The 71,155-nt window shown below is 44.4% G+C and overlaps 3 protein-coding genes across 10 annotated transcripts in view; 1 reads left to right on the forward strand and 2 right to left on the reverse strand.

The window, feature by feature from the left end:
* Positions 1–12,256: 12,256 nt before the first annotated feature.
* baiap3 (BAI1 associated protein 3) lies at positions 12,257–51,121 on the reverse strand. 3 transcript variants are annotated; one of them, XM_028987451.1, is made up of 35 exons: positions 50,534–51,119; positions 49,750–49,828; positions 45,720–45,899; positions 35,046–35,133; positions 32,715–32,792; positions 32,142–32,249; positions 31,728–31,787; positions 30,595–30,661; positions 29,822–30,035; positions 28,794–28,838; positions 28,618–28,695; positions 28,292–28,397; positions 27,375–27,482; positions 27,200–27,292; positions 27,009–27,112; positions 26,800–26,917; positions 25,760–25,884; positions 23,935–24,025; positions 23,495–23,551; positions 22,773–22,870; positions 22,629–22,680; positions 22,380–22,531; positions 20,901–21,024; positions 20,460–20,603; positions 20,227–20,322; positions 19,717–19,932; positions 18,466–18,534; positions 18,293–18,372; positions 18,027–18,135; positions 17,098–17,169; positions 16,936–17,019; positions 16,578–16,698; positions 16,348–16,471; positions 13,907–14,112; positions 12,257–13,742 (listed from the first exon to the last, which is right to left on the reverse strand). In XM_028987451.1, the coding sequence occupies exons 3-35, from the start codon at positions 45,866–45,868 to the stop codon at positions 13,639–13,641; spliced, it is 3,540 nt and encodes a 1,179-aa protein (XP_028843284.1). In that variant the 5' UTR covers positions 45,869–45,899; positions 49,750–49,828; positions 50,534–51,119; the 3' UTR covers positions 12,257–13,638. The 3 variants fall into 3 exon arrangements, with proteins under 3 accessions (XP_028843284.1, XP_028843285.1, XP_028843283.1); XM_028987450.1 differs by having other exon boundaries at positions 13,639–13,742; positions 49,750–49,824; positions 50,534–51,121; XM_028987452.1 differs by lacking the exons at positions 28,292–28,397; positions 28,618–28,695; positions 28,794–28,838 and having other exon boundaries at positions 29,878–30,035; positions 50,534–51,120.
* A 5,624-nt stretch (positions 51,122–56,745) lies between these two features.
* Positions 56,746–62,016, reverse strand: ube2ia (ubiquitin-conjugating enzyme E2Ia). Of its 2 annotated transcripts, XM_028986446.1 has the most exons (7): positions 61,872–62,016; positions 61,214–61,286; positions 60,812–60,895; positions 60,257–60,329; positions 60,059–60,168; positions 57,002–57,081; positions 56,746–56,903 (listed from the first exon to the last, which is right to left on the reverse strand). In XM_028986446.1, exons 2-7 carry the CDS (start codon positions 61,277–61,279, stop codon positions 56,843–56,845), a joined length of 474 nt encoding a protein of 157 aa, XP_028842279.1. In that variant the 5' UTR covers positions 61,280–61,286; positions 61,872–62,016; the 3' UTR covers positions 56,746–56,842. The 2 variants fall into 2 exon arrangements, with proteins under 2 accessions (XP_028842279.1, XP_028842280.1); XM_028986447.1 differs by lacking the exon at positions 61,872–62,016 and having other exon boundaries at positions 61,214–61,743.
* Positions 62,017–62,617: 601 nt separating this feature from the next.
* The window catches only part of il21r.1 (interleukin 21 receptor, tandem duplicate 1), a 13,984-nt gene continuing 5,446 nt past the window's right edge, over positions 62,618–71,155 (forward strand). For 2 of the 5 annotated variants that reach the window (XR_003750334.1, XR_003750333.1), the window contains exons 1-8: positions 62,618–62,988; positions 63,213–63,315; positions 63,599–63,704; positions 63,944–64,137; positions 64,234–64,653; positions 64,737–64,809; positions 65,287–65,377; positions 68,070–69,738. Coding sequence is in view for 3 of the 5 variants with exons in the window: in XM_028986744.1 (XP_028842577.1) it covers positions 63,258–63,315; positions 63,599–63,704; positions 63,944–64,137; positions 64,234–64,653; positions 64,737–64,809; positions 65,287–65,377; positions 68,070–68,675 (1,548 nt within the window). In the remaining 2 variants the exon portion in view is untranslated. Of the gene's footprint in view, positions 62,989–63,212; positions 63,316–63,598; positions 63,705–63,943; positions 64,138–64,233; positions 64,654–64,736; positions 64,810–65,286; positions 65,378–68,069; positions 70,430–71,155 lie in introns of those variants that run through there. The other 3 variants (XM_028986746.1, XM_028986744.1, XM_028986745.1) reach the window with 3 other exon arrangements.

Consider the following 71,155-nt stretch of genomic DNA (forward strand, 5'->3'; position numbering starts at 1 on the left):
CCTCTTTGAACCAGATGCAAATCACTGAAATTACATTTTGATCATTTGATGGTCACGTGCTGAGAAGCATTGCATCATGTGCTCTGCATTTCCACCTGCCATGCTTTCCATGCATTGCACAATGAGAAACAGGACAATGCTTCAATTGTAATCTCGTGCGGGCCATAAGTCACATCTGAGTGACTTCAAGGTGGCACAAAATATATTCCATGCACAAGTGGCATTCTGCCCAACATGGAGATACAAGACTCTTTTTCCACTGGCAAAGTGGCACAAATGAAAGTTGCCATGAATGTGTGCTTATCTTGCATCATAAATAAGGACATTAAGTCAGATCAAGGTTTTCTCATGCTGTGTATTAGTAAGGTGGGTGAAATGTCACTTACACCACTCCTGTTTTTTTTTCTTTTAAACAGATGAACTATACCAAAATATTGTTAAAATTTTGGACCAAATAACATGGTAACATCATAATTTGCATGCATTACAGTTTGTGTGTATAGGAACTACTGTGGTTTTACTCAGCACCCAGTCTGTTTATGTCCAGAGGTAGGCTTTTGGGTTCCACTTTTCCCTGTGGCCCTGAGTTACATCTGGGTTTTGCATACTGATGAACGTGTCTGGAGTGGTTTTGCAATGCCAAGAAACATTTCATGCTCTGAAGAACATGATTAGAACCCTATCATGGCTTACCCATGGGAGAAACCCCCGGCACTTTTAAAGAGCACTTTGCTGTAATTTACGGATATTCTTTTTCTAGCTGGGTGGGTGCCACCTTCACAAACATTTCCAAAATGAAACGGTACTCGTTTCAGATGGAAGAGAAAATAATTAACCGAGCACCCCCGCCCCACCCTCTGCCCCCACACTCCTTTAATTAAATTACAGAATGACAAATCATGAATTTCTTCATTAAAAGCCATGCGCTGGCCTGATGTCGGGAATAGTAACCGTTTTTCCTCCACTATGCATCGCATGCACACGCAATCCCGTGCATGCTGCAGGTCCTGATGCCAGGCCAAGACAAAATCGAATCATTGTGCACGGCGTATCTTGCCAAATGATGCGCTTATACATTTTTTTTTTCTGTTGCCAGCACATGCTGAAGCATTTAAGGCTGGAAAGCTTGCAGGCTCACTGCAAAACAATTGTGAGCGGCTCCGTGCGCCCAATACATCATTCTGTCGGGGATCATCATCTGTAAGCGTGCTCTGACGTCCTCCCCATATTTCTGGGGGAACTCGGTGAGCTCAGTTGAAGGACGTTACAACTTATTTTCCTGCGCGTTGTGTTTAACGTTAAATGAGTTCGATTGTTGTGTTTTTTTTTTGCACGGTCGCAGCGTTCAGCTGTAATTACTGCAACGCTGCTGTTTAACGCCATTTTCCCTTCATGCAGTTGCCAGCAGCCGCCTGCCACTTGCACTTTCACCTCCAATCACTCCGGACTCTTTTGCACAAAATCACTTCTCACTTTGCACAAAATCACTTTGCACAAAACCACTTTGCACAAAATCACTTTGCACAAAATGACTCTGCGCTTTTTAGGTCCTTACTGCTCTTTCTTTTATGGCTCTTTCTTTCTCTCTTTCTTTAAACATTGTAAAAAAAAAAACTGTAACTCATTTGCACACCTTCACCCTACCAGTTACACATATTTTATGTTAAAGACGTAAAAGTGTAATACTTGGTTATGTTTGCAATATTTGCATATTGGTTCATTGTTTACTTGCAACATTTGCAATACTGTGGTCTGTAGCAGTTGCAGAAAGCATTTCACTGCACATCATACCGTGTATGACTGTGTATGTGACAAATAAAATTTGAATTTGAATTTGAATTTGAAGTGCGCACCGATAAACGAGACACGCCTCTATCTCGGAGAGGGTCTATGTGTGCGTGCGTATGTGTTTTAGACAACAGCCTCGTGGAACTTTCCGGAATCTCCTTCACTGCACTCCTCAGACACACAATCATTAATTCTGCGCCGTTTCTGCGTTACACCCCGAATTGGCTCGTAAGCATGGCCCAGGAACGCCCCATTACCACGACAGGCCATGTGCTCCTTGTGTCCCGTGGGGCTTAGGTCATTACCAGCTGAGCTGAGACGCTGAAGCGCTGGACACCAGACCATTGGAAGTAGAATTATTTGAGGGTGGGAGGGTGGTTATGCGGCTGCGAGGCTGTCAATTACTCGGCATCTGGATCCAGTTCCTCTCCCAAGTGGGGCTTCGTCTTCTGCCGCCGTTGCTCGCCAAACAAACATCTCCTCCCTGATAAGAACCAGAACGCCAGCCCTCACTCAAATGCACTTATTTCATGCGTGCTTGTCAGGACGCCAGTTCTAATAATGCTTCCCCTGAGGAAAGAGTCTTTTTTTTTCTAGCCTTGAGACCTGCGGCTAACGTGTGGAGGGGGGTTGGAAATAAAGGACAGGCCTGTTAGTCTAACCTCGAGCAGAGGGTGGCCACGACCCCTTTTATTGACAACAAAGATCAAGCGATGCCCCATGTTCAGAATCATGGGATGTTCTGCAGATTTGTTTTGAAGCCCTGTTCATTTTTGGAGCCCCTGCTGGTGGAAAATGAGTGAATTGTGTTACGTTTCATTCCACTTGGAGTTTTACCTTCTGTTGCTGGTTCCCACTTTGCGGTATCTGGAGAGGTGCAGAAATCCTCCTGTCAAGGACAGAAGCAATGACAATAATAGCAATAAATGCTTCTTAATGGGACCATTATAATTTGCTAATATGCTAATTTTACTAAGTGTCAGTTTCTGCTTCCATTTATCAAAAAAAAATATTTATAACTTATACAGTACCAGTCAATAACAAAGTCATTAACATCTCTTATCAAAGCAAACTGGTTCGTATCTGAGCCTCCTGAAAGTAGTTAATTGTTGCGGTGATGACAGTATTGTTTCTATGCACCTGATTAAGGGATCCTGAGCAAACGAAGCTGAAGCCAATTAGACCTGATAGCTCAGGACTTCATGAAAGCAGCTCAAGAACACCCAGTGGGTGCTGCGACATTTACGTGGATCCAGGCAATCCTTAATGTTTCTTTAGTTCCTGACATTAGTGGGCAGTGGTGGCCTAGTGGTTAAGGAAGCGGCCCCGTAATCAGAAGGTTGCTGGTTCGAATCCCGATCTGCTAAGGTACCACTGAGGTGCTACTGAGCAAAGCACCGTCCCCACACACTGCTCCCCGGGCGCCTGTCATGGCTGCCCACTGCTCACTCAGGGTGATGGGTTAAATGCAGAGGACAAATTTCACTGTGTGCACTCTTCTGCACCTCACTTCTTCTTGAGCCCCGAGTCGTGACAGGCAACACAAATGCAAAAGCCACAATACTGACACTGCGTTGATATAACAAATATCGTATAATGCATGTTATTTTTCATTTATGAATTCACTGTCTATTATCCCTTAAACACATCATAGTGAATAACTTCCATTGTGCACAACTTCCGTTGTGCAAAAGCCGCAACACGAGTGTGAAAGCCAAGAAGACACGCCCCAATGGAAATGAGGCTCATTAATATAAGTAAGTGAACCGCTGTCGCATTTTGTATTTGTGTTATGGACTTCCTAGGCCACCGTAGCATTTCACACTCCCAACCACTCTAAGTTAGACAAAGGGGATGGTTTTTGGACAGCACTTGTTGCTGCTTTTCCTGCATGTGTCATGTTAAGGATCGTGTTATGACGTTGTTTATAATGATGACAATAGAGTGCACAATAGATGACAATTGTTGTGTTTTTGCAGTTGAAATGAATGGGGAGTCTTCACTACTTTTCACTAATCTACTCCAGTGACAATGCAGCGTGCTGTTTGTAATGCACGGTTGTGTAGTCATCGGCATCAGCTGTTAAGCTGCATGTGACTGGAAGTGATACCATTTTAAGATTGGAGTGATGTGAGATTTGGGTGTGTTTTTTTTCTTCTTCTGTGTGTGTGTTTGTGTGTGCAATGCAACAGCCAAAGAAGGGTAGAGCTCTGTGTCAGCAGGTTCTCCCTAGGGCCGGGCTTTATGTCAAATGATGCTCACATGACACATGGAGCTCAGCACAGGGTTTACCCATAATGCCCCTGTGCTCAATACAATGTAAGCTCCTGGCAAAAGTTGTTCCTTTGGGTTTTCGGAGCTTTCCGGACCGTATCTGCCTACATCCTGCATGAGTTTTGTAATGTGTGGCTCAACAGAAGCACATGCAAAGAGCCCCCCCACACACACACACACACTTTCTCTAATAGGATTCCAGAAATAGCTTATTTTTTGGACACAGTATGTAGCTCTTGGTCCGTGACATGTGATGAATTCCATTAGAGCTTGGAAGTCAGAATTTCCAAGGTCTCGGTTCAAAATTTTTATTTCCAGTTTGGAAAATGGGAAGCTCACCAACCTTGACCTCAAAATCCACGTACTGTTCATTATCACCGCATACATCGCTCATTAAACCAGTTGTACACTCAGTACTGTCCAAATTTCTGTCTGTGGGCATGCACAAATGTGGACATGCTAAAATAAATAATACTCATTTTATTCCTGTTGATGCTGATATACCCTGTATAGGTTCTGGATAATAGGCTATGGTTAAGAAGTATTAGCCTTCATTTCTTATTCACACACTCAAATGTGGCTGGCAGACAGAAAGTGATGAGTAATCTTTTTGTTCATAATTTATTTATATTGGTGCAGATATGTGAAATGTAACCGAACTATTTACTACCTAGAAGGACTAAAAATTAAACAAATACGTATTTCAAAGGTGTGTTCTAAAAGCATCCTGTAAGCTGAATTATTCTGATGTACTTCTACAGACCACATTAAAGAATTACAATTTTGGTAATGAATCCCATACTCATTCATTTCAGCGAGTCCTGCACAACCACTTCACAACCACCAAAATCCCACTTCTGGCTTTAGAGATAATAGAAACTGAGAATCAGCGTCCAGACTTGCTCTGAAGGGGACGTTCTTAATCGATTTCATGGTGCTTAGATAAAAGCAACATATGAGAGGGGCATGCAGCTAAAGGGGAAGTGGGTCATTATTTCAAACATTGTGTCCCTCTGTGCTCGGGAGGGGGGCATGCAAAGATAACATTTTAACAGCTGCGCTGCCCTCATCAAAAACTCCCTGCATGCACCCCCCTGCAGTGGACCGATAGGCCACACTACTGGCCACCCGCTTGCCCGTCCCATGCTGGGACTGGGGAGCTGGGGAATAGTTGGGGTGTGTGACTCTTATCCACGAATGTTTTTTTGGGGCCTGAGAGAGTGGAACATGCACACTGTACCCACAATCGACCCTCCAGGAAAAAGTCTCTCTGTCCATTCCTCTCTCCCACTGCCAAAATCGCAGTGGGAAGGGTCGGTGAGTGCATTCCCACAGCCTGCTCACCGAACAGGGAGTGCAAGTCACCGGGGTCAGGGGGGGGGGGAATGAGTCCTTTTTCTGACGCCGTGCCTCAGCAAGTCTCCCCCTCACTGCCGCTGTTTTATGTCTTGTATAACGAATCTGCACCATTTAGAGTTTAGAGCCCCATCGGATGGACGACTGGCCCTTCGTCTCGGTGCAGCGAGCTATTTAAAAGTATGGTCTGCAAACTGTGCAAACTTTATTTCTGCATCACTGATGTCTGGACCGATTTCATTGATGTTTTCACATTGAAAAGTGAAGTCCTCAGAAATTTTGTAAATGCATATGGATAGAGCGTGCATGAATACTTGTCTGCAAAATGTCTCATTCCTTTTGCTGTAGACTTGGTGTGGTCCATCCTGGGCTTTGTATCTGAGCCCGAGAGGACGTGTCGGCCTTCACATGCACCGTTTGGCGCCTATCCAGTCAAGATGAATGGTTGGCATTTGATGTAGGCCTGGCACAGAGGGTCTTTCACTGTGGCATTGAATTCGTTTTTTTGATGCAAGGGTCATTCCAATACCCACCCCCCAGAACCACAGGCAAAGAGGGAAGTGCTCTGATAAGCCTGACACAGAGCTGACCCTCAGGAAGCTACCGGACGCCTCACCGTGTAAATGTGTGTTTCCACAGCTTGATTGTGTTCATTACCAGAGCCAAGTTGTGCGTAACTTTCTTAAGCGCTTGGTGGTCTGCTGGAAGTAAGTCTGCTGACCTCAAGATGAACCGGGAGATTGCATCTATAGCAACGGCTGCCATTCTTTTTCTTTCACTGCTGGTGGTCATGGATACCGTGCGCTTTTGTAGTGTTCTGCTCATCAAGGACTTCAAAGGGCAGGAGATGTGGACATTTGGGCTTGGCGACTGACCACTTGACCCTCAGGCGGGCCTCCTCGTGGAGGACTGCAAGCAGGAAATGAAGCAAAGATTACCTCACAGCATCGGGAGGGCCTCTACGGACTGGGATTTAGCGTTTCACAAAACCGAGAGCCCCCACCCTCTGCTGAAACAAAATGCAAGAGTGGTGGTCCTTCAGAATCAATTAATCCTGGTTCTGCTGGGTGAACTTTTAATTGCTTTTCTCTCTAAGTGTCGACGTCCTGCTCTGGGACTGTCAGAAGAAAGAAGGAGCTTATGCATGAGGCCGGAAAGCCAAGATCTAGAAGGTCTAGACCTTTTGCGATCCAAGAAGCATTCCGCACGTCTGAAATGTCACCAGAAGAGACTTGCGTTGCCAAGATTTTATGTGCGGCTTCTGAATAGCATAAGCTCAGACAGCTTTTATGCAACGCGAGGTCTCCTGGAACTGAATGAGACAGTGATGTGCGTGTTCGGGGACAGCACTGCAGGGAACCGCAGTGTCTGCATCCAGCAGAGCCAACTGCCTAAACACAGTGCTGGTACGGTCAGCCCTCACCACAATAATAGCCATTTCCTACAGTCAACCCCGGGTCCCACCCTGCAAAAACAAAGAATCTGCCACTTTGCTTCAGTCCTCAAAATGCTCATCGTAGACATCAAACATGCTTGCTGGGGCTGGGCTAACCTCACTCTCGACATCCAGACTCATTGTTTTGATGCCTATGTGGTTTTGCAACAGCATATTGAGTCAGGGGAAAAATGAGTTCGTCAATCCATTGTGACTGGGTTGCCAGCTCTGACCAATTTGGTGTTAATAAAACCCATGGACCATTTGGCAAAGCTCATACCCGCTGTATTTCTGGAACAATTGCGGATAGAATACATGAATCAGATGAAACTCATGTGATTCCAGCGCAGGGTTGTGCCGGGGTTAGCACATCAGGGTTGTAGTGCATGTTAGCATCATCATATAGAGTATTTCTTTTCTTTTTTTCCGAGATGAACTGTCTCGTGCTGCTTCAAAATAATATAGTGCCTTTGCATTTATTCCAATCACGCAGCTAACTTGTGACTCGAGATTTGCCGTGGGTGTGGAGGGACACAATCAGCTGCTTGAGATGCTGTAATAACGTCATTGTTTTTATTCTTCTGTCTTTTGTGTGCGGTTCATAATGACACGCTGTACAGCGAGCTGATCGGTTTAGACAATAACGGCCTTTAGGAGGGCTCTAATCACAGGGGATTCGGAGACGTCTCGAAACCGGGGGATTCGGTGTTTTATTTCAGATAATGAGCTGCTTTTCTCTACAGTCACTTCGTGCACAGAACTTGACTTGGCCAGTTAATCGGACTGCTGTAGATTTTTGTCGAAGTATGCATGCAAAGGAGGGACGTTAATTTATTGACTAACAATTATCCATCCAAATAGCCAAACAACTTAGCTGACACCAATATGGTACCATGTTGAGCATTGTACTGTGTATCCTCTTGTGCTGTAAGATGTGGTGGTGTTACCTGGGTCTTCTGGATCAAAGGCTGGAGAGGAAGTAGCTTGACTACCGATCATATTTGCGTTGGACTAACAGAAATCCATTATAAGCCAGGCTTGCACAACGGGTGCTGTTTTCAAACTGGTGCAAGGCACAGCGCCAAGCGTGGGGCTTGTTCACTAGTGCAAGGCGAGGTGAGGTAAGAATTTATATAAATGAATAGGACGGCTTGGTGGTTTTCTTGATATTTTTATGGACACAGTCTAAAATGGGAGGATGATTGACAGCTCTCACACAAGCTACTTTTACATTCTAGATTATTTAAATCTCATGATTACTGTCTGTGAGTTGGCTGTTGGTGCCCCTCGCAGAGGAAGAGATGACAGGCTGGCTGCTCTCGTGATGTGGGCCGGGAGGAAAGCGAGGGGACAGGCTCCGGGGACCAGCCCGCCCATGGCTTTTGGCACAGCTGCATTCCTCTGGGGGGGGGGAGAGCCGTCCAGGATCACTCCCGCCGCCTCTGACAGGAGCCCCGGGGCCACAAAAGAGCCGCTGTGCTGCCTCTCTTCACCTCGGCCCTGGTCTGAAATGCCTAATTACCCAGACGCCACGGGCAATCTTCAGTCCACCTGCGGCCCCCTCAACCAAAGGGCCTTTCAACAGGTGCCTGGCTCTTATCCCGAGGAATCTCATTATGCTTCCCTGGCCCCAAAGCAGCAAGTTTTCATCTTGGCCCTCTGTAGTTCCATCAGAAATGTTATTTTACTTGGGATGACATTTTGCTCGTCCGCATCTTTGGCACACACTGTGAGGCAACAGTCTCAGGTGTTTCAAATGCTGCAGGCAGATCCCTCTCTCTTTCCGTCTTTCCGTCTCTTTAATAACAGCCGCTCTCAGTTGCCTTTTTTTTCCCCCAAAATAGTCTGGAAGTTCCCAAGTGAGACTCAACAAGTGGCAACATGAACTGTACAAAACACACCCAACTGCAGCCATTCAGCCCATGCAGAATCTCTGTCACTATCACTACTAAGCTCACGCTAGCAAGCAGAGGCCCGGGGCCCATGCAGGTGCGTTTTTAATCCCGCCTGAGAAACAGGGGCGGGGCCGGGGGTGCAAGTGGGCCAGGCTCCAGTGAACGGGCCGCGTTTGTGTAACGTTTGTGTGTAGGAGGATTACGGCCATGCAAATGGGAGATAAGACAATGGAGGATCAGAGCGCCGTTAAATGGAGCGTCGGGCAACCACCCCAGAAGACAGCCCCACGCCAACATTCCTGACTACCCGCTCCTGGTACATCTGAGAGCCAGAGTGAGATTAGGGCGTTTCTTTCGGACTGCGGTACACTTTGATCTCATCTTGCAAAGAAAATAAGAAAATCTGATGACATGAAATGAATATGCTCTCTGTCATATTAATTTATATACATGTTAAATATGATCATTTTTTTTGGTTTTGTTTTATGCACCTGTAGTATTTCAGCTAATTTGAATAACACTCAAAGAAAACACATATAGTTGGGGAGTAAAAACAGCTCTTTGACAAATTTAAATACAGAGAGCCATCTCTGTTGGACAACACAAAGTAAAACATTCCACAAATTAGAAGATAATCTCTTGGTTATTAAATGGCTTCACGGATGCTGTTGCTGCTTGCTTAAATAGGCTATGGAAAAATCAAAATAGACTTTTTTTTTCATGATGCATGCTCTTATTTATTTGAGATAACAAGTTTCTTTTTTGGGTCACATGAAAACTAGGTGTGGGCAAGACGATTAAACACTTAATCTAGTGATGCTTTTTTTCGATGCATTGATGATTATTTTTCCGAATTAATTCTATTTCAATTTGATTTTTGATGATTTCAGCATAAATTGACTAATATAACAACAAATGTAATTTACATATACATATTTACAAAGTAGATTGATGAAAAAATTAAGATTAAATTAAGAGCAAAATCAGGTATCATTCAATAAAGAATTTAAAAGGTCAGATGCATTGGCACTATTTATATCTATGATGTCGATGCATAATTATTTAGCTTTAAGTTGCAACACATTTGTGACGATTGGAGCAGGCACTGCGAATACTGGGACTACTGAACTGGCTATGATTGCACCTGCAAATTCAGTATTCCACGTGTGAATACATTAATTTCCAGAACAACTGTGTTTAGCGTTTTTTCCGGCTTGATGGACTGATGTGGAGGGCCTGTTACCTTCCCCTGCTCTGCTGCTGCATTTGAGTGGGTCTGTAGTGCCTCTTTAGCCACAGTTCAGAGAGGAAGAGCTGAGCTGGAATACTGCTCTCCTTCCGAATCTACACACATGGAGGAGGTGTCCATCAAGGCTAACACGTGTGTCGAAACACAGGATGGAAAAGTAATTAGGCCTCCACTGTCAGCTAATGGCTGTGATTTGTATGGTCATTTGCTGTTAACATCACCGGCTGTAATAAAAAAAGAGACATGACCATACGGCTTCGGTAATGGAATCTGGGGTCCCTCATTTTAACGTCCTAGAAACACATGTGAGGCTCTTAAGGGCCACACACCTAGAATAATGACCAACAGACCGGACTGCTTACTGACTAATGGCCCATGGCCGCATTTATGACAGCCTGCCAACAGACAAAAGGTGTAGGGAGGCAAAGGGGTTTACCCTTATCTCCAGGTGAAAAGGGGGCTATTCAGAAATTAAAAACATGTTCTGCGGTAAATGATTTAGAGACACCTATCACTTACCCACTCTGGACATTCAGTCCAAATCCAAGTACTCCCAGGGTGCGGCACACCTGACTCACAGGTAGAGGAAGGCAAGAAAACCAGCGGTACCTGGGACCTATAGGAGGAGCCATGGGGCTAGATGGTGTCCAAGCCGGCCTTTAGGGGCTGGACATCTAAGCTAAAAAATAGAATTCAGTCAAAATACAAAATACATTTTTTGTATCTAATCTAATTATTTTAGCATACTGTATTTTGAAGGGAAAAAATATTATTTCATAACAAACTGCAAAGAATAACTAATAACTTTCTTCCCTTGTGTAATCTCTTTTCGTAATTGCAGTGTTGCTGTGATTAACTTGTTTTTTTCCCACCCCTCTACCTCATCTACTGCTGGTTGCTATGGTTTCATACACAACGAGGACAGCTCCTGCAGGTCCAGGGGAGTATTGACACGTCAAATATTGACAGACAGAGCACACGTGCGCAGGAGATCCAGGGGTAAAGAGACACCAGAGCTAGACACACACACACACACTCACATACACACACCTCAAATGCCATTTATCAATCCCTAACTTTGAGCTGAGACACCAGTCGCAAGGATCCCTGCACGCCTCACATGATGTAGGCCCGAAGAGGGCGAAAAGGCTGACGCTGTGGGGACATCTGCTGGCCACTTACACTCACTGAGCTGTGCAGCCATCTTGAGGCAGGTTCTAAACCCGGATTTGTGTCGAGTTAATGAACGCAGGCTTCTAAATCATCAGCAGACTCATTGCCATCACACTTCTCTAAGAAAACAACGCCTGAGCACCTTGGTAGGTGTGAACATACTGTCATGCAAAATTATGGGCCAATTAGACACAACCTGCTGGGAAAAAGAAAGAAAAACTCCTGATATACTGATAATTGGTCTTTCTCAGTATAGCTGCCAAACCATAACTTATACTGGGCAATCTGGTTAGTTTATGTATATAAGATTCTGCAAAAACCCTCTTATGTTAGCTGCTATGAGCAACTTAAACAGGCCAAAATAGCTGATGAAATTAAATACACTGATGGAATACTGGTTTTACCTTTAATTACCAGTATAATTAATTCTATTTCCTGCCAAACGGATCGATCAGCCATTATAAGCTGATGAAATGCTGTTTTAGGCTGCTGTTACTGGTCAAACCATCTGGTTCAATAAACATAAGATGGTGGCTTTAGCAAGTATGACCAATAGTCATGCTTAGGTGGTCAAACTAGCTGATCTGTAAGAAAAAAAAGTGCCTAGATAGCCAAAATATTGCTTATATTTGTTTATATTGCAAAATGTGCTTGAACGACCAGTAAAATTCATCCTGAGGCGGACTTTATGCTGATCAACTAGCAGATCAACTCTCATACACTGATGAAATGCTGACTTTAGCTGGTATTATTGGTCAGATATTTCTGATGCTGCTCTGAACTGAATAGAAAGGCCTGGCATCCCTAAAGACACCCATAATAAACCTCAGTGCTGCTGGTATGATGGTCTTATCAGCGTGTGATAGTAGGAGGCTGGGTGGGCTACAGCAATAAAGGACACCGTCGCCTCGGCTGGCCAGAAATGAAATGCTGTCAGATCTTCTGATGGCCTCATCTCACAAGGTTCTGAGCAGACCAACCTCCCGTGGGTTGTGCGTGAGTGTGTGTGTGTGTGTGTGTGTGTCGCGGCGGCCGTCCGTCACACTTCACACAAGCACCCATCAAACGCAATGCAGGAGCTTTCGCTCGAAACACATTTTCCCCTCCTTTATTGAGTTCACAGCATACACACATATACACCATTACTCAGATCACAGTGGAGACACAGAGGTGCCAGCTGTTCCGTGTGGCAGTGCGTGGCTGTGTGTTTGCGTCCTGAAGAGTATTTCACAAAGCAGTCACCATGCCGGCAGCCTGGGCGAAACGTCGATCACACAAACAGCCACGCTCGATAACAGCCAAGAACTTCCTGTCCACGAAACAGAGTTGTTCCTGCGACCGACTGTTTCCAGCATATTCACTGTCTAAATACCTCGGCCAGACGGCATTGTGAAATATCACCCCGGGCTTGCAGCGTGTCTTCTCAGGATGTGAGTGTGTGTGTGTGAGAGAGAGAGAGAGAGAGAGAGAGAGAGAGACAGTTGCTACTTGCAGGACGTGCATCAGAAGAGCTCTGGGTCAGAGGCTGATGAGACTTGTGGAGGGAGAGAAAGTGAATCAGGGGCGCCGGAGAGTACAGGTCGGGGTCTGGACAACACGTTCGCACGTCAGCAGAGAAACGGTGGCGTGCCCTCCCTTTAACGCATGCAGTTGCAAGTAAAAGAACAAAAAACAACAACAACGAACGTAGCAGGCAGGTCGTGGGGCGGGGGACTGGTTTTGGAACCTTGACCCACATGCGGGCTTGTTTTATTCCCATCATTGGAAAAAAAACCCAAAAAAAGACATTCCATGTGCTACAGAAAGGCTACTTGCAAAGATCAGCTGACATGGTTGTGCTCTGCAGGCGGTGTGTCGCTTGGCCGTGGGTTCTTACGTCAGAAGGAAACAAAAGCCATGTACACAACTAACGTGCGACTGCTACAATCGGAACCATCGAATACATCCAGCGCAGAGACGTCCCCGTTCACAGGATAAAGATACAGTACAGAACAGAAACACAATTCAGAGTATATATATATCAAACAGTTCACATCAAACAGTTTTACCGGGAAATTAATACAAATCCAAAACCACTGATGGGAAAAGAATGATCATAACGAACCATTACTGGTTCACAAAGGAAATTAAGAGAACGTCCTGATGATTCAAGTCAGAATATAAAACCATTGACTACAAACAATCACTGTAATTGATTCACATATACATAAAGGCATTTTAAGGTTAAAAGGTCAAAGTTGACCACCAAATAGCTGTAATCCACGGCGCTTCCAAAAAAATAAATATTTGAACATTAAAAATACAGCACAGTGACGTACAGAAAACAAAATCTTCACTGTGTTTTTTTTTTTTTTTTCCCATCCTTTTGTTTGCGTCCCATCTCAACATTTACACTTACACACCCAACACGGCACAACAGGTGGAAAAAGCACAGCAGGAATACGCTCGCACGACAGCGCATGGCGAGGTTACTCCTCTTCCATGGACTTCTCGATCTCCTTCAGCCGCCGCACGAACTCTTGCGCCTCCCTCTCCCCTGTCCGGGCCTCCAGCATCTTCATGATGGGCTTTTCTGAACAAATCGAAAAAAAAGACAAACAAGTGTGAGAGAAACGTGGAGATGCCGAAAGGGGAACCTGAAAAGTCCCCCTTTGCGTCGAACGTTTCTTATTATAAAACTGCAGTATCCCCCCAGAGGCCTGTGTGGCACACGCTCGGGAACGCTGGGTACTCTACCGCTGGGTTTTTGCCGGGACAGGTGCAGGATGAACGGCTGCACGGTTTTGCCGGCGGGTGTGGCGTTGGGTCTCCCGGGCCAGCAGAAGTCACTCAGGGGGGCCACCGCCTCGCCGGCGAAGTCGTTGGTGGACAGCCAATCGTAGTCCATCACGGTGAAGGTTAAACAGGCACACCTGTGTCTGTACTGCTCTGGGCTCACGTGACTGTTAAAGGATCGAAGGGGCAGGATTACATTCCTGGACAGCACACCTTACTTTGCACATTTTTTTGCCATATTTAGAGAGTATTTATAATGTCAGAATGTTCTGAGTCACGGGTTTTTAGTTCAATGCTAGGTGGTATTTTCCAAAATATTTCAGGTGCTCATGGTGAAATTCTAGCATTCATTATGAGTCACACAGCATTGCAACCCTTCTGCAACAGTTATCTGTTATACTGATTCATTAAAAAAGGTCTGATAAAAAAAAAAAGAGAGAGAACGGTGGATGTAAAAGAGTGTATACGTGCCAGGTTTTGTGATGAAAGAAAACTTAGACCACAATAAGTCATTTCAAAACTTTTCCCACCTTTTCACTCAATTGGGAAAAAAACACATTTTGATTTAATTCAGTGGGTAGGAGTCTATCAGCATGACACATCTTGACGAGGAAATATTTGCCCACTCTTCCTTGCACAAGCGTTCGCAATCTGTCAGGTTGCAAGAGCGTCTCTTGTGCACAGCCCTCTTCAGGGGCAGTGGCGGCCTGGCGGTTAAGGAAGCATAATCAGAAGGTTGCCAAGGTGCCACCGTTCCCACACACTGCTCCCCGGGCGCCTGTCATGGCTGCCCACTGCTCACCAAGGGTGATGGTTAAAAGCAGAGGACACATTTCTTTGCCTCACCATGTGCTGTGCTGCAGTGTTTCACAATGACAATCACTTCACTTTCACTTTAGGTCACCCCACAGATTTTCCATTGGATATAGGTCTAGGCTCTGGCTAGGCCATTCCCAAACGTTCATTTTCTTCTTGTGAAACCATTGTTTTGTTGATTTGGAGATCATTGTCGTTTTGAAAGGTGACTTTCTTGTAGAAAAGCCAAAACTACTACAATTTCTTTGACCTTGCCTAAAGCCGCAGTTCCAGCTGAAGCGCCTCCAGTGCTTCAATGTGGGTACGGCTGAAAGTGAAACTTTCAACAACGAGATCCCTTGTAAGTCCTCTGTGAACCGTGGCGTTTTCTGCAGCTGCAACTGTGTACATTTTCAGCTAAATCCTACCAGGATAGCCGAACTTTATTTGGGGTTAATAAGTCTTTTTAATTGATGGCAGGTGTGCACCCGAGAAGACTGAGTGCTGTCATTTAATCAAAAAGTGCTTCATTTGTTTATGCAGGAAGCTAATTGTATGCCTTTTTTTTTTCATTTTTGTACGATTTGTTTGTTTTGAAATTAATTCTTGTGGTCTCCATTTTAAGATAAAAACTGGCATTTTAATAGGGGTGCGCACACTTCTGCAATATGTTCTGCAATAGGGTGGTAGTAGCCTAGTGGGTAACACACTCGCCTGTGAACCAGAAGACCCAGGTTCAAATCCCACTTACTACCATTGTGTCCCTGAGCAAGACACTTAACCCTAAGTTGCTCCAGGGGGACTGTCCCTGTAACTACTGATTGTAAGTCGCTCTGGATAAGGATGTCTGATAAATGCTGTAAATGTAAATGTCCACTTTAACAGTGTCAACGTCACTACAAATGCCCATAAGCTTGATCACACAACACATGAAATGACACTGGACACGACACATCAAATTACACATCAAACAAAGGCTCTTTTACATTTCTGCCAGGAGTCTCACAAAAGTCAACTGATGCCCCATTTTTTCAAGTGTTGGAATTGTTGTTTTCAAATCTGAGTGGTGGTATGTGCGCTAGTGTGGCTCCCTGTACACTTTGCTGTAAAGTCATCTTCTAATTACAATAAGCCATTTCAGCCAAGGATACTTAATTTAAAAAATAATTATGTGACTATTGCAGCTACAGCATCACGATGTGCAGATAAGACGGTTTAAGGCAGATGACCAAGCAATAATCAATGCAGTGCAAAAGGGCAATATGCATTATTTAGAGGCGGGCATGTGTGCCTCCTTGATAATGCCACAAGTTTGGCACACCTATCCTTGTCCAGTTTGGCCCATTCCTCTTTGCAGCCCCTCTCAAGCTCCGTCAGGTTGGATGGGAAGCGTTGGTGCACAGGCCTTTTAAGATCTCTCCACAGATGTTCAATCAGATTCAAGTCTGGGCTCTGGCTGGGCCACTCAAGGACATTCACAGAGTCGTCCTGAAGCCACTCATTTGATATCTTGGCTGTGTGCTTAGGTCGTGATCGTGCTGAAAGATGCGCTGTGAATACTTTCCGGATGTGCTGTATACTGTGTAAGAAGTTGCTTGTGTACTCACAAGTAGAAGAATTCGTCAAAAACAGGGTGGAGTGTCTTCAGCTTGACTTGGGTGCGTTGGCTCTTGGCCATGGGAAAGAGGTGGTGTGGGCAAAGCTCGACGATGACAAAGGGGTCGCTCAGGCCTGTAGGTGAGAATCCATATTGACGTGGGCTTTTAGAACTCTGCAGTGGATGGGCCGGGAGGAAATGACTAATGCAGTGTGACACTTTTCTCCAGTTCCTGCTCACCGTTGGCGTCAAGCGCAATGAGGTCAGCGGCGTGTAGGATCTCCACCGTGAGCCTCTGCTCTGGGGCATCATAGTAACACTTGACACTAACACGACCAAACTTGCTGTGTTTCAGTATTCTCTGCAAATAATACACACATCACTCAATTTGACTTTTTATCTGAAGACCTTTTCAAAAATCCAAGTCAAATCGTGACAGCATATGCCGTCAAACATGTTCTGAAGGATACTGACTAATCATGACAGGAACACACACACACGGCACAATCTGTTGTGTCTCAGATATCAGTCAGTACTCCTCCACAGAGCTGAACTGAAGCAGTCAAAGTCTGCTGGACTCAGCAGGGAAGCAGCCTACCTGCTGAGAGATCTTCTCCAGAAAGTACTGTTCAATCAGCTCGAAAGACGAGCACTTGTTCAGGCGCAGTTCTTCCTCCAGAACCTGGAATGTTGGTAGGGTTGGTGAGTCATCTCAGGTCAACTCTAGGACCAGATATCTAGCTGTGGTCCAGGCCCTTACCTTGTAATCTCCGCTCTTCAGGTTCTCCAGGGCCAACCCTTCCCCCTCAGCGTGGAAGAACTGCACCAAGGCCTGCGTGAACCAGAGAGACGTTCGCGTTTGCTAGCTGCCTCAGAGTGAATTAGCAGATGGCCTGCATCGTGCTTCTGGACCAACGCGAAACCCCTGGCTGACGACACAAGCCAACCATACACGGCACAACATGTTCTGCCCACGCACTTAGCATTTCATGACTTTTCATGCAAATCTGTCGCCTGTCCCTGCCAGTTCCCCTTCGCGGGAAGACGGGAGCTGGTGCACCGGTGTTCCTAAGGGGAATCCCCTCACTACTCGACTCAACTGCTGCCAGGAGAGAGCTGATAAATATCCCTTGCATCTATCTCCATGATGCCAGGCGCCTGGAGAGAAAACCCGTGAGGACTGAAAAAACTGCAGGAGAAGCCAGCGTTCAGTACAAATTATCTAGACCTCCAACCCCCAAACTGGAACTCAGTGAATCTCACTTTAGATCTAACTCAAAAAAAACTAAACTCCACCAACAAACTGGCACCAACTCTTGTCAATTTCAAACTCCTGAAGAACCAAAGCCACTCCATCATTATTAACGCCTGTGGTACTTCTCCCTATGCACTAATTTTCCAACAATGAGGGGTACGAGAGGGAGTGTGTCTATAGTATCAAGGCTTGAAATGAAGTGCACTTAATCTCTCCTGCTGCTTTCCACGATGGTAATATGAGCCCACGCATCATTAAAATACTATTTTATCACTTTGCAGTGGTGGTCAGAACCAGTCTTTTTTTGATGCTCCTGTCTGGCCAAAGAAAGCAAGAGGCGTTGTTTGACCAGCACGTGGATTCATTACTTTATTATTAGTCACCCATGTTTACCTGAGGAAGGGCAGAAACGAGTCCAGTTCTGCGATACTGACCTCCACAGTGTACTGGAACCTGGTGTAGAACTCCGCCTGCACACCACGATTTTCTGCGACCGTGTCCTGGATCATCCTCAGCACCACCTCCCAGAGGCTTTGCAGAACCCTAAAACCCCAGCAAACCCACACACACTGTCACAACAGCAGGCTGTGGCTCCATAATTAACCTTACAGGCTACTCTCCACTGTTGGTCTGCAGAGTGTTTTCATAATAGTGGGGGTGTCAATGACATGCAAGTGCTAATGAGGACCAATGGGGTTACCTGGAGAGATTCTCTTTGACCAGGGACTCACTCAGAATGACTAAAGTGTTGTCCAGGTACTTCATTAGAGGAGACACTGCCTAGAAAATATCAGAAAAAGGAGAAACCCAAAGAGGCTCATTCACATAAGTATAGCCTTTATGGCCAGAGGCTGGTCTCAGTTGACCACTTACTTCATCGTTGTTGATGGAGTCTGGAGAAAGACTGATGTGCTGAATGTACCTTTTCAGCTCTGAAAGCATCTGCAGACAATCAAAGCAAAATGATCATGTGTGCCACAATACGATCCTAACGGTACAAAAATGTCCCGAAGCAAGGCAGCAAAGAGGCAGTTTCGAGGCACAGAAGTATTTAAAAAGATGGCAATTAACACTCCACAATATTCCTATTATGCCCAAAACACCGTGGGAGATGATTAATCTTTTCGTTGTTGGCTCTACAGCATTTATTGACTTTCTAAGGACAACTGGAAAAATTGTTAAATGCAATTTATCAAGCATTCCAAACTGTATTCCACATTTCCAGAGGGTCACGTGTCACTTTTCAACCCTGCAGTAATCTCCAGATCTATTCAGCACACTGGATCACAGCCATCACCCTCTGCTGTGCTGTGTACATGCTAACATTACTCTCGCCAACAGCAACACTACTGAAAGAAATCCTTTTCCGTTCACAATTATCTGCTTGACGTATGCAGAATCACCTATTCAGTGCCAAATAGCACCACAGTTTTAACTCTATAGGGGTATAGGGGTCTTTTAAGGAAAGGGTGGAATTGAGGTAGGCCAAAGATCACAGAGCAGCAAATACTGAGGGTAGCTTGACTGAAATGAACACTGTACTTAATTTGTGATGGAATATGTCAGTATGTTTGTTTCACACAGACTCTCCACTGGCGTCCCCCAGGGCTCGGTATATGGTCCTCTCCTTTTCTTCTTCTACATAATTTCCTCACATGGGTTTACCTACCACTGCTATGCTGACGACACACGACTCATCTTGTCTTTTTCTCTGTCAAGCGAACATGCTGCCTCCAAGATCTCTGCATGTCTAACTGACACTACATCTTGGATGGTAGCCAATCATCTAAAACGCAATTCCACCAAAACAAACTAATATTCATTTCAGCAGATTCTTCGTCACATACGAATCTTGCTATCAACATGAACAACTCAGAACTTACAGGGACAATCCCCCTGGGGACACTCAGGGTTTAGTGTCTTGCTCAGTGACACAAAGGTAGTAAGTCGGGTTTGAACCTTGGTGTCTTTTAGTTCATAGGTTGGTGTTTTTCCCTCTAGGCAACTATCTACCTCTACCTTGTGTTTAGGTGCATCTATAGGAAAATAAAATTAAAATAGTGAAAATACCTGTGACTAGTGCTCTCAGGAGCTCTGGATTTTCAGTAGAAGAGCCTGTCGTACCTTATCAGTGAGCACCGTGATGAGGCGCTTGGCTTCCCTTAGCAGATCAAGGTCTGCATTGTAGAGCTGCCCGTTCAGGGACTTGTTGACCTGCTCCTTCCCCTCGGGCCCACAGGACTCCTCCATGGCCTGCTCGACCCCCCGCCAGTCCATCTCCCGAGGCAGGTTGCCCAGGTACAGCCGCACGTGTTCTATGTCATTCAGTGCAGTGCACATCTACCCCAAAAGAGAGGGCCAACAAAGAGGAGGTGCGGGAGGAGGAGCAGGAGAAGGTGTTAGATTGAAGTGGAGACAAGGGAGAAAATAAGAAGGGCTAAGTGGGGCAGAAACAAGGAAGGAGCAAATAACGGGAAAAAAACAAGAGAAAGGCAGCGATGAGGGCACCACAGCACACGGCACAAATTCTCACTGTTCTGCAAAAGGTGATGGCAGCTTGACATTTACATCAAGCACCGCGGGGCCCACCAATCCCCTACTCCTTCCTGCCCTCCCTCAAACTGAAAGCTGTACCTGCACCGTCAGGCTCTTGTGGTCTCGTCCCAGCTGGCTCCTCTCCACCTTTCTCTTTATCAGTTCCGAGTAGCACACTGCCTCGCTGCAGAAGTTCTGTCACACCAAGTAAAGCCAATAGGAACAAGGCACAATTAGTTGTGGAAGAGAAACCGCCCATTTCCTCGGCTCTTTTTATGACTACCCATGAAGAGAGGCAAAGAAACGGTCCATCTGGGATGGGGGGCACTCACATCGGTGAGGCGGGTGATGAAGATGAAGGCTCCGGAAGAGTCCGGCCAGGCCAGCTGGGCCCAGAGCTCACGCACTTGGCAGAAGTAGGCGATGACGTCCATGGCCGACGAGCTGTGCTTCACCTGCTGCTCCACTCTGTCCAGCTGCTCCATTCAGACAGAAAACTCTTTTAACACGGCTTTCAAAGAATGTGCCGGCCCCCACACATACCTCAAGCGAAATGAGTACACACTTAAAACACTTAAACCCCACTGTTCCATTCATAAACCTGCATTCACATCCTGGATCCCTGGATGGATCGCACATGAGTGAGCTGGACCTATCCAATGTCATGTTTTTCCGCCCATTGCTACCTTCTTTCAAATTGAATGTTTAAACATTTGTGCCAGATCGGCAGCTGATTTAGGGTAAATAGCTCAGGCTTGATACCGGATACTGACCTGATCCATCTCCACTGCTCTGCGGATCCTGTCACATGACCGCTCGTGAACAATGTTCAGCCATTTGTGTATTGAGCTTTTGAACCAGTTGTGGAACCCAGTCAACGCCAACATTTTTGTGTCCCTGAAAAATATTAGATTTTTTTTTAACCACAAGAAATAGCATTGGACAACTTTTATAACTTTATATATTTTTTTCGTTGTACATTGGATGCATTGTGCAGTTGTGTATAAAAACTAATTTTGAGTATGATGTCAGTTTGTATATTTTTTTATATTTTTTCTGATACCTGTACAGGAAAAGGAAATGATGGGAATTACTGTTTTTTGCACAATCTGCATCACGTCAGTACCCCTCACCTGCCCTAATATGATATGTAACATTAAGGAATATTACAGAAAACCACCCCAACTGTCTCTTTTGCTCACTTCCCTAGTTCTAGAAGGGTCTAGACCTGCTATTCTTATTTCAGCTGTCTCACTTCTTCACCAGTATGGGCTCACAACTCTGATTGGTCAGGAAGACAGAAAAGAAAGACTCTTGTCAACAACAGGTATAATGGTGTCATTCCAATCACAGAGCAGATCTGTAGCCCAGACATGAAGTCTGCTGTCACTCAGTAAAAAGACATTTTCACTCCTTCCTCAGTCAAGACGTGTGGCATCTGTGTGTGTGAGACATACCATCCCACTGCATTGGTAATCATCTCTGGTGACTTTCACCAAGTTTGGCTCTACAAAACATTTCTTCAATCTGTCATTTTCGTGACAAGAGGGGGAAGCAGGACACTGGACCTGATGATTTAAAAAAGTATTCAGTTCCACCAGACTTATTCCAGTGGTCTACAAAACCCTTCCCACATTTCTTCCGTCTGTCACATGACGTGGATCCGGGTGACTAATAAAAAGTACACAGTTCCGCCACACTGATCAATCTGACAATCTCTACAGCAGCAAACACTGACCATGAGGAGATGGACACCAAAGAGCACCGAGGCACAGATGGTTCTTAGATGTCATTCAGACTGGATACAGATATAGATGCCCCGACTGACTGTTCCCACCAGAACTGTATTCTGCTGCCCTCAGATCACTGGGCTTAGCAGTGATCTGAAAGCTCTATTAAGCGAAGAGAAGACAGCTATCAGAGCCTGTGACAGGGAGCAAATGAAGCAGAAGACGAGGAGAGAACTAGAGGGGTGGATCAAGAGGGCTAAAGACACCTAAGGTAAAAGTGGACATTTTCACTAACAATGTTCTTCCTCAGATTTTCCTCTACTTTAAAAACAGCCCTGCTTGTGGTTTGCAGTCAATTTTCAGAAATGGACCATGGAGAACTAGAAGATGGTGTCCTGGTCTGAGGAATCCTCAGATCATGCGTATTACAAAAAACAAATGCAACACGTATAACAATATTTTTGTTTCACCTCGGGCCATCATGCCGGATTGCAGATGGAAGCCATTATTTGCCTGACTCACCGGAGAGGCAGGAACTCCCTGAAGCGCTTCAGGGTCTTCAGAGACATGTACAGCTCAAATAGGGTCTCCCCCATCGCCTGGGTCAACCTGGAGCTCTCCTGCTCTAGAGTTCCGCACACCCTCTCCATGGCAACGCACACATCATCTGCTACCTATCGTCAGCACATGTGAACGTCTTTCACTCTCCTATGGATCGGTGCACATTTTGTTCACTTACAGATGTTGTGAAGTTAGAATAAAGTCACTCACCAGTTTTTCGAGCTGTCGGTAGGAGATGCTGAAAAATTCCACTTTCACTGTACTGGTTGTTGCAAAGACAAAAGAGAACAAAAAACTATTTATCGTCTGCCCAGTTATTTATGCCCAGAACGGGTCATTCCTGCTGCCGCTTACCTGTGGAAGAGCTTGTTGAAGACACTGTGTCCTCTCTGAACATCGGAGCACACTGCATCCACTACCAGGACCAGGCGTCTCAGCTGCTCCTCCAGGCTCTGCCGGCGGAACGAAGACGGAAAACAGTCTCACTTGTTGAACAGATCTTTTCCCATCAAGTATGATTATTCCTTCAGTATTAGTGACAATTCCATGGAATACAGTGTTTGTTTGGGGTTTTTTTTTATTATCATGAATGTCATTAGTGAATATCATTGTGAAGGGTGTTGTTGCTAAGGGGGTTGTCATAGAGGAGGGTGCATGAGATTTGCCATCCAAAAAAACACACACACTCCTCCTCACAATAAAAAAAACTACCAAGCAGTCCTGTGCAAGTTGTGTCTGTTTATTTATGTAAATCTAGAAGTGGCATTGGTGACACTAGCATATATTCCCCACTAAAATTTAATCTAGCTACCCTCAGACGACAGGGTTTTAAGTACGGATTTTCAGCCACTAAAATCCCAGAATGAATTGGCAATGTGTGAACAAGACACTACTGGATTTGTTGATATCTGTGACCAGCACGTGCATAATTTTACAATGAAAGTGATCAAAAAAATAAATAAAAAGCTAGACGAATCATGCAGTGGAAAAAGTGGAAAACCATGCAGGGGAAGAGGCCATTCAGGATTTGGGGCTTCTGCGTCTTTTGTCTAAGACCATACATTTTGTCAACTTACCCCCTCATCCGGTTTGAAGTGAGCGATCGTCGCCTCATACCACTCCACTGTCCCTTTCTATGACGTGAAAAACACAGAAATCAAATGATGAATCAGGTCTGAGCAGCGAAACAAACGTGCCTTTTATCCCCGGAAGCCAGGGGGAGGCAGTACTTTTGGATGATTCACAGAGTGACCCCGAAATAACACGAATAACGACGGCGCATTAGTTAAATAGGCACTCTGTTACGTGCGGCCCCGAACTCGCCATGTACAAAAACAAGGTCTATGATTGTGGATGTTTTTATTTTTTCAAGATTATGCCACAGCAATTTGAGCATGAATCCCACTCAGTGGCTGTGATTAAAAATATGCAAACAAACGTCGGAAAACGAATGAGTGATTTTCACAGCATAAAAAAAAAGAAAAAGAATTTAGTGCAGCCTGCTCTAGTGTTGCACCTTAATCACAGTAGCGATTTCCAAGTGGAGCTGGCTGCGGAGAGGGCACATGGTCCGGAATGCCTGCATGGATTGCAAGTGTCCAACTCCCCTGTGAAACAGCCACACAAAAGCAAGAAAAAAATAAGTCACCCACCATCCGCAGTTAATTTAAGCCTCTATGTGAACATGAGGGCGTTTGTATCTTCTGCCCCCCTGCAGATGTACCAGAACAGAAGTGGCTCCAGACCACCTAAAAATGACACTGCAGTGAAATGGGCCTGACATGTAAAGATCCTGACCCACACAGAATCCTCGTCCCATTACAGACAAACCATTAAATGTAGTAGTAGTGGTATGTTATGCTTGATATGTTTTAGATGTTTTAACTAGAAAAAGTTGAAGTCAGAGAGCACCCACAATCGCTACCATACTGCAAGTGGTGCAAAATGTTTGCATAGAAGGAACCTCATCCAGTTATTTTCCTGAGGCAGTTCATCACCATCACAGAAAGGCAAATGCATACTGATATGCTGAAATGATCATTTTATATATTTTTTTCTGCCATAACTAAAAGATTATCCAAATAAATCTCTTCAACTGTTAAACACCAACTCTCATATTGAGGGGGTGGTGGTGGCCTAGCAGTTAAGGAAGCGGCCCTGTAATCCCCATCCGCCCAGGTACCACTGAGGTGCCACTGAGCAAAGCACCATCCCCACACGCTGCTCCCCGGGCGCCTGTCATGGCTGCCCACTGCTCACCAAGGGTGATGGGTTAAATGGAGAGGACAAATTTCACTGTGTGCACTGTGTGCTGCGCTGCTGTGTATCACTTCCTGTGACAATCACTTCACTTTGAAAAGCTTTGAAAAAGCACATGTTCAAATCTGTACTGTAAATCTGCATCCCACAAGGGATGTTTTTATAAATATAGAAATTGCTCATTTCTACTGATCCCACCCTGGATTATATCTGGACAGTAGTGGTTCTATGGTCATAAACTGATGAAAGGATCAGTGTGTGCGTAAAGCAGCAGGTGGGCTAGAGTGAAGAACAGTGAGTATAGATAAATGAGGTGAGCTTTTTTAATTAGGCCGGGGAAAAAAAAAGAGCCACAGGATATCAAGCTGTCACCTCTGGAGTTTGGGCAGGCATAGCGGGTTCTGCTGGAGGGGAGGGGAGCTCCGGCAGTCAATACGAAAAAGGCGAGCGTCAATGGAAAAAATAATGACCAAACAGCGGGCAGAACCCAAGATGGCTGATGAAGACCCCGTCCTCTTTGGCTTCCAGGTCACAGTCACCTGTCGCTGTTGCATGCCCCCTTTAGGGCCAGGTGGTGGGACAGTGGCCGCGACAAAACCCACAGACACAACTTATCTCCAACCTACTTTGCTGCCCTTTCATCCATCCCCAGGAAAATCAGGCCCAATTCACACGTCCACCGGGTTGGCCACGTTTAACGACCCGCTTAATGGGGGCAGGAGGAGATGCCAGGGCGGGGCTGTCACATCCACCCCCCCCCCCCCTCAGCCTTTGTTCCACTTAACGAGCCTATTCAAGCGGGAGTGAGGTGACACCAACCTGGAGGATAAAGTTCTGTGGATGCAGAATGAAACGTCTCTACCTTAAAGAAAGAAAGTCCAGTTGCCATGACTCAACTTTCAGACATTCCAAAACCCACGCAAACACACAGTGTCTCTAGATGTTGACCAGAGAATTTTTCGTTTGTTTTGTGCTCTGAAGCCGTTATCAGCACTCTGAAACTGGGTTCAAAGATATTTTGGATTTCAGCACCGTCACGGGCACAGCAGGACAGCCATGGAGGAGCAGGTGAGGAGCTTTACCTCAGCATGAGCTCGCAGCGAATGACGGCAGCCGAGTTGGAGCACGGGAACACCTGCCGCATGTTCTTTATCAGACCAAGGCAGTACTCAATGTACGAGCCGAAGCTGTCAGCCAGATGACTCCCCTAAACACAGAAATCACAGAATAGAGAAGCGGGTACAGTGAGTGGTCCCGGAACGACGGGGGGGCAGACAACATGAGTCCTGTTCCACTGTATGGTGCAGAATGATATGGCACCCTTGGTATAATACCTTGAAAGGGGTGTACAGACCTTGATGGTTTGCTATTTGCCGGTTTCTCGGTTAAAGTTAAAGTAGAAGCAAAGCACTGCGGCTGGTTTCTCCACGATATATACACTCCAATCAGTTGTCTGCTGGGTTTTTTTTTTTTTTTTTTTTTTTTTTTTTAGGGCCTAACACATTTTTTCACCAACTTGTTCTTGGAAACAATTTTTAAATTGGTGCTAAGTGTAGTGTAAGGTCAGATGTGCCCTCAGGAATTATATGAATTGAGAAAAAAAGAAAGACTGTCTTTAATGAGTGTGCATAAGAGCTGTTGATTATTGGGCTCCTCTCACTGTATAATCTGTAATGTTTTTTTTTTTTTTTTTTTTTTGGGAGGGGGGACACAGATGGCTAACGCAGAGTTGATTGTTTATATAAATCCTGATGACACAGGTGACCTTACACAACAAGTCTTATATAACGGTATCTCAAAACAGAAAATGCACAAAATGAGAATACTACAGCAAGAATACCACTTGCACTCATAATTTAATAAATAACTGAGCCCAGATCTGGAAGAATAAGACATTAATACTCCAATCCCAGTATAGAGCATGTCAAGCTTTGTGTCAAGTTTTCAGATTTGCAGGGTTGGTGATTATGGTAAATAAGTATAAAAGTATATTTCCTACCATCGGTCACATTTTTGTACACTTTGCATTCCATTCCTATGATACACAGTTCTAAAAGTGCACCGTTGTTTCCTAAAAAAGAGAAAGCTCTTATTCTGAGTTGCTGAGGGACGGGTCCCCTACCAGCTCCCCATGCACAGCAGCGCTGTCCCATTCGGCATCTATGGTCCTCAGGAGCCTGAGCAGGAGGGAGTAGCACATTCTCTGCGATCGATGGTGGCTGCTGTAGCACTGCCAGCGTCTGAAAGGACGAGGAACCCGTTCAGCCAAGCCCGTGCTAGACATGAGGCCTCACTCTCTCATGTGTGCTGTTTGTGGATAAATGTTTTTACATGATTGCCTGTTGCAGAGGTGACAGGTCAGCTTGTGCGGCATGATGGGACAGCACAGTCCATGCTGGTGGGCTAACTTGGCCGTTCCAGTTATAGGGCTCTACCTGGAAAGGGAAACCAGTGCAACTCATATATACAAAACCAAAAAAGGCCTTTTTCGAATTGACATGGCTTAAGGGGCGGAGCTTAACCTGAATGTGAGAGTGTTCGTACTCCAGAATCTGGCTGAGGATCTTCTTGTGGATGTTGACATTGGATTCTCTCTTGCTCAGCGTTGTGTCTCTCTGCAGCACAGAACAGAAAGTCCCAGGGTCAGTTGGTGGCCCGTGAGTAGACCCTGGGAAGCCACGTGTGGCTCTGATGTACCTGACTGGAGAACAGCCTCAGGATGAGGTGACATTCTCCCTGCACTTTGGAGGCACTGGAGCGAGGCTCAAGCTTAAACCACTTGTCATACCCGACTACTGGAATCTCCTGAAAGAGACGGAAAAGGAGCCATGTAGCTCATGAACAAGACCTACTGTGTGAGTATATTCTTACACAAGCCCCCAGTAAGATTTCCGGAAAAAACAAAGCCATGCAGGACTTCTTTAGGAAAATGTAGTGGAAATGTAAGGTATAAAAATAATCTGCCATAATAAATGGATGGCCAAGGCTCACTGATGCATGAGCATCAGAACCGAACTAGAGAGTGATGGAAAGTGTCCTGGTGTGATAAATCGTGTTTTCTTCGACATCATGTGACATGGCACCAGGATGCACTGTGGGAAGAAGATAAGGCGGCGGAGACAGTGAGATGCTTTGGGCAATGCTCTGGTGGTGATCCTTGTATCCTGACACGTGTCAGCTACACCGAGTACACTCTTTCATGAAACAGCATTTCACCGATGGCAGTGCCTTCTTTCAGCAGGACAATGTACCCTGCCATCCTGAAACAAAACTGGCTCAAGAAGAACAGACCGGACCTCCAAATTCTCCCGATCTCAGTCCAATCAGGCATCTGTGGGATGTGCCAGCGAGACACCCCGTCTTAAGGATTTAAAGGATGTGCTGCTGACGGGATACCTACAGACATCTAGTGGAGTCCAAGCCTGGGCTGTCGCTCAATATTAGTGCAAAATATTACGGCTGATCTGTGTATTTGAATATGTACATTTGTCAAATTAGCACACATTCATGGAATTTTATGAATGGTGGGAGCCATGAAGGGAAAAGAACAATGAAAATGGTTTAGTTTTTTATTTGAGAAGATGAGCAGAATTGTTTAGAGCAGCTGAACTCACATTCAATGGGATGTTCAGGCATCCCAGAAAGTCATCGGCATTCTCCTCTCCTCCTGACCCTGCTGCACCATTGGCCCGGACAGATTTGGCTATCTGCTTGAAATACCTGCCAATGCATTTTAGCATCAAATGCCACTTGGAGACATTTCCTCTGTCTCAAATGAAATTGTTATGAACAAGCCAAGAAGTCTTCAATTATGACAGGAAATTGAGGAAGCTGCTGGAAATAACAGGAAGCTCAGGAAGCTCTGAGACACATTCGATTAGCTGTTTTTTTTTAAAGCTAATGCTCGCGGCTGACCTTTACTATTCAAAAAAAGAGTTACCTGCCCATTCCTCTGAATCCGCTCACTTCATTTAGCTTCTTACATGCTTCAGCAACTGAGACATCATCATCGTGGTCCCTACAGGTGAGCATAGAGCCTATAAAGGTCATGCTAAAGTGACCTTAATCCTATATATTTTTTTTGAAAATTCTTTTTTTTTTTTTTTTAATTCTCACCATATGTCCAGATGCAGCAGGTCACTGTTGACATCATCAATTTCACTGTGGGGGAAAGAAATCCCATTTTCATATTATTTAATAATAATGTCACGATCTGGGGGGGGGGGGGGGGGGGGGGCGCTGCTGAGTTTTGTATTTTCCATGTTTCCGATTTGCCCTGATTGTTCGCAGCTGTTTAGTTTGTGTAAATGTTTGCGTGTCCTCGTCGGGTCGTGGAATGTTGTCCTGTCTTGGTGTGTGCATGTGTTAATTGTAATAAACCCTTTGTTTGTTCACAGTCATGCGAATGCATCCTTCATGCGCCGCATCACCTGTGACAGTCGGCATAAATCAATGACAATTTAGTATTTTAACCATTAATTAATATTTAATTAATTGTTTTATTTATTTGTTTGTTTATTTATTATTTATTTTTCAAATCAATCATGGAAATCTTAGCTAAACAATGTCTTCTTGGAGACATGTCTGGGTGTATATACAAGTCCAGATACACCCACAAGCCAGTTTATTTTAAATATTAATTATTAAATATTCTGTATCCCAGCAATTGCCATGTTCATTTTGAGGCATCTTCTACTCCCCAGACAGAGAGTGGCTGGATATTGTGTGAAAATGTCTTGGCACTCTTATCAGAATTTTCAGTCACTATGTTTACATGAGACAAAACAGATTTGTTTTTTTGTGGTAAAACTAAAAAAACTTAGATATTGTAGCTGAGCTATTCCTGCATGTTCAACTGGACTAACACTGGACTGGACGCTCTGTACATTCTTGTGGTGGAATTTACTGCACAATTCTGCATGCAGCCTTCAGATCCGCTGAACAGTCATACATGAATCATGTATGCCTTATGTCAAATCTGTGCCATGAAACTTATGCAAAGGGGTAAAACTCAGAGTGTTCATGAGATGGGGCGCTTACATGACAATTCAATTTTTTGTGGCAATTTTCACGTATTTGACTCCAACACTTGTCAAATATTACTAATCATGTTCAATGGGAAGTGAATAATTGCCACTACTCACAATACAAAGTGCTCGTTCCATACTGGGTTTAGGGTCTCTGGCTTCACCTCCGTCACCTGGATGGATTGAGCTGCCAACACCTCCCTGACGCTGCCACGCTTCTCCAGCTTCTCTCGCCGTTTACGGAAACTGAACTTGCGCTCCTTCTTTTCTTCCGTCTCCCTGGGGCTCTGGCCAAGCAGGAGTCCCAACATGCAGTATGGGTCACTGTATCCTGCAAGGTCCAAGGTATGTCAGACATCTCAGGCACCCACTTCAATATGTTTAAGAACAGGTCCAATAGTCCACAATCTCACCGCACAACATAAACTGACATTGTACATTTTACGTTTATGTCATGTATCAGACAATCTTTTCCAGAGCAACTTACAACCAGTAGTTACAGGGACAGCCCTCCCCCCCGGAGACACTCAGGGTTAAGTGTCTTGCTCAGGGACACAATGGTAGTAAGTGAGGTTTGAACCTGTTTATGGACGAGTGTTTAACCCACTAGGCTACTACCACCCTGTTAACTGTATAGCTAGACTTAAATCAACTATTGCTGTTCAATAGAGACTTTACCACCATAAGCCCTATTAAAATGCAAATAACCTTACATTTAAAGAACAAAATATCTCCTTGGATTCCTTTGAGCCAAACAAAGGCCTCAACTGAAGGTGGTATTATGCTACATTACAACTAAATTACAGATTTGCAGAATCAGGGTGGCATTTCCACAGCTATTCACTCATAACTGAAGACGCAGACAAGGGCAAGAAAAAATATAGCCTTACCATTAGCATCTTTAGCCATGAGATTCTTTCCCTTCATGACGGAAACCCTGAGGGAGAAGCTGGCTCTCTGCAACAGACAGCAGTGGACATCAGGTTAGCGGATGCGGAGAAGCGTGGCTTTAAACCCAACTTTGATGCCACCATCCGACCATCCATACCGACACGTTCGGTGGGGATAACGCCGGACATTTGGGAACAGAGAAAATCAATGCACGCTCCCTTTGTCCAGGGTTCAATGTGAGTGCCCTCGGTGTGAGAGACTGCTGTGCTGGTGGAAGCTGGGATCATTGTGAGAACCATTGAAATGGCACAACATTTCTCATTCCTTTCACAAGGCCGCTTTTAGAGGAGTCTATCAGAGGAGAGCATGGCCTCTTTCACACTGACATTTCAAAGACCTCTTGTAGTCAAATAAAAGGCAAAGAGTCATACAAATTGATCCTTTCTAAGAACTCCCATCTCCAGCATACTGAGTAAAAGTCCCTTTGGGTATCTAAGAAACAATAATAACACATCATGTTTCTTCTGAACTTGGCAAGTAAGTCAGATATACTCTCTTATATACTCTCATAGCAGCCTTTTCAAAATCCCTATGAATCTGTGACTGTGATTTATTATTGACTGTCAACGCCATAGCAAGTGAGGATAATAACTATACTATATTAAGGATATTACGAATAATACCACTAGCGCCACTTGAAGGAGCGTGAGCACCACAAGCACTGCGTACATCACAGCTTGGTGCTGTTGGGCTGTTGCTCTCACATACCTGGTTCATTATTCTGGTTATATATGCACCCCAAACCCTCCTGGACCTTATTTTAAACAATGAGGACACTTTGAACGGATGTTTTCTGCAAGTTTTTCCCGCTTCGTCTATTTAATCCTGAGGACGTTTTTGACACTTACACTGGCAAACAAGTCTGAAAACAGTGATTCTCATAAAACTGTGCCTACAGTGGAATTATTGTATGGTCACGGATAAGAGACACCCAACTGGGCCGCCTTGTGTTGTTTCACCGTTCTTCTGTTTTTGCTGCAGTCGCATGTTAGAAAGGTCTCCAGCGCACCCCGCTGCCAACTGACCTGATTTATTCACTCAGATATGCATTCATCTGAAAACTGCCTCTTACCTGGGATTCCTGCACCCTCTGCAGAATGATGTCATGCTCTTCCTGACCCATGTCGAAAGCCTTGGTGGGAGAGGGAGACGTGTCACTGTAATATTTCGATCTTGAAAAAACTCTTTCAATCTAATGTCTGCAAGTGACGGCAGGCGTACGCTGGCCACGGCAGGTTCATCCGAACATCAAACCTCCTTCATGAGCAGAGATGACACAAGGCACTAAAAGCACCTGAACGAATGTAGTATCAGCCCTGAACACCAGACCGGATGGGCTTTGATGGTTAAGGATATCTGAGGAACCATACGTGACCTCCTCAGATGCTAATCGCATTTAAAGGAGGAAGTGCGAGGTTCATTTACAAGTTTAATTGGGAAGCATGACGCATGACACGTTGGAGGGAATGGAGGGAAAGTAACGCACCTTCTGGAGATAGGTGAAAATGTCCCACTCGTTGGTGACGTACTCCGGCGAGGGCACTCCGACCCGATTCACCACCGTGTAGATCGCTTCTTCGTACAGCAGGTCAAGCTGCGGAAGTGAGAGACGGATCTCAGTGCAGCTATTCTTCATCCATCCGTTATTCATTCATGCTGTACGCGGCCATCTGGAAATAATTACTTTGCTGCCCTAATTGCCTTAATCAAATGATAAAAGATTTCATTCATTACCAGAGTGTTGTTTCTAGTGGGGTATTTTTGAGAAAAGCAATAATGAGGAAAATAATAATTTAGGCTGTTCAGGTGGATCTAAAATAACACCATGGGCATTCTGGAGGAGCGTTAAAAAAAAACCCAAAATGTTGCTTTTCCGTGGTGGCCACAAACAAATCAAAAATCTGATTTCGTTGGTCATGCCTGCTAGAATGGAACTGTAGGTTTGAATTTACGGTAATTAAAAACGATTCCACTTTGAAAAAAAGAAAAAAAGAAAACCTTTTGAAAGGTTCAGAAAAGTTCCAGAATAAAGGAGCTCTGAAGAGCAGAAGACTCTTACCTCCTTCCTGGTGGCTCTGTCTGGAGCGGGAACTTGGCCTGCATGTTCTGGGGGAGGTGGGGCGAGGCAGCTCTCTCTCTGGCAACAAGTGAAGATGAGGAGGCAGGATGTGAAGAAGAATAGAGAGTGGGGCAAATGGCAAAACTATTTACACAGCATGGGTACAAAAAGTGACCGCAGCGCAGAGGTCGCTACCATCTGAATTGCGCAAAACAGGAAGTGCGAGAGGCACACTCAGATAAACATCAGCGCCCAGCGTGTTGCCAGCGGTGACGCCAATGAGTATGTGTGGGTGTGGGTGTGGGGAGAAGCCATGGTGAGGAGCTTGTGACAGATGAGATGCCGGCCTCTCTGCTCTTTCATCTCCGTCACCGTCTGTCCACAAACATCACACACTGTGGCACATGAGCCACCAGCGTATCCAAAAACTGGCGGTGAACTCAGTCATATACATTTATGCCATTTATCAGATGCCCTTATCCAGAGCAATTTACAGTCTGTTGTTACAGGGACAGTCCCCTCTGGAGACACTCGGGGTTAAGTGTCTTGCTCAGGGACATAATGGTAGTAAGTGGGGTTTGAACCTGTGACTCTGTAGTGTTCTGGCTCATACTGTACGTGAGTGTGTTACCTATCACTATCACCCTAAGTCAGGGAGTTATATGTGACGAGATGTGCCAGCTGATGGCACCTGCTCAAGTATATGTCCTGTCCATCTTCCTCAAAATATAATAGTTAGCTTTATATGACATTTTTTATTATGGACCTATCACTAAGCTGGTCTGGGTGCTAGTAGATTAGTGGGAAACACTCTGGATAAGGGCGTCTGATAAATACTGTAAATGTAAATGTACTAAGCATCCTCAGGATCTACATAAATAGATAAAACCAGATCATCTTGAAGAACAGAAACAAAAGAACCTCTTTGTTGCTGTCATTTTTTTTAACTGGAAGGAGCCTGATGATTGACAACTCTCACGCTTGCTCATTCTGGAGCATTTGAAACCTGTGCACTTCAATACGTTACATGCACAAACAGTAATAGTGAAACGGAACGACAACCATCTTGGTTCTGTATGTATCTCAGTTTTGAAGTTGCGGTTTTTGATTTGCGTTTCTCTATAATCTCTATAAAAAATTATCTTAAATTAAAAAACTATATCAATAATAATTCACTCAGGAAAATAAGAAAAAATATCTAGTAATGAGCAACAGGTCTTCAGAAACCGTTGACCTGCACTGTCCTTCATATTACGTTTGTGCAACATGAGTATTGTGAGCACCTCAGTTATACCTCTTAGTATTATTCAGTAGATGAAATGGTACAGCCCTAGCAGACATCAACTAAGAGAGTCAAGGACACATCTCCTACACATTTATACTTCATGATCACACTGGAATAAAATGTTTGAGACATGTGCATTTTGTGTATTTGAAGTGTGTGTGTATAATGAAAATGCATATGTGAAATACAACCTCATTCCATCACATAATATGTATGTGCCACCTAGTCAACGTCGACAAAGTGCTTTAAGAGCTAAAACGATAAGCTGATCATTTTTTTCATGCTATTGGCTAATTGCTGGATTGTTAAGGAGAATAAAACAAGCGTATCCCTTCGTTCAGGTGACGCTATAAAACAGGAGTACTGTAGCAGCTGTCCTTGACTGGTGCGGTCTGACTTTCTGCGTTACCGACTGGGTCCTGACAGTTCAACTTTATTTGTTGTGAAGCGCATAGGAGATCATTAGAATACAAGAATACACATGAATACTGACAAATCTTGGAAAACCTTGGTAAAGTCAAAGAAAACACCAAGAGAAGAGAAATTTCCAACAGTCCATGTTAGTTGGATTCAGAAAAATGGTAATCAACACTTGTCCAGTAGATCTAGTGTGATGGTTCATCAAATCCATGAGCTTTGCCAGAAAGTCCGCCACTCCAGCAATGTACCACTGCCATTAACCAAACGTAATGCCCTTTCTGTACTGGTAATTTGCATTACATGTGCATTTGCATAAATTGCCATGTTTCAGAGAATTATAACATTACAATTAAATCTATGAAAACATGATTTTTTTTAACAATATTCTTACTCTTCCATCACAGACAGCAGTTTGACTCTCGTCCCACCTCCATCCAGAAACGCTGGTGGGCCAGTGAGTTTGACCAGTGTAAGGTCTGTTCTCTCATTTGTGTGACCAACTTTGACCAGTTTAAGTTAAAACCAGTGGAATCCATTACGCTAAGCGGGTTGAGGAACCTAGTCTCCTCATCTAAAAAAAACTGGACAGGGGCATTGCCAAAATGGTGAGACCTTGACCCAGTTACCTCAGACTGGCCTGCATGCAGCATCCGCTCCTGCTTCTGAAGAATTCCACTCATTCGCTCAAAGAACTCCTCGCTGCCCTCGGCGACCCTGCAGGGAAATAAAATAAAAAAAAAAAAACAGCCATCTTTTAAAACTTTAATTAGGTGATATGAAAGCTCCTCTTTGGGGATATGTTGTGTGTGTGTGTGTATGTGTGTTTGTAAGGCATTGTGCCGTCCCTTAAGATATCGCTAATGTTTGATCTCCAGCAAATGGCAGATAAACACAGGAGGCTAATCGACCGCTTCTTGGTCCTTTCTCACCCATCAGCAGCAGCCTTCACTCTGGCCTCTTTTAAAAGACACTCAGCTCAAGCACATGCCATTCGTTTTTTTAGCGCTATTAGAGGATTTGGAAGATGATGTCCCTCCCTGTTCAGGTGGGGCTCGGTCCCAGGGGCCATTTCAGACGCTCAAACTTCCGATCCAAAGCTTTTTAAAACCTCTTCTAAATGCTCGTGCACACACAAAGTTTTCGATCAGCCGGGCGTGACCGAGCGCTCCCGGGACACGAATTACTCCTTTTTATTATCGGGCTATAATTCATGATTGATGAGTATAGCCAGACAGGCTTCCACGCGCAAATCGGCGCAATTTTTACAGTGCAAACCATGGCCCGGATCCTACTGTTAATTGTCCTTTGTGAGCCGAAGGATCCACTCTGGAGACACGTCTCCTGCTCACGGAGAGCAGGGTGAACCCCTGGACTCCTGCCTCACTAATTTCCCAACCCCTGTCGCCATGGTGATACGAGGGGGGGGGTTATTGGAGCGATTCATTGAAACTGGCTCCAGTCTTTGGAATCCAAAATGCACAAGACAAGAAAAATCTGGGGAAAAGCAAAAAAAACAGGGCAGAGGTAGAATGAGATGTGACAGGACAGGTTACCCGGCGGCCAGCCTGTGTCGCGGCTGCCGCTCTCTTTATTAATGCCAACACAGCGGGCGTGTGTCACCCCGACCCGGCGCACCACTGATCTCACCTTTCCGAGACGAAGCCCCGGAGGTACTGCGCACACTACGAAAGCGCCGTGTGCTAATTCTTCCCAGCATAAAGAAAGGAAAAAGTTCCTTAAAGACCTTTACATCCTCCAAGGTCCGCTCCTGACTGAGGGCTTTAATATCGCATGATTATTAAAGGTTACCGCGTCGAGCAGCCTGTGCCCCTGTTGCCACGGGGACGGCGAGGGGCCACAACTGTGGCGTCGTACCATGGAGCGCATTTGCATTTCCTATAAGGCTCCCGAGTCTGTTTTACATTACTAACTACATGCAGATGACGTAACATTCATCATCATGCCATCAAGGCCTCTTGACCTCACCGCTCTGCGAGTGGTTAATTTGATAAATGCCTCTACCTTTCTGTATCACAAGGACTCTTTTATGCAAGCCAGTAACTAGTAACACACACACACACACACACACACAGCCCAGGCGACAGTCCCAGCCAATGTTGCTAGGAAACAGATTCCCCTGTAGCCTATTATTATTTGAATTTCCAATATTATTTTGTTTTCAATTATTATTAAGATGTCCGGCTTTGGACAGAACTGAAACAGCCCTTTAAAAGTAAAAACAAAATGGCAAGTAAATTATATTTGCAACATCTTAACAGTATTTTACTGTCAGTCGATGTCAGATTCAAAAAATACAACATGCAGTTTTGGGCTTACTTAACCTTTTGAACGTAATAAAGTCCATTAACTGTCTGGCCATTACCAGCAATTTCTAATGCTGGCTTGAGGAGTCCATGTTCTTTTTTTTTTCAGTACGGATGGAACATCTTTTTTTCAGGAAGGACATTTACGACTGATTCACTACACGAAATAGGCACAAAATAGGTCATTTCACAATAATTCCAACTTAATGTGGCTTTAATGGCTGAAGGAACATTCTGTATGCTTTCTCCAGCGAGTCCGTCAGGGCTTCCAGCACATCCAAAGGTAAAAGTAATCATCAGGTGCCATTTGCGATGTCGATTTGTCGAGCAGAAAACACGACAGAGAGGAACAACAGTGCGCTCTGTACCCTGAGCGGCAAAAGAGCAGGAAACAAAAAAAAAGCAAAATACTAATTCTGGGGCAAGCGGGGCAAATTACAAAGCAAATTTGTGAGACGCGATGCCTTCCTGTTGCTCTAAGTGTGGCAGCGGCAGGCCTGTGGTGCTGAATGCAATATGGCATTTAGTCAGACAGCCTGGGAAGTGTGGCTGGTGGGACGTGGGGGATCCCTGCCCACTGAGAGTGGCTAAAAAAAATTAAGGCTCGAACTGGAATGCTAAAGAAAAACACTAAACGTTAAAAAAACTTGTGGAGAGTACTGAACCCTGAACACGGAGTCCCCCGTGACAGACGTTCTGTTTTCTAGATTCTCTGATCCAGAAAAACCTGCTTCCTAATTCTCCTTGGTCTGCTCGCATCGTAACCAGACGATCAGTGTTTTATCGGGTTTTGCACACATCCCTAACAATAATTCATACGTTCGCAGTAGAATCCCGTTGAGCAGTGAAAGATGGAAAATCCCCCGCTTGTATCTTTATCAAGCTGCGGCCTCCCACGAGCAAGAGGTGTCAAAAGCCAGAAAACGGCTTGAGGACTCATGACGAGAAGGTCCTTGTTGGGGGAAGAAGACCACCGTGAAAGTGGTGAAAGGTTGCCACAGCCAACTTTTTGGGGTCTCAGATGTATAAAAGAGTTTTCTGTCCGGGTTTCTTTTTCCTTTCTCTACCTGTTTCTCCTGGGCTAGGCTTCCTCTCTGAAGCCTGGTTTCTGGCTTCTCTCTCTCTTCCTCTTTCCCTTTCTCCTTTCTTTTATTTTGGGTTTTTCTGTAACATTGGTACCATTTTTACCTACAATATTTACATATGGTAGTAGTGGCCTAGCGGCCTAGCGTCCCCACACACTGCTCCCTGGCGCCTGTCATGGTTGCCCACTGCTCACCAAGGGTGGTGGTTAAATACAGAGGACCCATTTTGTTGTGTCACCATGTGCTGTGCTGCAGTGTTTTACAATGACTGTCACTTCATTTTACAGCAGCTTATGGTTGGAAAGAGGTCAGGCTCAAGGTCAGGGTCTGTCACTCTCTGGACATGTCTCACCAAAGCGCCTTTTCTCCCCATTAGCATATCACTAACGACTGCACGCGCCTGGGTCGGGAATGCATTAGCTCTCTCTTGCCGGAGCTAATGAAGGAGACAAACGGCTTCCTGTTACCGTAATGGCGACTGGAGGCTGCCTGGCTGCTGGAGATCGTAAGGCTCCCCAGAGTCGGCTGGTTAACCCGTCGCTAATCAGGTTCTGCCTCATTTAACCAAGCTGAGGGACACAAAACTGATGGACAAACATTAGCCATGCTTTGTTAAATGTAAATTGGAAACGCGTGTTGATAGAGCATGCAGTTATATTTAAAAGTAGTTCCTAATCGCAGCACATTTAATAAGATTTAATATTACATTGTCTGAGGTACATTTTTTGATTCTCCGTTTGAGTAAGTGCAGTCATTAAGAAATAAAGCTGTTCATATTTTAGGAGCAGCTGCAATAAACAGACGTGTTTTGGTTGCTATAGAAACCTCAAGGTTCGTATGCCCATTACTTTTGGCTTTGACATCAGTTGAAAAAAAGAGACAGAGAGAGAATCAAAACAAGATGGATTCTGAGGGAGTGAAAAAAAAAAACCTCACATCTATGTATTTACAGCATTTATCCAATTATCATCATTTGAAAATGTATGAATTGTGTAAATCGGCAGCATTCAGCCATAAAAGGCAATACTTTATGGGGTGGATTTACTTTATATGTTCATTAACCTATAAAATGTTTGCTATCTGCCTTTGTAATGAAATGAGAGCTATTTTTGTAAAAATTCAGCAACCCGTGGACACTCTGACCAATTCGGTGCTACATCCAAACACTTCATTCTCACTCATGTGGTACTCGATTTGCTGTGGTTTATGGAGTAATGGAATACATTATTGCAAGATGATTGGGTACAGGTACTGAGAGACAAGGGAACTGCCGGAATCGTAAGGGAAAATTTTTTGCCATGCACCCCTGGGTGGATTAATGAGGATTATTACTCAACAGGCATTGCTATTTAGTGAAAGTGAAACTGAAGTGATTGTCATTGTGAAACACTGCAGCACAGCACACATTGACACAACAAAATGTGTCCTCTGTATTTAACCATCACCCTTGGTGAGCAGTGGGCAGCCATGGCAGGTGCCCAGGGAGCTCGGGATTCGAACCAGCAACCTTACGGGTCTGTTTCTGTATCTGCTAGGCCAACCACTGCATGAGATGCTTTTCTGAATGTATCCTTGTGTCCTGTGAGGTAGCAAAAAGAAATATATATATATATTTTTACAAATTCACAAAATTAATTTTTCTTTGCTATATGTTCTATTAGGTCTACAAATTCTATTTCTGTGCCACATTCCATGGAACATCCATGCTTTTATTATTGAAACAAGCTACAAAATGCTTGAAAATGCTTCTTGAAGACTCTTCTTATCTGAGTCTCTTTCCCTAAACACACGAACATCAATCTCTCACACTCACTGTGAGCTTCTTTCTCCATCTCCATTCCATACATGTCATTTGAAAAGACTCAGTGCTTGCATTCACTACAAGGTCTTGATTTGTCCTCACTTTAAAGTTGCTTTCGATAATCATCGTCTGCCAACTGAATGTATTGTAATGAATCTAATGAGCCTAATGTTGAGCCTAACGTATCATTAAACCTGAAACAGTCCTGCTCATTGTATTCAAGCAAGTTCAAAGCCACCTGTCACATATGCACATGCAGCAGGCAACAGGAACAAACATAACCATCTATTTAGTACTAATAAGATCAGAGGCAGGAGGTAAAACAGAAGGGTTTAAACAGGTAGAGAAACTTGAATGAGGCGAAATGAATGATGAAGTGTGATGTTATGTTCAAACGGAACTGAGATTGTGTTTATGACCTAGGAAGTTGTAATGAAACGGGGAGTGAACAAGAACAAGAGGAAGAACTAAACAGCAGGGAAAGGTCGTGGTCACTAGCAGTTGACACAATCTGGGGAGAAATTTTAAAACAATTACAAAGATAATGTCTGATGAAAAACTGCAGGTATATATGACATAAAGCAATTAATGGCATGAATGCATAATTATATATATTTTTTTGTGAAATTGAAGTGATTGTCATTATGATGCACAGCAACGTGTGTCCTCTGCATTTAATTCGTCTTCATTGGTGGGCAGCCATAAAAGGCGTAATCGCACAACTCAAGGGAACAAAAATCAATGCTTGAATGAAACCTAGACACATTCAGGATATCTTATATAATACACACATGTGGACAGGTAATTTAGCTTCTTTAGGTTGTTCCTTCTCTGATTATCATGTAAAGAAAATGTGATCCCAAGTCCAATCTTTATAGTCTAATTCCATTCCTGTGCAAAATAGGACAGTGGACAGAAGGGACACTTGTATAGTGACACTAGTAAGGAAATTTGGTGAGTGCTGTGTTAAATCAGATCTGTCATTATTGTTACAGAAATGAAGATCAGGCTAACAATGTCACATCAACAAAGAGAACTTCTGCTTTTGTCCCATTTCATTGTGTTCCATGGGAAAAACTAATTGGCTAATCTTACCATCAAATTCGGTCACATGTTGCAAACAGCTGCTATTCTCAGACTGAAATGTCAGTTTTGCTCATTTAAAATGCGAGTGACAAGGGAGATGATGAATATACATGAGTGCCCGTGGAAACGTGCCAAGAGTCCGACAGCACAGAAGGACTCGCTGCCACAACATCGGGGATGACAAGGATTTATTTTAACACACAAAAATCTGGCACAAGGTAAACGTAAAGGTAAGGTAACGTAAACAAACCCAAAGGTGTGTGTTTGTACTTGGGCCTCATGCAGCCAGACTTAAGCTGTCTGGCTGCATTGAAACTCTAGATAGCCTTTCTATCTAACCAGTACAGAAGGAAAGGATCTAGGCGTCCTTGTTCGATTCACATTAAAAATATCGCAAAGATAAGAAATATGATGTCATTGCACGATGCAGAAAAGTTGGTCCATGCATTTATTACTTCAAAGTTAGATTACTGCAACGCATTACTGTCTGGATGCTCTAGTAGGTGCATGAGTAAACTCCAGCTAGTTCAGAATGCTGCAGCCAGAGTTCTAACTAGAACCAGAAAATACGACCATGTCACCCCGATCTTACACCCTATTCAAAGGGTTCAGTGTTCACTGCTGGTACCCAAAGAACAGGAGGTCACAGCAGATGACTTCTGTTATAAAGCTCTGCAGTTGTGGAACGGCTTGCCGGTCAGTGTTTGTGACCACACTTGTTGTGTGAGCATCAACATCCATGGGTATTGCTGCGACAGCTGAACATGCTCAAAGCTCAAACGGTGGAGACTCACCTGCCTCTTTGCACTGTCTAACAATTTGGTTACATGTCCCCTCTGACATTCGCTCTTTCATCTCGTCACCTGAACCGTGACAGAATGACTGCGCTGGAACTGGATGGATGGCAGCAGCGAGGCTTTCTTCAATGGTACACCAAACTCAACCTCAGATCAGCGTACAATCTGATCCACATCCGAGAGGGCAACGAGTGTAAAACTGCCTTCATCACCCCCACTGGACTTTATGTCAGTCTATTCATCCCATTTGGACTCTGTAATGCACCCGCTGTCTTCCAGCAGTTCGTCACTGACGTTCTCAATGACATGCTTGGACGGTGGGTGTATGTCTACTATCTGGACGACATACTCATCTACTCACAAGAGGCTCACATTTAGTATGTTAGGGCAGTCCTCAAGAGATTGATCACTGTGATGCCCTGGGGCCATTGGTCCGTCACAGCAGGAGCCCATCCCAGCTGACCATCAAATTGGTCTTAATGGATCAGGACTCTATATAATCTGTGAAGCAGCATGTAGACATGGCTGCTGCACTAAAGTTGACCTTACCTTACGTACCAGTAGTGTTTGTCTTTCTGGCATTATACCACACACCTTTGGGTTGCTTTAAATTCATTTCACTGTTTTGTTTCCTTTGCTCATTGTTTCCATAATGTCCCGTCTCTGCGCCTCCTTCTCCTGTCAGCCTGTGGTTGTGACACTCACCCACCGACTGTATTGCAAGTTGGAGAAATGCACTTTCCACCAGCACTGCACCACGTTCCTGGGCTTCAAAATCTCGTCCCAGGGTGTGGCCATGTAGCCCAAGAAGCTGGAGGCAGTGGTGTTTTGGCCCCTACCCATGACGCTCAGACAACTGCAACAGTCCCTTGGGTTTGCTAACTTCTATCAGCGCTTCATCTGAGGCTACGGTACAGTCGCAGCACCCATCACTGCTCTCACAAAGCCATCACCACTCCCTTTCCACATGACTCCTGCCACCATCCAAGCCTTCAAAGCACTCTGCCTCTGCTTCACCCCAGCTCTTGTCCTGCAGCATCCTGATCCTTCTCACCCCTTCATCATCAAGGTAGATGTGTCAGAAGAGGGTGCTGGTGCCATCCTGTCACAACACAGTCCAGACCAAAAGCTCCAAATGTGTTGTTACTTCTTTCATAAGTTCACACCAACCCAGTCTGGAACGATCACCAGAACCTCATCTCAATTCACCAAACCAAGCAGTCAAACCCCAACAATGGGTGCTGTTCTTTGAACAGTTCAACTTCCCCCTCTCAAATCGCCCCGGTAGTCAACTCCTCCACTGGCAGCAGTCTTTTCGAGGTCTGCTGCAGCTACCAGTCCACTTTCTTTGCCCATCAGGAGCCTGCAGGTGGGCCCCCTTTCGCTCATCAGCTTATCCAAGGCTGCTGGTGAGTGTGGGCCAAGAGGCATTCCACCCTCCTCTCGTCCTCGCGGCGTACCGCAGCCCAGCATGATTGGCAGCACCTGCCCAGACTGATACTCTGGTTGGGTAACAGAGTGTGGCTTGCCACCCAGGACATCCGCGCGGAGTCCATCTATCCGGGTCCACGTCGTATTCCACGTCAGTTGCCTCAAACCATATATCACCTATTCTTTATACACCCCCTGCTCCATCTCCGCCTCCACCCTGGATCATCGACGGAGGTCCTGCATATTCAGTTGAGAGCTTCCTGGACTCCCACTGTTGGGGTCGTGGGGTCCAGGACCTCGTTCACTGAGCCAGCTATGGCCCCCGAGGAACGATCTGGGGTGCTGAGCCGCTTCATCATGGATCCATCTCTGATCACTGAGTACCGACGCCGCTGAAGGGGGAGGGTACTTTGGTCACGTGGCGGACCTATGTAATCAGCGTCTGACAACCGGTCGGTGCTCAGTCATTGTTTGCCTTCCTGGAAATGACTGGTCTAAACCAGTAAGCACGATCCTCTCTCCTGGCTCCTCCAACGCTGCTACTCTGTCTGTTGTTTCTGTTGTGCATCAACATCCGTGGGTGTTGCAGCGACAGCTGAACATGCTCGCAGATCAAACGGTGGGGACTCACCTGCCTCTTTCTGCAGTCTCGCAATTGGGTTAAACGTCCCCTCCGACATTCACTCTTTCATCACCGCGATGAACCATGACAGTCCAGGATTCAGACACAGTCTCAAGTGTTTAAATCTAAACTGAAGACACACCTGTTCACTCTGGCCTTCTGTTAAAGTCCCAGACACACTGACAATTATTATAAGTCCACTTTAATAGTATAGACAGTGTTCAAGTCCCCTCAACTAGGCACACTCGCCCTTCACTGCGCTGCCTATTGTCTCTGCAACATGTTTATTTACATTACGGCAGTGGAATAATATTAAAATTTAGAAGTATTAAAGTTTAGCCAGTTTTTACTTTTTGCAGTGTATGGATGCACAGAAAAAAATAAACCGAAGATGTTGTTTGTTTAATGTGTTTATTCTAATTACAGTAGTTAAAAAATATGTTTTAAATTAAGCTGTCAAATTTATGCCTACGAATAATATTTATTTATTTACAGTGGTGTGAAAAGCTATTTGCCCATTTCCTGATTTCTTATTCTTTTGCATGTTTGTCACACAAAAATGTTTCTGCTCATCAAACACATTTAACTATTAGTCAAAGATAACACAAGTAAACACAAAATGCAGTTTTTAAAATGATGGTTTTTATTATTAAGGGAGAAAAAAAAATCCAAACCTACATGGCCCTGTGTGAAAAAGTAATTGCCCCCTGAACCTAATAACTGGTTGGGCCACCCTTAGCAGCAATAACTGCAATCAAGCGTTTGCGATAACTTGCAACGAGTCTTTTACAGCGCTCTGGAGGAATTTTGGCCCACTCATCTTTGCAGAATTGTTGTAATTCAGCTTTATTTGAGGGTTTTCTAGCATGAACTGCCTTTTTAAGGTCATGCCACAACATCTCAATAGGATTAAGGTCAGGACTTTGACTAGGCCACTCCAAAGTCTTCATTTTGTCTTCATTCAGAGGTGGATTGGGTCCTTGTCCTGCTGCAGCACCCAAGATCGCTTCAGCTTGAGTTGACGAACAGATGGCTGGACATTCTCCTTCAGGATTTTTTGGTAGACAGTAGAATTCATGGTTCCATCTATCACAGCAAGCCTTCCAGGTCCTGAAGCAGCAAAACAACCCCAGACCATCACACTACCACCACCACATTTTACTGTTGGTATGATGTTCTTTGAAATGCTGTTACGTTTATGCCAGATGTAATGGGACATGCACCTTCCAACTTTTGTCTCAGTCCACAAGGTATTTTCCCAAAAGTCTTGGCAATCATTGAGATGTTTTTTAGCTAAATTGAGATGAGCCTTAATGTTCTTTTGCTTGAAAGTGGTTTGCGCCTTGGAAATCTGCCATGCAGGCTGTTTTTTCCCAGTCTCTTTCTTATGGTGGAGTCGTGAACACTGACCATAATTGAGGCAAGTGAGGCCTGCAGTACTTTAGATTTTGTCCTCGGATGAGTTGTCTCTGTGCTCTTGGGGTAATTTTGGTCGGCCGGCCACTCCTGGGAAGGTTCACCACTGTTCCATGTTTTTGCCATTTGTGGATAATGGCTCTCACTGTGGTTCGCTGGAGTCCCAAAGCTTTAGAAATGGCTTTATAACCTTTACAACTAGCTTTTGAGGTCCTTTTTGTCTACTTCTCTGTGTCAGGTAGCTCCTATTTAAGTGATTTCTTGGTTGAAACGGGTGTGGCAGTAATCAGGCCTGGGGGGGTGACTACAGAAATTCAACTCAGGTGTGATAAACCACAGTTAAGTTAAGGAGGGGCAATCACTTTTTCACACAGGGCCATGTAGATTTGGGTTTTTTTTTCTCCCTTAATAACGTAAACCTTCATTTAAAAACTGCATTTTGTGTTCAATTATGTTATGTTATGTTAACTAATAGTTAACAGTTTTTGATGAGCAGAAACATTTAAGTGTGATAAACATGCAAAAGAATAAGAAATCAGGAAGGGGGTAATTAGTTTTTCACACCACTGTATTTATTTTACTTTACTATCATGCTACTGACAGCCGGTTCGGTTTATTCACATTACATCTGTGCTAAAATATTATGTGTCACAGAGTAGTTGGGAAATTTGGGAAAACTTCGTATTATTCACTTTAGATTGTGGGAGAGCGGGTGTGGAGAGCACGGCTGAGACTTACCTGTGGCCAGTCGTGTCTGAGCAGAGGGTGGCAAGGGGGCTGGGGATGGTGGGCGACGGGGCGGGCGAGGGTTCTCTGCGCCCTCGCAGGGACTGGCTCCTCTGCACCTGCCTCAGCACGCTGCTCTTCAGGTCCAGCAGCGTCGACATGGCGTTTTTTTTTTTTTTTATCCCCCAGCAGCTGCAGCAGGGTGGGGAGGGAGGAGACCATCAATCAGCCTGACGGCACGGGGCTCAGAATTATTCTACCTTTCCATTTATTAAGATTTGCATTAACGACGAAGACAGTAAAGACTCCACAGGCTCCGACATAACCCGATTTACACCAACTCTGAAAGATGACGACGCAACCCTCATTTTCCATAATTCTATTAGGAAACTATGTGCGGCTAATGCGGTTTCCGCCGGTTTAACTGATAGACACCTGCTCTTCCGTCCTGAGGAGCCCTTTCATCAGAGTTTAGAAGAGGCACCTGGAAATCATGCAGCTGGTGCCAGGATCTCAGGAAAGCCCACGGAGAACCAGCGGGGAGAAGAAGCAGCTCCTGATTCCATTTAACCTTGTGCTTATTTACGCCCGCATTACATCTGTGAGAACACGCGCTGGAGGTTACAGTCTAAGAATCAGTCACTGGTGCCTTATCAGACCGAGGAGTGTGTGTGGTGGAACAGCTTTGGCAGAAACATCACACACACACACACACCAAAATAAAAAAAAGAGAGAAATGAGACAGAAAAGCAAGATAAAAGATTTGATTGACGGAGATGGCGCTTCACGCAGACGTATGGCTGTTCTTTTCTTCTGCTGTCAGTGAGCGACTGCTTTTGCTGCCATTCAAAGTAAGACAATTGGATACGAAAGTAAAAAAGGAAACGGAAGAGTGCTATTTCTCTACAGCGCAATCTACGGCGATGCTACACATGAGCAGCTATCTTTAGATGATTGAGCTGACAGGCCGCTGGTTCTTACATTCAGCTTGGGAGCTCAAATGTCACTAGTTATTAAGCCGCACAGTGGGGTGGGGCTGGTTGATATTGGGGTGTCATCGCAGCCTCGGGGAGGACGAAGGCTACAGGAGTTGGACAGGACACCGAGGCGGGGCTTGCATATGCTCCATAACTGCATAATTATTCCCCGATAAGAGAGGAGGGGATCCTGGATTAATTACGAGTTAGACTTGCATGCAGGACAGACAGTTATGTTCATTTGAAGGTTTTGGGAATTGTGGACTGTCCTCTTTGAGAACAGATTTTCCTCTCTCTCTCTCTCTCTCTCTCTCTCTCTCTTTTTTTTAATCAAAAGATTAAAAAGATGTCCACATGCTGTTCTATTTTTTTGGCATTGGCATAATTTCCCCCCAATTTATTCAGATGAGTTTTTGATTTTATGAATAATAGTAGTATAATAATATTATTGTATCTATATAAATGTTACCTTAATAACAACATTGTCATGTAATGAACAGTTCTAAATGTATGGAATTAAGAGTTTTGTTTTGTGTATTTATGTTGAACTAAAAAAATACATGAAAATTGAATGCCAACGTGGCTATGAAATCTGCAAGTGCAATTAGTCATGCGCCTAAACACATGGAGAGGGTTGCTCTGTGAACATAGCTCTTACCCAATTAGATATTATCTGTTGTCTATTGCATGGGAATAAGTCATGAAAATCCATTATCAGCTCAACCAGGAGACATCCATGCATGTCACCGGCATCAGACAATCAATAAATAGACATTTTAAATGTCATTAGATGTCTTGGCGAGCATTTAACTTGACTGTGCAGAGCTCAAACACTTTTGAAATACTATTATTAACCCCTATTGTTATTACTAAATCCAGAAATATTGGCATGCGGTACATTATGGCAATTATGGGTTTACTGTCCTATTCTGTCACAGTTACAGACAACCCTTAGATTGTTAAAATTATCGGGTTAACTCTGGTCCAAGGTGACAAGGAACCCCCCCTTCATCTCGTTTGTCGCTGAAAAATGACAAGCTGGCGAGGGAACACCATCGCACCCAGCAAGGCAGGAACAATGGCCAGATGCCCATCAAGCTGCCGCTGGCTGCTCCAGCCACCCCCTCCACCGACTCCTCAGTCATGTGGATAACAGTGTTGCTCAACAAAGCTGATCCAGGGAGAGACGGACCGCCTGGCAGCCGGAGTCTGCCCTGGAAGGGTCTCTATGGTAACGGAGAAGGCTGAGGGTCTGCAACGGCAGGTATGCAGGACTCGACCAAGGCTGCGAAAAGAATGCCCTCGACATTATTATATTGGTCTTTTTACAGTAAGGGTCTACAGGAGCTCAAGTGGGATTCGGCAACTCAAGCCTCCCCTTCCCTTTCAGTTTCGGAGCTCGTTATTTGGGCCATGGAGGCTACTGCCGGCAGAGACCATGCCAGGCAGAGCGCCTCCTCGAGACTCTCCTCCCTCAAGCTATTTTTATTGCTATATAACGTATTTATGATGGAGAGCCATGGGGCCGTTCCACACCGTCGGTGAGACGTGACCCACTGAAATGATTCTCCGCCTCGTGGACAGTTACCCAGCAGTCCCTGTCAAGTGAAATCAGGGGAGCCTGGTGTATAATATCTCCATCAGGGGGCTTGGCGGCACTATTACGCTAATCTAATTTATTCATGGATTTATTTTGCCTCTGACGCGACGCGATGTCCACGGACGGAGACCTTTCAGAGGTGTCATTTTAATTTGGGCTTTATTGGAAAGCGCCGGCACCCTTCTTTGTTAACACAAATCAGTCTTTGCCATTCGGATGTGCTAACAAATTGAACTCTTTTACACTGTATTTGCTGACTGTTGGACAACAGAACAGAAACGTCCATTTTATTTGTTAAAAAATATTTTTAAAAATGCCCGTCTGTAATTATCAACTCGAAGTCTGAAGAGGATGCAATTTTATCAGCCTATTACACCACCTTCCCGTCTGCATAGTATCGCTCCGGAACGTTAAACACAAGCCTCCACCCTCCCTTTACTCCCTAAGCTGTTCTTTGACAAGGCCAAGCTCTGAGATGAGTGGGGGGGAAATGGAGCCGGGCTCTGCACTCGGGAGCCCAGGGGCTGGCTGCCGCTTATCAGCCCACACACGTGGACCGGCGCGGACGCTTAATTGGGAGGCTTATCGGCGGGATCGGTGTGTACGGGCTGATTAGGTTCATAATTCCCGTCGCTCGGATAAAAGCTTGTGAGGACCACCGGGAAAGGAAAAAAAAGAATCCGCTCCCCTTTAGCCTACGGGCCGCCTTTAGTCGATGTGTCGATCTGCGCCTGTGATTAGGCCGCAGCGCGGAGCTCGACGGCAGGCAAAGGTTTCACGCCGCGGATCGACCCGATGAGAAAAACCCCAAAAAAAAGCCGTCTTCGTGGAGCTGGTGAGGGAAATGCTGCAAGTGTAATTGCAGGGTTTTGTTGAGTTTGAGTAAAAGGGACACACACACACACACACACACACATTTCTACATGCTTTATGTACATACGACTGTTTTTTTCTCAGAGACGAGACTCTCGCTAGCCCCTGGGAGCGGTTTTGTATCCGTGCCCACTCTCAGAACGAATAACTAATTAAACGGTAAAATCCCATGAAAGGTTGTCTCTGTCTGAACACATCTAATTACCGCAGAGGCCGAGTGTGTTTTTAAGGTTAACAGTGTTTTCCAGGCTTATGTTGTCAGATCTATCAACCAAACCCCAGTTTTCAATTAGGAGTGTTAATTTATTCATGCTTAATAAAACGTATTGTGCTACTGCCCCCAAACAATGACAGAGCGTGACATCTGCATTATGTAATGTGTTCCAATGCCCAGTTTTAACTATACAATGTATGATATATATATTTTTTTATTAATAACTGTATTTCAGTTGTTAAAATGAACAATATGTTTCCAAAAACTGTTCTTGCAAACAAAAGTACGAGGGAAAAAGCACACACACACACACACACACACACACACACACACACATCACTCCTAAATGGTAAGAGGGAATCAGACGGCGTCTCTTACCTGCTGCAGGCAGATCTGTCAGGCGAACGTTGTCTCCAAAAGCCGACAGCTGTCACTCAGCCTCAGACTCTGATTCTACCTGCCGTAGATGGGAGACCATCAGATCCTAGACACCCACGTTCACCCCAATATACAGAGACGTCCAGGTCTTATTCCCAGCCAGCCCTGGTTTTATTCTAGGTCATGCTGCCACTTCTCCCCAGCTCCGTCAACACAGAGACCGGCTGTTTAAACCGACCAACAGAGATACGAATAATACCAGAGGGGCAAGAAACCCCCTTTTTGCCGCTATTACGGTGTTCACATGGTTGCTACAGAAGAGTACAGCTTTTAAGTTGGTTACCAAGACAACAGTCCAGCATGAACAGGAAACCCTCTCTCTGCAAAAAGGGTGAATTCCAAAAGACTTTCCTTTCTGCTCTGCATATCTTATTACAGGCAAAAACAGAAAAATCTTTTTTTCCAGTTCATTTGATCAATGATCATTAACTTGATCTCAGCCATAAATGAGTTGGTCAACATCTAAATATAATTTTATTTCGAGAGCAAAGAGACTGACCCTGAATGTCAGGTTCAATTAAAGGTCGGTAAAGTGGATGACCAACATTAAATCCATTTAAAACATGATCATAAAAACGAAGAGTCCTGCCGGCCATCGGATCCCTTCACCCGAAAGTTGCGCCCGGCGAGTTCCTGTCCCGGAGACGCGCCGTGGAACCAGCCGACGTTCGCGGAGCGCCGATCCACAGGTGGACGGGGGAGGACGGGGGAGGACGGGACTCACCTGCACGCTGCTGCTGCCCCACGCAGCTGGGTCCGGCTTCTCACGGAGGAGAAAAAAAAAAACCCGTCTTTAAACGCCACCGACCGTCGTCCGGTCTCGCTCGTGATTCGCAACGCGGTTCCAGCCGAGACGCAGCCACTCCACTCGCGTCGTGTTAGAGACGGGAATGGTGCGCGCAGACTTTCCTGCCCGGAGCTGTCGCCGAGGGGCGTCGTCCGAGTCCATCTGCAGGAGGAGGACCTTCACTGTCACACCTGGACCTGGGCGTGGGCACCACGTACGTCCTGCTGAAGGGTGGCTGGGAGAGGTGACACCTGTCAGCATGCTCTTACATTTAGCCTTATTAAGTCCTGGTCCCAGAACGGTGCTGAAGAGTGACAGGTTACTGCAGTCGCCCCTAAATCCATGGGTCGGTCAACATGCTCTTCATACCTGTGGTGTTGGCTGGACCTCGGTGGGCTCCTCTACATGTGCCATTCCATATTCCTAGGAATACCCATTTGTTGTGCGCTTTGTCACGCTGTTTGTGTAACCACGTGGGACGGGGTGGGCTTGACCATGATAAATAAGAAAGAAAATCTCTGTTGCCCCAAGCAACGTTTACCCAGCTGTGCTTTATTAACATGGGGTGACCTCCCGTTGGCACCGCTGGCCCTTAGTGTCCATTTGGCATTTCAGCAGGTCTTAACATCTTGCTCCAGGTAAGACAGGCAAATAGGGGGAGCTGACACCCCACCGACATTTATTAGCATGAGTGAGATCACCCACTGTGGGCTCGTAGCTCCAAAACAGCAGCGTGACTCACGCCGGCTCGGGGGAACGTGTTGTGGAGGCCACAGCGAGCACATATTGTAGCATCGCAGATGGTAATATTAAGACAACAATACATCATAAATTACCACCGTCTCCGTACGACCGCGGCGGTGTGATTCAGGAGGGCATTCTGAGAGTGTGTCGTGTCTGATGGGGGTTTCTGATGAGACGTATCGGCTTTATTCAAAAATGTGTTGGGCTTTTTTTTTTCCCCTTCACAATGTCCAGGTATCTTGTTACATCTAATAAAGCGGGTCTTCCTTCAGAGAGACGTCCACGACGACGTGGCGGCGCAGGATAAAGGTGCCACTAATGACCGTCCCCTTTCATCAGACTGAGGGAGGTGAGGCAGTCGCATAGTGTAACACAAGACAGCGTTCTAGCCGCATTTCGGGCCGACAGGTGTCACTTAATGAGACCTGGGGGGACGATATTCCCCCGAAGCCTGTAATTGAAACTGCACTCATTGGCGTCGGCCGGCTCAGCTCTGAGGACAGGATGTCAAACGCTGACCCGCTGCGTTAGGACACAGTTTTAGACAGATAGAATGCTCTTCACTAAGGTTTATAGTTGTGATTCATATTTAAAGTTGAATATTTATTGATCAATTTCTTTAGCCTACCCATGGCTACAGGCCATTTATCAGCCTTAATCAGGGTACAGAGTCTTGCTCAGGGACACAATGGTAGTAAATGGGACTTGAACCTGTGCAGGGAAGGACGCATTTGCACAACTCCTTGGAACATTCAAGGGTTTATTGACAAAAACAATACAGTACATGACATGGACACATCCAAGGGACATTTATATCTACATGCAGGCAGAAAATATCACGGTTATAAGGGCACACGGGACAAAGAGCACATGGAAAACTTGACCCGAAGTGCCAGGGAAAGTTTGGGTGGTGACACTGGGACTTTGTGGTTGTCTGGTTCAGTGGCGACTGTGCCAGTATTCTCCAGTAGTGAAAGATTTGTTTTTGTTGCTCTACTTTACCCTACACACTTCCTGCGAAGTTGAATTCTCCTAGTGGACTCCTTATGTCAGTCAGAGCCGAAAATAGCCCTGCAGGCGAATCTGAATCACTCACAGATGGGTTGGCACTCCTGAAGCACAGTGACCGAGTCATGAGTGAATCCTTCCTCTGCAGCCAGAAACAGGCAACTGAATCTGAATCGCTCCGAGAGCGTGAGACTGACTCACAACTGACTCAAGTGACTCACACTCCTGGATCAGTTTAGTGAGTGAGCTTAATCCTAAAAAGGATCCAAGTATTGCAGCTCTGGAAATATCCTGTCACAGTCTTGCCTTTGGATGTAGGGGCAGTAGGGGCAAATGGTTCAAATCCCGAACCACCAAGGTCCCACCGAGGTGCCACTGAGCAAAGCACCGTCCCCACACACTGCCCCCCCCGGGCGCCTGTCATGGCTGCCCACTGCTCACTCAGGGGATGGGTTAAATGCAGAGGACACCTTTCACTGTGTCACCATGTGCTATGCTGTGTTTCACAATGACAATCACTTCACTTTCATGAGGTGTGACAATGTTTTTTGGTGTGTTCTTCCCTTACACAAAATGGGATGCACCTGTTGTTGTATTTAAGCAATCCTATCGCGTCTAGACCTCGCCGGGTCGTTGTATGTTTGTGTGTGTTGATGCGTTTGCTCCAGTATGAGTGTTTACTGTGATGGCAGCATTTCACAGTCTTGGATTCCCCCTGCGGCCTTGAGTTAGACATCGGGGACGATTTCACAAGTCCTGAAGGGTTATGCTGAACACTTTCTTATCATTCGCTCGCGTTGATGAGCATCTCATGAAGCGGCTATTTGTGATGACAACAGTGAACAAAGCCGCCATGAAGGTAAAAAGAGGCGACTCTGAACAAAACCTTCTCCTGATACAACAAATAATAAATATGTTTCTAAATATGTTTCCGGATTTTTTTTTTACCAGAGTAGGTGTGTGTGTGTGCAAACCTTTGACTGTTAATGTGTGTGTGTGTATATATATATTATGCACGTGAAAATTAATGTGTAAATTGCTTGGATTAATTTATAAATGTGTAATGAGTTTGAATAAATCCAGACTCGGATGATGCATCAGTTGCAGGCGATGTGCATCTGCATCTGGATGTGCATCTGCATCCATTTTTTTCCCCCAGACGCGCAGAGAGTGGAAATCTGGTGCGACCAGATGAATTATTTAAATCAACACAGTAACATGTGACACTCATTTCATTGAGATTTATATATATATATATATATATATATATATATGGTTGCGTGACTGAACTACTGAGAAAATGAAAGTAATTTGCATATGTCCCCTCCGGTCCATTTACTGTCAGTAAATTTTGAGAAGTAACATGACCATAATTTCATTTTAACCCTGCTCCTTCCTACTGTTTTCTCAAAACGAGAACACAAGATGGGAACTGACTGATTGGGAACAGATCATTTAGTCGGAGTTTTAAAATGTCCTGTTTTATCAATCATTTCCTCCCCACCTCCATATGATGTCCCTGGTTGAAAGGTATCAACTCTCCAGAGCCAAAGGCTGATATGCCCCCCCCACCCCCATCTCTCTCTCTCCAGTACTATAAATAGACACAGACGTTAATTACACGCCTGCTGGGGTGAAGGTGCAGAAATTATTCTACAAATCAGCCAATAAAACAAAAGCCCCAGACGAGCGCGGCTTCGCTGCGGAAGGCTGCTACATAAACCCCAACGGGGCCACGTCCCCCCGGCACCTAAGAGCAACAGGAGGCGCTAATTAGGGAAACTCCCAATTAAATGTCACCGTCCAACTGAGTCAGTGAAGTGGAGGGGAGGAGGGCAGCTCATTCAACACGATCCCAAAATTCCAAACAGAAAAGAGCCGTGTTAGAGATATATATATATATATATATATATATATATATAAACTTATTAAATTCTCCTGCCATTTCAAGTCCTGGAGTTTGATTTAAAGGTTTCATTCCACATGGGTCAAAGCTGGAGGGAAAAAAAGAAAAAAAAAAGAAAAAAAAAAGAAAAGACAATGGACCCAAAGGGCTTCGTCCTCCCCTCGAGACACCAACAAGAGACATTAAGTGACGCAAAGGCCAACGTAAAAGTTAATTAGCGAGGAGGGGAAGCATTTTCAATTAATTTCGATAATTACAGGAGGCTGACCAATCAGCACGAGGGAACAATGATTAAGTGAAATGGCCAGGCACTGTGTAATTCAATCTAAACAGCAACATTGTTAAACAATTTTTTATTTGATGACTAGCTGCACCGTGGTACCAAAGGAGGTGGAGGGAAGGCCCTGAAAGCAAACAGACGTGACGGGAATTTCCATGCTCACAGGACGTTCTTATTATTAGACAGAGATGTCATTTTTTTTTTGGGCCACAAACATAAAACCTACCACTAGGCTCTCATACACCAGTCTCAAAAAACTATCAAACAAGGACAGGTTCTCCCAATCCTTTCTGCCAGAGACTTCCAACCTTCCACGGCCATCGTTAGACAAATACCTCGGGCCCCAGCTCCAGGATCTGGGCTGGGAAATGCTCCACCAGTCTAGGCGTAGAGTAGGGCCTAGATGTTGGGGGCGGTGGAGTCGGAACGTGTCCTTTTGATGAGTAACGTGGCTTTGATTCATGCGTTAATTGTTGGAAGAAGGCACTGCCCCCCCCCCGTTTCAGCAGTGAGATTGAAACGGAGTTCATGCAGTGCGGATACTTTCGAGGTTTTCTTCTTTGCCGGATACTGACGATCGTGCGGATTTACCACCGGCAAGCACCGACGGCGCTAATGACTAAATTTGCATCTCCAGTCTTTCGTTTCCATTGTCACTCAGTTTCATTTCACCACAGGGGGCAACAGGAAGGCTTCCCTGTTAATTACAAAAGCTTCCTTAATAAGTATGGATAAGTGCGGGCGGGGGACCCACACACAGACACTATCAGAGCACAAGTTCCCCTGCAGGTAACTACTACTAATGGATCGTTAGTAATACTAGTTTGATCCAATTATTTGTGTGTAAGAGAGACTAGGAAGCAATGCGACTCAAATAACTCCAAATGGCAAAGTGCTTCAGGTCGCTGAAGACCTGAAACCAGTCCAGCCTGCATTCTTATTGGGTTTTACTCTCAGAAGCCTTGAAAAGTAATAGGGACAACAGCAGAGGTAAGACACTGGCTGCAGGAGGGACCCAAACTGTTGGATAATTTGTGGACCACATGCCTATAAGGCTTCATTACAAAGACTCACATTTATAATTGTAAACTAGATCCATCTGGGGGAAAAAAAAAAAAAAAAAAAAAAAAAGGCTTATGAGACCATGTAGCGTACTTCTCTGTGGATGGTCCCCTTGTCCAGGCCTTATTTTCGGCTCGCTTTAGGTCGACGTCACAGCTCCTCGCTTTACAGAGAAGCCTTGGGACGGACAGCAAGGCTTAAAAATGTCCCAGGCCAGTCCTGACTGGGTAAACTCGAGCGGAAAGCCCACGGATGCGGCCTGCCTGTGCGAGGACACTTACCTTCGTCCGTGCGGCGTTGGACAAAAACGAGTCCTCCATGAAGTTCAAAATAGAAGATTCTTTTGGATTTATATAAACATTTTTATTTACTCTAAACACTTACATGAACACAATATTAAACACAAAGACACCGATGCAGCAATAAGCGGCCCTTCCTTGGAGTTTGATTCTGGTGGAACCCCCACCCCTTCAACACCCCCTCCCCTAGGGCCACATCCAAGAAGGCCAAAATGCCACCACTTTATATTACAACATGCGGAATACACTGCATCAGGAATGGAGAAGTTCTCTAAACACACACTAAATGTATTTCAAGAAAGTATAAAAGTTATTTTACAGCAGTCGAAATACTGACATTTAATAGCAAGTCTTACACCTTTAAAACCATGACTACTAAAGGAGCCCCTCTCTCCAAAAGGAATAAAGAAAAAGGAAGAAAGGGGGTTAAAAAAAAAAAAAAAAAAAAAAAAAAAAAAAAGTCCAATTTACACACTTGCCTCTCCTCCAGGAACATAACTTCAGACGGCTCAATGTTGATAGCGGTTTGTGCCTACAGAAGCACAACTAAAAGATTAACCCCCACCACACAAACCCGCAGCACCCACCCGCCCGCCCGCACCACCACAGGACACTCAAGAGCGCTACACTACAGGAAGGGGCAGCAATCGTTCTTCTATGAGTGTCTTGTGAAGAACAAAAACTCGACAAGAACCAGAAAAAAAAAAAAAAAAAAAAAAAAAAAAAAAAAAAAAAAAAAAAAAAGTCCAAATAAAAGCAGGGCAGCAACCGAGAACCGGCAAAGTCAAGAATTTAAACAGACTCCTGGAAAACGGGGAGGAGGCAGAGGAGGGGGCGAAGAAGGGGAGAAAAAAAAAAAAAAAAAAAAAAAAAAAAAAAAAGGTGTGGTGTCATCTGTGGGGTTTTGGTGGATAGACCTTGATTCACTTCAGCAAGAAACTTTAAGCTTATGGGGAGAACTTTTTGGCTTGTGCTCGAACCCTTTTCTCATATTCCACTCTGTTTTGGCTGCAATAGAAAAAAAAAAAAAAACACAATTTTTTATTTTTTACAAATATATCTAAACACGCCATGGGCCATGAAGCGTTTCAGTTCAGCCATCTTACCAGTAAATAGTGTACGCTTCAGCTTGTGCAGGGTCCTGGATATTTGGTTCGTTCAAGAGCTCTTGAATTCCTAGCAAAATCTAGAAAAGAAATAGGTGGCTATCATGAATTCCCCCCCACACACACACACTCTCCTTTTTAAACGAATAAAACCATGCAGGGATAAACAGACTGCAGCCACAGATAAATACTGGAATGCAGGCACATCTTTCTCCAAGGGCACAGACTACTGTATTACACAAGTTGACTCTTAGGAAGTTCATGGCCAAATACTAGTTTCTGATCTTGCCAGACTGAGACCGAAGACACTTCAGAGCCATTTCGCTGGCTTTACGCACGTCACGCTTGTTGCTTTCTTATTTCAACGCGAAATTGCTAAACCTGTAGCCCGAGGTGAAATTTGTTATACGTGTTTGTTTTTGAGGCGCTCCACCCTCTGCCATAATGCTTCATTGAATCCATACCTTACCAGTTTTCAAAGTAATCATAAGAAGCAAAACCAAAATCAAGAAGTTTCATTTACAAAAAAAAAAAAAAAAAAAAAAAAAAATTGAATGTCTACTTTGTCATATTTGTCATTTTGCTTACAGCTCGCTCACTGCATTTGCAATTACGGTGCCCCCTTTATTGTTTGTGCAGTCTAAAGTTTGGATTGCGTAGACAAGCCTCTCGTGTGGGTGGGGTTTCCAGTCATCGTTCAGCAAGCTGAATTTTATTGCGATGAAGGTATAGTTTTTGGTGGCCAGTCTTAATTTTAGTCTAGGGGTCATTTTAGTTAGTATTACTCTTAGTAACATCCATACTCATTTTAGTCTAGTCAAGTTTCAGTCGACTAAGCCACCCCCATCCATTTCTATCTGATCTGGCCTTGCGTCCGTACGGAGAGGCCATTTCAGTCATTGAGTGCACATCATACAGACTTGAAGTACGACAGACCGCAACTCTGGCACTGCGCACTAACGCAAACTTAAAACACCAGTGGGGGTTCCAGTTACGACTGCACCACGTTCACACATTAGAACAGGCTTTCTGCAGTTAAGGAACCAGTTCCTCAGATTTTATTAAGTCACAGGGATCTAGAGTGCAAACCGGTTTATATCTGACTGGTCCAGGCTAGAGATTTAAATCAGGCCTCAAAAGTTAGACCAGAGCCGGACAAGCATGGCTTTCTAAAAGCCTGAATCAGAAACTGTACACGACGGTAAAAACATGCTTTGTACCTTACGAGTCATTTTCCCCACACCTCTGACTAGTCAGTTTTATCGCCTCACCCGACTGTACATTTACCGCCTGAGCAAAGTGATAGAAATTGAACACTGAAAAATCACAGTGAATCTATAAAAACACATTATCTGCAGCAATAAAATGTACTGGCCTAGTGTTCCCTCTCCCCACTGCCTTTCAGCAGACAGATCAGGCCGAGATGATAATCAAGTTCGAGCCCTTACACACTCGCACTTTTAATTTAGATTTTCTTTTTAGTTCAGCTGAGTGAAGAACATTAAACACCAACAGATGGTCAGCAAGTTACCTCATAGAATTGTGCTTCAAATAAAGAATTTTGTTAACGAGATTGATATTTAAATTCAATATTGCCTATACGCACAGCAATTTAAGTAAATAAATAAATGTGTGTGTGTGTGTGTGTATGTATATATATACACACACACACACACACACACACACACACACACACAAAAAAAAAAAAAAAAAAAAAAAAAAAGTGAACCTATAAAACGTCATTACTAAATGCGATAGTCGAAAATGTGGAGCACCTAACTTTGCAAAAAGTTAGTCTAGGTCCAGTGCCTTGTTGAACAATATATTACATGATATATTTGATTAGTCACATTACTTATTTCACATCATAAAAATGTGTCGCTTAACATAGTATAAAAACACCACAAGTTGTGTGCCCCATGTTATATTATGAAATCTGAAGCTGAATCAGATCAGGAGAAAATTTTATGCCCATGTTCTTTAGTTAAATTGCTCCATGCTCGATTAAAGACAATATTAAAAAAAAAAGAAACTAAATAAATCTCATGTTGGATCAACATCTTCTCAGTTCCCGTACCATAAAGTTTTAACAGCCACAAGCCACAGTGAGAAAGGAGAGTCCTTTTCTGCACACCTCAACTGCAAATGCTACAGCATCACTTCTGGTTTCCGTTCAGATCTGGAAGTGGAGCATGTTCTCGTGCAGCGGGCTGTAAATTGGGGAGCCTCTCTCTCCACCTCTGGTAATAGTTTAACACCGTTCAACTCACTTACACTCCTGCTAAAGTAAGATATGGCCATGAGTTACAGTATGTAGCAACCATTATGGCTTATGCCTAACTTTTATGTTGCTATGGTAACCAAAAACAAAACAAAACAAAAAAAAAAAAAAAAAACAGGCCGTGGTCAACTAAATGTTGACGCCCAGTGTGAATATAAACTCCTCTTTCAGCTTGAGGTTCACTTGTGGCAATGGAACCGGTTTTGTGGAAATCTTATTGTGGGACTAGTTTTGTTGCACCCACATATAAAAAGCAACGTGTCATGGGGGCAGCTGCTACACTGTGGTAGACTTCCTGGAAGAGCGCCACGTATAAGAAGCATGCGAAGCCAGCCCCATACAACGTAGATTTCAGCTGTTTTGAGCGAAGGTCTTTCAAGGTAGTCATTTAAAAAAAAAAAAAACCTGGGGAAAAGCATATTGTACGTGTACTTGGACCCTCATTGCTTCTTTTCTTTCCCCACCTTATACACGAGTTCGAAATGTGTGAAATATATTGCAGTGAGGTTTTTAAGTGGTTGTTGCAATTTTGTGGATTTCATTAGTAATTGTTATAATGGGTCACCTTTAGCAGACAATTTATGGGAACGGTTGATCTAGTTATAGTAAGAAAAACAATTCACAACTAAAATGCATTTTCATTGGAGGTTTAACAACACAGTAGATCACTTGAAGCCTGATATTTAAATGTTATAACTAAAATACTCCATTCCCCTTAACTTCCCTGAAAACCAAACAAATCCCGCACTAGTCCCTAAAAAGCCCATTCTGCTTACTTGCTTGATGGTAATGGCTGGCCTCCAGTCTTTGTCTTCCTCTAAAATAGACAGACATACAGTACCAGAGGGATATACGTTGGGATGGAATAAGGGAGGCTCAAATTTACCTGCCAAAGAGAACAATTTCTGTTACGCTTTTAATGATCAGAGAGTGTGAGATATGAGAGAATTTGCAGAGATCGCAGAGAGACTCACATTTCGGTGGTGAGGATGGATAGTCATCCTTGAAAAGCATTCGGAGCTTGAACAGACCTCCTTCCCACGGAGTCTAGACAGAGGGAACCCATTTCACGACACATCAGCAGATATGACAACACACACAAACGGTACCCTTCTGACAGTAAAGGGCAACTAAGGTGTAAAGTAGGATATGTAACCCTGAGGCTGATGTACCCTAGTTCCCATTCTGATGTGCAAATATAAGGTTGTTATTAATTATACCGCAATATGATGTAAGAATCGTTAACTCTCTAATTAGGTAAAAGAGGTGCAGATTAAAGCCTATTTAAAAACACAAAATAAGACTATATAAAATGGACATTTACAAGTGCAGTTCACTTTTGGGGCTCGTTACCAGTCCTGATGTGAAACTATTTCAATTAAAAATCTTGCAATTTCCAATAAAAATAATTTCTGGACGAGGCAACCGGCCTTTCATGCATACGGATGAGTGACCGTGCAGGGAAGTCCGTGTAAAGTCTCCCACCCTAGCCCCCCCTCGCCCCTCCCCACGGCGTCCTGGCTCCTCACCCCTTTCTTTCCAGGAATGGCGCACTCCCAATTCATCAGGTTCATCGTTCCATCAGGGTTTTTGGTTGGCACTGCAACAAAGCCCTGCGACAAAAGTAAATCCACATGTAGAATAACAGGCGTGTTCAAAATGAGCTATTCAGATGTTTTGGCTAAACTTATACTTATAAACAAGCATAGCTACAGCTCTGTTCAAATGCAGAAGAAAATAAATAAATAAATTACAGTCCTATGCACACACACACAATTATATATATATATATATATATATATATATATAGTGTGTGTGTGTGTGTGTGTGTCAATTGACGTCTGTAGGACTAACACTTTCGATTATTGATTTTTTTTTTTCTCTGCATTTGTATACACACTCAAAACACAATTTAGCATGCATTCACTTACAAAAGGATGGTCTTTCCGCCAGGCCTTTCGTTCCTGTGCAAGACGACTTAAGGCTATACCAGACATGACTTCCCTGGAAAAGTAGCAAGAGTCACCGCGTAGTTCGTTTCAGGACGTGCATACACGCATCACACGCCACGCGAAACAGGACATTTCTGCGGAATCGTTCGAACACGTCGGCCGGCGATCAGTGACGGCCATGTTAGCATGTTAGCATCCCGCAACTTCTACCCAACAGCACCCGCCCGCGGCATGTAAACAACCTAATAAAAACAAAGAAAACTAACACTATAAATAAGTTAATAAACAACGCGGGTTTCGGTGGCGATTAAGTCGTTAAAAAACACGCAGGAAAAGCGGCGTCGGTTTGCGCCAGTGCGCGCTTTCGGTCAATATGCCGCATACCGCCATGCGCGAACTGCGCACTTCCAGGGAAACGAGTGCGCGGGTCGCGGCTCCTTAACAGGGCCGCACTAAACTCGAGGTGCGGTGGGCAACGCGGATCTCGGCGCGCCGCCGACTGCTATTCTCTTATAGCCCCCCTGGTAACAGCGGACGATAAAAAAAAAAAACAGCGCAAACTCCCACGGAGGCCAGTCAGACCCCCCTACAACTGGCCAAAATAAGCGGTTTCTTCCGCATCGGCCGCGGCACGTACCTCCGACCGAGAATGTGCGAGACTCCCCGAGACAAAGACTCGCCGAGGAACACGCCGAAAGCCTCAAAACTTAAAAGAAAATCTTAGCAACTTTGCCCTGCTGGGAAAAAAAAACACAGATTTTTTTTTTTTTTCACCCAGCATAAATAGGACCTCCGTGCAGCGCCTGAATGCAATTAACGCTAATGACCGCTGTCTTGATTTTGGCGGGCTTAATTAATTGCGTGATTCGTAATAGTCGGCGGTTGGGTGCACGTTTGGTTAATTTTGGAATACTATTTTATCAAACGCCTAGACCAAATTCGATCCGTCACATTTTTTCTAAATACAAAAAGCAAGGCGTAACGTGGTATTAGCTTTTTTTTCAAATGACTTATTATATTTCTTCGTTTGTCATTTCGCTGTATTTGCCATGTTTTTTCTGTTTACGTACTTTATTAAATGCAACCGTACAGGCAGTGCGCCAGACAGCCTGGCGTTTAAAGAGGCCGCGCTCATTATTTGAAAGTGGCAGGCGCGACTGAACTGAGGTCAGTGGTTCATTACACAGATAAAGACAATGGACCACATTATTGGCCGCGAACGAACCACATTCCTGATGCAGTGCTTCGTTTAGTTATTGCTATTGTCTAAATTATGCCAAATAAATTAGTTGTGCTTTTAGCTTTTTGTCGCAGTGATGGCGTTTTTTGCACAAATTTTCACTTTACTTTCACTTTACACATATGCACACCTTCACCATACTTGTAACACATTTTTATGTTTAAAAACATAAAATTGTAATATTTGGTTATGTTTGCAATATTTGCATATTAGTTTTCTTCGAAATCGCCCATCTGTCTACGTCATCTAATTAAGGTGATTATATGCATTTGTTTGTATTTAACGACACGTAGTTTTTATTTGATTTATTTTATTTTTTAGCTCGAATCGATTCGTCGAGCAGCGGGCGCCAGAGCCGAAGCCCACATCCTGCGTGACGGCGCACGCTGTAATTTCCACCGTCACGTCTCTCCTCTTAAAATGAAAGCGGCTGTCGCCCAAAACCCGCTGCGAGGAAGTGGGGAGCTGACGGACCGAAGTTGCCCTCCACGCCGGCAGACGCGATGAAGACACGGTGAGACCAAATCGATCAAATTCAGACTTTATTCGTCACGTACACAGTCGTACACGGTACGATGTGCAGTGAAATGCTTTTTAACAATAATACATAAAGCATCAAAAGCCGAGTCAGTAACCACAGACGTGTTTAAAGCTTTGTTTTCATCTTTTTTTTTTTTTAATGTTGAGCTTAAATAAAACTGCGAATGAATGAAATTGTGACCTGTCTTTTTTTTTTAGGGTTTTGTTCAGATCCTGGACCCGCTGAACGCCCTTCTTCTTCATATGGCTGGGACTCGAGAGGCACTCCTCTGGGTGCTGTTTTGGGGACTCGTTCAGTTCGGTACGTATTCTTGTCCGTCCGCTCTTATTTCGTGGGAAAGGCTCCCGCGTAGGGTGGTAGTAGCCTAGTGGGTAACACACTCGCCTATGAACCAGAAGACCCAGGTTCAAATCCCACTTACTACCATCGTGTCCCTGAGCAAGACACTTAACCCTAAGTTGCTCCAGGGGGGACTGTCCCTGTAACTACTGATTGTAAGTCGCTCTGGATAAGGGCGTCTGATAAATGCCTTAAATGTCAATGTGTTGACCGATTGTCCCCCCCCCTGTCCCCGTGTGTGCAGCTTCATCCGAGTGCAACGTTTCGTGCGCCACAGACTTCATCTCCACTGTCAATTGTTCCAGTTCAGGCGCGCCGCCAGATAACTGTGTGGTTGAGGTCGAGTGCAGGTACCCATTTCTGGTTGTTTTGGTTCTGAGTTTAACTGTGATTTCCAATAAATAGCAATGCAATATTTTATATTGCGTTATATTGTCTTGTACAATCCATCAAAAGCATGACAAGGTTTTAAATTGTGACTGATTATGTCTACATCAGACTGGTATATAAATATATTTGAAGAGAATGAATGGCTGTGCTGTTTATAAGATTGGGTATGATATTGATCTGATTGTTGTTGTCGTTCCAGAAGTGATGATGATGACGTGATAAACGGCAGCTGTGAAATCGGCCCATCGCAGCACTGGTGCACGATGCAGCCAGACAAGTTTGACTTGGTGGTTTGTTTTAATACCAATTGCACGGGCCGAGTGAAATCCATCAACAGGCAAAGAGGAACCGAAACTTCCCAGGACCTTGCCATGTGGAAACTGCGCTATTCAAGTAGGTCAACAAGGTCCATGTCTGTGTACAGCACCGCATCTGTTACAGCGGCCATGATGCTTCATCATTTATCCTCAAATGTCACTGTTGTCACAGTCAAACCCCGGCCTCCTTTCAACCTAACCCTGACCGAAGTGAGCGGGGGCTTCAACCTCACCTGGAGCACGGTGTACACCGGCGACGACAACTTTTTGCTGAGTGGGCACCTGGTGTACCATGTGCGTTTACGAACAGGCTCGCTCGAGGTAAAGTCCGCGGGGGTTCCTGGGGTCCCAAGCGTTGCTCCGCTTTACGCCGGTCGACCCCACCTTCCGCAGGAGCCGCTGTTTTACAAGCTGGAAGAGGACCGCAGGTTCCAGCTGATCGAGCGCGACGGTCTCCAGAACTGCGTGACGTATCTGGCTGACGTGAAGGCCACAGTGAAGCCTGGGATGTTTCGTGCCCTCTGGAGCGATTGGAGCTCCGGGGTTGAGTTGAGGACGGTGGGCGAGGACGGGCTTCGTTGTAAAAGTACAGGTACTGCACAGACCAGGTCCACTTTTACAGCGGTAGGTTTGCTTTGCACCATCATCATCATCATCATTCATTTCTTATTACAGATAACGTCCTTCAGAATTGGGCGTATCTCTCACTGCTGATGGTGGTCCCAGTTGTTGTCATTTGTGTTAAAATGTAAGTAATAAATTAGGAGTAACATCCTTATTACTGTATTATTAATATTTATAAGGCCACCCAGACACATTCGGTTCCAGTAAACAAGAGCAACACGTTCGAGTTTCCTGGCATTACCTCCTACACGGCTGCACCAAAAAAAAACGTTCAGCAAGTGAGAAAGTGGAGGACGTTTTGTCCTTTGTCCTCAGACAGAATAGTCATGCAGACTTGCAACCTGGCAACTGTACTGACCACATTTAACCAAATGTTATCCGGCTAGACGCGGCTCGCCAAGAAAGGTCAGGAAGTGAAAGTGAACGCGTACGCTGCTCTGTCTTTTCATACCAAAGAAACAACCTCCTTTCATTTAATCGAGGAGCCACACGTACAAATTCATATTTTCTGTTTCTTATTAAATGAGACATAGTTGCGCAACGTTTCCTGTTTGAAACGAAGGTACCACACTGACGCATGCTGCTTTTTCCTTTACTGCAGGTGGGCTAAGAAGCCACTTCTCTTCCATTACATCCCAAACCCGGAGCAGTTCTTCAAACCTCTTTACCACACGTACGAAGGCGACTTTAAGGTAAGTTTTCCACCAAGGACAAGTCGATGTTTTCATGTTGACCGTTAAGTGGACGCGATCATGGGCGCCGGAGAGCTGTGCAGTGTTGTGCTCAGACTCCGAAAATGACTCATGCGCTGAAGCGGTGCCATGAAGCACCTGGGTGGACTCGCGCAACGCAAGAAGTTGACACTTGGGCCTCTTTCCCCTAAGACGGAAAGTACTGCACACTCAAATCTGAAGTCAGGTCAGGTGGGTGATGTTTTGGTCGTCTGGGGATTTTCTCACATGAAAGTTCCATGAAATCATACGTGGTACTTATTATGATTATAAGTGATTAATCTTAATTTCTTAATGTCCTGTTTGGTAGGTCAGACACCCATTCCATTTATTAATTACTAATGTAGTTCGTTAATAATAATAAACATTGAAAAGGTTAAAGGCTTGTCCCTAAAATTAATATACACTGAATTTTAAATAAAACATTTAAGTAATTAATAAATATTAATTAAATTTCTCTCTTTATTTGACTTCTGTTATCTGAACTGCATTGCACGTTTATACATTTTATTTAGTAATTTGGACTTAATTTTAAAAAAAATTATTTTTTTTTACAGATCTTTACAAAAATTTTGCTCTGTCTGCACTCACACACATGTCCAGAAGGGGGCATAGTAGGAAATTGTTTTACATAATAAAACCCTTTTAAATGTATAACAGAGGTACAACTCAGAGAGAACTCTGAGAACTGAGTTAAACAAGTATAATATTTTGCTGTGCATTTATCAAGGCAAATTAGTTATTAGATATATTTGGGAATTTCAACATAATACTTAATAACCAACAAATCGTTTAGGGGGAAAAAATACAGACAATTAAAAACATACTGGTTGCATAAGTGTGCACAGCCCCAAACTAACACTTCAGACATTATAGGTCACATTACAGATGGGAACATTTTTCAAATCATTTATTGTTATCACCTTTCTTATCACATCACATCACAAAACCTGACATTTGAACAGGGGTGTGTTGACGTACACTGTAAGCATTCTACACTGTATGTGTACATGTGTACGCTTCATTGATAGATGAAGGACCATGGCCTTCCATTTGAATAAGCAGCACACCCCTAAACTTATTATTTGCACTTTGATTCAATGTAATGTAGTCAGTGTACAGCTTGTATAAGTGTAAATTTGCTGTGCCCTCAAAATAACTAAACACAGTCACAAACACAGCAACAAAAGTGAGTACACCCCTAAGTGAAAGTGTCCAAAGTCTCAATATTTTGATGACATCATGGAGCTGCTGGATGTTAGAGACCTAGAGACCAGCTGCTGGATGTTAAGAGACCGATGTTCGATAGGGTTTGGGTTTGGAGACATGCTTGGCCAGTCCCTTTACTCCCTTTACCTAGTTTCTTTACCAAGACAGTGGTTGTCATGTTGGAATTCTGCCCTGTGGCCCGGTTTCTGAAGGAGGGGATCATGCTCTGCTTCAGTGTTTCACAGTATGAACGCTGGCATTCATGGGGCAGTGGTGGCCCAAGCGGGTAAGGAAACAGACACATTATCAGAAGGTTGCTGGTTCGAATCCCAATACACCAAAGTTGAGGTGCCACTGAGCAAAGCACTGTCCCCAAACACTGCTCCCTGGGTGCCTACTGCTTACACCAAGGGTGATTTGTTAAAAACAGAGGACACATTTCATTGTGTCACCGTGTGCTGTGCTGCAGTGTTTCACTTCACTTTCATGTGTAGCCCACATGCAGCTCCAAACCATGATGCTCCCACCACCATGTTTGTAAGACAGACTTGCTGCCATGTTGTACTTCCAGTGACTTGCATGAGAGAGTTTAACACACCTGCTCCCCATTCACACCTGAGACCTTGTACCACTAACCTGTCACATGACACCACGGAGGGGAAAAGGCTAATCGGGCGCAATTTTTTCCCTTAGGGGTGTACTCACTTTTGTGTTAAGCGGTTTAGACGTTAATGTGGCTGTGTGTTTAGTTATTTTGAGGGGACATCTTATACAAGGGACACACTGACTACTTTGCGTTCTACCAAAGTGTCATATCTTCAGTGTTAAATGAAATATCTACAAAAAATGTGATTGGGTGTACTCACTTTGGTGAGCTACTGCGTCTTTGTGTCTCAACATGCTGCCAGAAGGAGAATGTTTTTAACATTAAACAGCCCTGGCTCATGCCCCTGCGAGCTTGCCCGCCTTAACTTCACAAAATCACTGTTATCAGTTCTCAGAAATATACGCTGGTTACGTCTGAAATTCCCCACTTTAACCAGACAGACGATACAGATCAGCGAGAACCATCATAGCAAAAGAAAAAAAACGTCAAGTTGTTCATCATAAAGCTTAATTAAGATAAATCAGTCATACCACAGCACACTTATCAGCCCGTTTTCCCCTCTTGCCAAGCACACTTGTGGAGGTTTTTAATCTTTGCGCCCAACTGAATTGTGCTGAGCTACAAGATAAGCATTTTTCAAGACTTGCATATGCACAGATTCCTATCGCACCCATGACCGTAAAAAAAAAAACGATGCAATTCTCGTTTTTTTGCTAATTGTTTAAGTGATTTACTGTGTCCCCTGATTTCGCATGCTGGCTTTTGCTGTACTATGTGTAGTTGTTGTTGTTGTTGTTGCAAACTTGAACAAGACGCTGCTTTTGGCTGCCATTTCAGAAATGGGTTGGACCCGTTCTCACCCTTAACAACTTCGATGTCCCGGAGAAGAGCACCTCACTGCAGGTGGTGAGCGAGAAGACGCCCGGGCCTCTGGAGACGGACGAGCGGCGCGCGTGTCTCGTCCAGCACAGCAGCAGCGCTGACCCGGGCTCCCGCAGCCCGCCCCGCCCCTATTTCTTTGGAGCTGACAGCCACGGTGCGGACTGCTCCGCCGGCCACATCTCCATCGACACGGTGACCGTGTCCGGGGAGGAGGACGGCGGAGGAAGAGCCCTGGGGGCCGAGAACCAGAGAGCGGAAAGGCCGGCGCCGGGGCGAGACGAGGAGGACTGGCTCCCACAGGAGGACGTGGAGGCGATATCTCTGAGCTCATACAGCTCCTCTGAGCACTCCGAGGACGGATATCCCCGCGTGGGACTGGATCTGGACACCATTGACAGTGGCTTCCTCGAGTCGGACTGCAGCAGCCCCGGCTTTGATGGGGGTGAACGGGCAGAGATGGCTCTGCTGAAGGAGGTGGAAGGTCCTCATTCCAACTATGTCAAGCAGTGGATTGCCTTTCCAGCGGCGCAAGAAGGGGAGCCTAAAAGTACCGGTTGTTAACCGCCGCTCACATACGGGCCTCAGGCACCTTCTGTACCCGGGTCAACAGGAAAAGGCACGACACAAAGGGACTTTGGTGCAGCGTTGCATTGTCACTTTTTGAATTCTTTAAAAAAAATATCTTTGAGAGTGTAGATCCTAGAACATTCGTCGGTTTTGGAGGCAGGACTTGTCAACTTCAGCAGCTTTCCTCCTGGAGTGGAGCATGTCACCACGAGCAAGGCACTCGGGTCCCAGTGTTTTCACTGGCCACGTCCCCATTGTTGTGGAGGCAGTTTTCTTGTGGAGGACGGTGGTGTTTTTCAGACTCTGTTGAGACACCCGCTGTACGCTGCCCAGCAGGAAAAGGCTCTGTGCAAAGGAGCTCTTGGCAGAAGTGACATTTCAAAAAGTGAAATGTCTTTAAGCAAATGCTCACGTTCAGCAAACAGATGCATGGCGTCACGAACATCGAAAACTAGAGCCCGGATGCATCTGATCATCGACGTCATAGAGGAACATGCAATTTTTAAAATTGTAGTTTGCCAGGCAACACTGACAATGTCTATCACATGTTTAACACTGCAAAGTTGCTTGGCTGAATCTGATTAGTGTGTCGATAACGCAGAAGGATGGCAGTTTCAGTTGCAAGCGGAAAGACACATTAAACAAGCATTTTTACAAATGCTTTTTCTATGTGAAGTACAGTCTATAGCCACTGGTTGATGCAAAAGACATAAAAAAATTAAAAAAAACCCAAGATCTTCTGAAATATGAGTCTGGCATGTGCAGCACTAACAGAGTTTACAAGCTGCATTTCTGGTGTGCACATGGTGATCAATCTGCCAGCAAAAGAAAAGGGAAAAAAATCCAGTAACCAAAATCTTATATTTCACTTGACCTTGTTTCTCAATTTTAAAGAGAATTAACTTTCACAATTCTATTGACTGTAAACCACATTGGCAAAACTAAGATAAAATGATAAAGGCAACTTTAAACAGGAACAGGAAAGGTAATAGATACGCATTTGTGGGCACAACCATCTGTGAAACAGATCTGATTCATTTTCTCTTGAAGGCATAAGGTATGGACCGTTTTTTAAATGTTTCTTCAAACTGGCAAAATAATATTTTATTTGCTCTGTTACACTCACTAATTGCCTTAGTGCTTGATTTTTATAGACTTCAGTGTGCAATTTTTTTTTTAAAGGCCATCAGTGAGAGAGGACTCTGTCTTTGTGTAGAGTTTGTTCTTGCTTTTAAAATGCAATGTGTGAATAGCGATATTGCGATACAAAATATTCTATAAATTTTTGATGCAGTCATTTTGCATGCTACACTGTGCAGAGCATTTAGCTTTCATAGTTTTGTAAAATTGATGGTGGTCAAGGGTTCAATGCAGCAGGCAAAGTTGTCGTTCAGTTTTGTTTCTGTGTGAGTGATGAAGAAAGAAAATGCAACAATGAAGGACTGACAAAGTGTCTGTGTGTGAATGAAATTACTTTTACTGTCCATTCAGAATAAGCAGTCTGGGCACAGAGCTCCTTAACGCAAATCACTCAGGTCTCATTTAAAGCAAAATTAACTTGGCAGTAATTACATTTCCTTCTAACTGAAAATATTGTGTAAAGATTTTTCTCTTCATTACGCACATTACCAGATTTACATGAAAATATGTTTCTTGATTTCTTATATAAAAAATATTTGTTCAGTTTCTATATTTATATTGGCAACAATTACTGAAATAAAATGCTATTTTTTTTTTTTTTTTTAAACAAATCCCACATTTTTATTTTATGAAATGTCTGAGGAGATTAAAGAGGGCAAATAAATTGTGCTCAATTCTGCTTTTGTTTTGATTTTGAATCTTGCTCCCTGACCTCACCCTCATATCCTCACATTTTGATGCCGGTTTCCAGTCTTGCCACTTTTGAATTTGACTGTCCAGCTTGATGGTTTTCTTGATAGATTTTTGTCATTGTCTCAACTCATTTTCTCACAACATTCCAATCATTGTGAAATATTATTCTCAGAATGGCTCGTCATGTTAATTCTCATGAAACAAATCATCACTTGCTGCCTTGAGTATTCATAACTTGACAGGTGCCATTGCAACCAGATAACAATGGTATTCAATTACATCTCAGCGTTTTTTTAATGTTGTTGGTGTTATGAAAAAGCCCACCCATAGGCCCATTCATTATTAGAAATGTATTTGATCTCGCCTGATGTTGCTTGGACATACAGAGGCATGGTACAATAAAAGTTAAAGGAATGAACAGTTTCTAACTAATAAAAACACAAATTAGAGAAAACTGTATGAGGGAAATGGGTTACACGCAACTGCTCCACAGTCAACACATCTGTCATTCCTCTACATGTATCTGATCACTCTTTTATTAATTTCAGACTATCCCCCCCGGCACGCACCACACCCACCTTACACAATTTCACCGCAATCTCCGCACCCTCTCCCCTACTCGACTTAGAAGGGGGCCAAGT

This window comes from Denticeps clupeoides, chromosome 7 (genome assembly GCF_900700375.1).
Source record: "Denticeps clupeoides chromosome 7, fDenClu1.1, whole genome shotgun sequence".
Classification (NCBI taxonomy): Eukaryota; Metazoa; Chordata; class Actinopteri; order Clupeiformes; family Denticipitidae; genus Denticeps; species Denticeps clupeoides.

What these genes read in the sequence shown, in the direction of transcription:
- baiap3 (XM_028987451.1), bottom strand. Translation starts at nt 45,868, where the DNA reads ATGTCGACGCTGCTGGACCTGAAGAGCAGCGTGCTGAGGCAGGTGCAG. An exon ending in GGATTCAGAGGAATGGGCAG is followed by an intron (nt 28,398 to 28,617) that starts GTAACTCTTTTT and finishes ATGCATTGGCAG; the next exon opens with GTATTTCAAGCAGATAGCCA. An exon ending in GGTTCCAGTACACTGTGGAG is followed by an intron (nt 17,170 to 18,026) that starts GTCAGTATCGCA and finishes TGGTTCACGCAG; the next exon opens with GCCTTGGTGCAGTTCTTCCA.
- ube2ia (XM_028986446.1), bottom strand. Translation starts at nt 61,279, where the DNA reads ATGTCTGGTATAGCCTTAAGTCGTCTTGCACAGGAACGAAAGGCCTGG. An exon ending in CCATTCCTGGAAAGAAAGGG is followed by an intron (nt 60,330 to 60,811) that starts GTGAGGAGCCAG and finishes CCCTCTGTCTAG; the next exon opens with ACTCCGTGGGAAGGAGGTCT. An exon ending in GAAGCGTACACTATTTACTG is followed by an intron (nt 56,904 to 57,001) that starts GTAAGATGGCTG and finishes TTTCTATTGCAG; the next exon opens with CCAAAACAGAGTGGAATATG.